General features: G+C 40.5%; 1 protein-coding gene across 3 annotated transcripts; it reads right to left on the bottom strand.

The window, feature by feature from the left end:
* Positions 1-7131: 7131 nt before the first annotated feature.
* On the bottom strand, positions 7132-51213 carry gjc1 (gap junction protein gamma 1). 3 transcript variants are annotated; one of them, XM_008113220.3, is made up of 2 exons: positions 50963-51213; positions 7132-8720 (listed from the first exon to the last, which is right to left on the bottom strand). In XM_008113220.3, the coding sequence occupies exon 2, from the start codon at positions 8699-8701 to the stop codon at positions 7520-7522; it is 1182 nt and encodes a 393-aa protein (XP_008111427.1). In that variant the 5' UTR covers positions 8702-8720; positions 50963-51213; the 3' UTR covers positions 7132-7519. The 3 variants fall into 3 exon arrangements, with proteins under 3 accessions (XP_008111427.1, XP_003222657.1, XP_062840472.1); XM_003222609.4 differs by lacking the exon at positions 50963-51213 and adding an exon at positions 44074-44678; XM_062984402.1 differs by lacking the exon at positions 50963-51213 and adding an exon at positions 14082-14813.
* Positions 51214-51605: the final 392 nt, after the last annotated feature.

The raw sequence follows: 51605 nt of genomic DNA, 5'->3' as shown, positions 1-51605 counted from the left end.
GAGATCAAGATCTCCTCCCTTCCTCTGATACAAAAATGCTCGGACAAGGGTAACATTTCACAAGCTTTCCATGTGACAGTTCCTCGGCTTGAAGAGGACACAGGCTTCACTCGAAGCAACAGACGTTCCATTTCAAAGTAAGATGAACCCGGCTTCTTGCAGCTAAAATGAATATGAAATAACTGTAGAAGCAAATATCTTGAGCTTGAGTCACTTCGTATTTTTTGGAAGAGGTTGAACCGTTGGTCATAATAGGAGAGGATTTTTCCGAGGCAAAGTGCATTTGTAGCTTCATGCAAATTATTGTCTGGACAGATAGAGAAAAGAAGCCTGTGGTGCTTGTATTAACAAGCAAACTATATAGCCCAAAAAGTGCCTTCTAACACAGTTACTTGCAACACTAGATGAGTGACTTTCAGGCTGCTTTCCTTGAGGGATTCTTCTCCAAGTCTGTCAAAGGACAGGGCTGCATTCCATACGATTTTTCAGTTTGGTCTAAAAGGGGACTAAACAGGGCACAGGCTGAGCTCCTTGGCTTTGCCACGTGATGTGGGCATATGCCTATGCCTAGGCACACATCCTAGGCATCCGAAGTTGCACCATTCACCAAGATGGACAAGCAGACTTTCGGCTTCTTCACTATTTGATTTCTCCTGGGAAATCAATCAAAACTCAGAGGAATGTTGGCATCCTCTAAGGCTGGAACTACACCAGCAAATAAGCAATCCTTACCTTGATGCCAGTGCTGTTGCAACTCACAATGTTCCTGTTTTCAAAGTGAATGGACTACTTTTATGAGGAATTTAATGCAGTTTTTTTTTTTAAAAAAATCTATTATTTTTACTTGCAAATGGCTTTTTTAGCATGTGCCCTATGCATTAAATCAGGATGGAAATGGGAGGGGGATCGGAGGGCAGGACAGCTTGATGTGCAGTCTGCCAAGCATTGTGTTGCTATTTTAAAAAATATTCAGTGCATATGCAAATAATTCAAGGCGAGCATGGCTTTTGAAATATTCAGTCTATGTATGGGTGGAAGGTGGGAAGGGTTCCAAAGGGCTTTATTATGGTATCCACTTTTCTTTTACTTCAGCGTATGTCTGTGATTGCTGCCTATTTCAGTATTTGAATGGGTGCCTTTATTTCAGAAGCCCAGCGAGCCTTCAACTTTTTGAATGTTTGCATGTATACATACATTCAAGTAAAAAATGTTGTGAATTGCCCACTCCCCATTTACAAAGGTCTGAGATCCTGTGCTCACTATGTGTGTGTGTGTTCATTCACTCAGTTGTCTCCGACTCTTTGTGACCTCATGGACCAGTCCACGCCAGAGCTCCCTGTTGGCCGTTTATTAAATACTTAGCTTTTAATTAACTTTTATTCAGCACAGACACTCCCCAAATTACAAACAAGATAGGTACTGTACATTTGTTCTTGAGTAATTCAGAACATTTTTATGTGTAACTCCAACCATAGATATATGTTTTAGCTTTAGATAGAATAGGGAAGGGATAACAACCCTGTGGTGTTTGTTTGGCTGTCTGTGCCCCTGTTCAGAAGATTTCACCTCACTTTCGGTCCCTGTGATTATTGGATTTTGAAATAAATTGGCTTGTTGCGGAAACAAGGATTGGCGAAAAAGCTTCAGCTGACACCTTTTCCCATGATGATTCTTTCAGGAGTCAAATTTCTTTCCTAGGGGTGGATTTCTCTCACTTCCATTCTTTACTATGAGTTTATAAGATAGATGTTTGTAATTTGGGAATTGCCTGTATAGTCATCCCTGCATATCTGTTCAAATTAGGGGCCTCTGGCCACATTGTTGCTCCCTTGGGCACTCACTTGCTATCTCACTGGGGCAGTATGGAACTCCGGTCCCTTCTACACTGCCATATAAAATCCAGATTATCTGCTTTGAACTTGGTTATATGGCAGTATAGACTCATATAATCCAGTTCAAAGCAGATAATCTAGATTGTCTGCTTTTATAATCTGGATATATGGCAGTGTAGAAAGGGCCGAAACTGAACCACAGACATATACATACTAGATTAAGAAGTCTAGAGGAGATTCTCGCTACACTTTGCCAGTATATTCCACTACTGAATAGCTCTTACCATCAGGAAGTTCTTTCTAGTGTTTAGAATCGGGATTTCTTTTCCTGCCATTTGAATCCTTGCTTCGTGTCCTAGTCTCCAGAATAGCAGAAAACAAGCTTGCCCCTACTTTATGTAACACCCTTTCAAATATTTAAACATGGCCATTATGTTCCCTCTGGGCCTTCTTTTATCCAAGCTAAACCTACCTCGTAGGCCTTGGCTGTCAAATTTTTTACTACAGTATTTTGATCACCTTCTTTGGACATATTCCAGCTTGTCAAAATCCTTCTTGAATTGTGGTGTCCAAGGTGACATCTGACCAAAGCAGAATAGAGTAGGACTATGTCTTCCCTTGATCAAAACACAATACTCCTATTGTGGTCTAGAATTGCATTGATTTTTTAGCCTGCCAAATCCCATTGTTGACATGTTCAGCTTGTGGTCTATTAAGACTCCTAAATCCCTTTCATATGTTCTGTTTTCAAGTCAGGTGTCACTCATTCTGTATCTGTGTTTCATTTTTTATGCCTAAGTGTAAAACTGTATTCCCTGTTGAAATGAATGTGATTTCCTGCTTCTTGGCAGGGGGTTGGACTGGATGGCACATGAGGTCTCTTCCAACGCTATTATTCTATGATTCTGATTCTATATGGTTAGTCTTGGTCCCAAATTCACCACTCACTTTGCCTGTTAATAAAGGAAATTGTTGTCAAGTCTGCTTTGACTTACAGCAACCCGATGATGAAACTCTTAACAGCCTTGCAGATCCTGCAAGCTCAGTGCTGTGGCTTTCTTACATTCACCCACCTGAAATGCAGTCTTTGTTTCCTACTACCTAGCACTTTACCAAACATTTTGTGTTCTAATTTTATTTTTTATAAATTTTATACTAATTTATGCAATGCTTTTGATATGAAATAAATACATTTTAATGAATCGTGTTTCAGGATATGGCTGAAGTATATGGCTAAAGTACATTATAGGTAGTATTACCCACACACAAATCGGTTGTAGATGTTGCTACATACTGGTGGAAATGGTAGATATTTGAACTTCGGTACTGGGCTCCACCATATGATGCGTATGTCGAAGTTTCCATGGGTATCTCTGCACTCACAGCTGTTCATAAATATTAACTTTCTGCCCAAAATAATATACAGTGTTCCCTCACTTATCGCTGGGGTTAGGTTCCAGGACTACCCGCAATAAGTGAAAATCCACAAAGTAGGGGCACTATATTTATTTTAATATTTATACATTAGTTTAGTAGTTATACACTATTTTAATTCTTTATCAACCAATTGTGTATTGATAAAGTGCCTCCTCCTCCTCCCGTTGCCTCTTGGGCACATTTTCTCTCCTTCCTCCCTTCCTTAGGCTGTAAATTGTAATTTTTTATGATTTATAATAGTATTTTAGAGTTTATTGAAAACCGCAAAACAGCGAATCCGCAAAAAGTGAACCACGAAGTAGTGAGGGAACACTGTAGATGTACATTCAGCATCCAAGAGAAATACTAGCGGGCATTCCAGATTCTGTTAGGATTCCCTTGGAAAACAGTCAGAAAGGGTAGATTACCAGTTTGCAGCATCATGTATTTGATAATTTGATAAGAATAACCAAATGACTTGATTGGGTTCAATCCTGCTGGGTGCCAAAATGTCACAAAAAAGAATATTTTTCAAATGTCTCAAGAAATATAACCCTGTCACTGTAAGCACTGCTGAGCAGTTGAAACAGCATGCTTTCCAGACCTCCTCCCCCAGATGTTCATGTTTTAAAATCAGCACTATTAATCTATGGTGGAGCCTTGAAAATAAACAATTGCTATGAGACTCTTTTTAAAAAACACACATACACATTTAGAATATTTTCCTGCAGACAAGCCTGCTAGTTTGCTGCCATCCTCTGGGCATGGCATGAACATTCTGGCTACTTTGGGAAATTGTAAAAAGTGGGAATTCAAGAGAATTCTCGTGCTTGCTGATAACAAGCTAGTAACGCTGGTGCAAGCTGACTAATCGCCCTCACTTACAGCAGGAACAGCTAAACAAACCATGGAGATTAGGGCTGTGGTTTGTTTATTGTGACATGACAGAGCAGGAAGGAAACATGCCAAAGAGCAGGCTCCCTACTAGATTCACACATGACAATAAATAAGCAATAGATAGCCCGAGCCCCGATGGTGCAGCGCGCTAAAGCGCTAAGCTGCTGAACTTGCAGACTGAAAGATCACAGATTCGAATCCAGGGAGCGGAATGAGCATGTGCTGTTAGCTCCAGCTTCTGCCAACCTAGCAGTTCGAAAACATGCAAATGTGAGTAGATCAATAGGTACCACTTCGGCAGGAAGGTAACAGCGCTCCATGCAGTCATGCCAGCCACATGACCTTGGAGGTGTCTATGGACAATGCCGGCTCTTCGGCTTAGAAATTGAGATGAGCACCAAACCCCAATCAGACACGACTGGGAAAAACTTTACCATTACCTTAGCCTGCTTAAAGGTTCTAGCTGTAAAGGAGGGGTAGTTGGGCTTCAACCACAGCATAGACAACCAAGCCCCTACAGATTTGCTGCTCATCAGGTAGTTAAAACAGAGCCTGTCTCTTTGTCTAGCAAGGCATTTTGCTACGACACTCTCTAAACAGACTCCTTAAACCAGCTTTCCTTACCCTTTTGAGCTTTTTAAAAAAGAGTGAAAAAGAAAGCTTAAAATTGTTGATTTTGAAACTCTAGACAAGGGGTCCCGAAACTAGGGCCAGCAGGCCGGATGTAGCCCTCTAAGGTCCTTTACCCGGCCCCTGCCCTAAACTTTAGACTTAAAGTCTGAAACGACTTAAAAGGCACACAGCAACATTTCTAATTAACTTGACTATCTCATCAGTCAAAAGCAGGCCTTCACTTCCCATTGAAGTACTGGCAAGTTTATGTTAGTCAAAATTGTTTTTCGTTTTAAATATTGTATTGTTCTTTCATATTTTTTTTGCACTACAAATAAGATATGTGCAGTGTGCATAAGAATTCGTCCACATTTTTTTCTCTCAAACTATATTCTGCCCCCCCTTCCTCCCAAACAGTCTGAGGGACCGTAAATCAGCCCTCAGCTTTAAAAGTTTGAAGACTTTAGGCTCTAGACAATTGTTTGCTTCATTGAATGTCCTGAAATGAATCCTAATTGTTTTTTCTTCCTCTCTAATTTGTAAATTGCCTTAAGTTATTTATTTTTAGACAGGCTAGTTTGACATTTTGAAATACATCGCAGTCGGGATTTGAGGTTCACCAGCCTGACTTTCACTTTAGTGGAAATCACAAAATAGTGAAGTGACACTTCATGCAACCAGAGATAGAAGGGGTTTGTATTCATTATAAATATTAGACAAAACTGGTGTACACAGTAAATTATTGTCTCATCTCTCTTCTCGCTTGCCTTTGCCAAAAAGGCACCACCAACCGATCTAAATATTGTATTCTCTCTTTTCTAATTATAAAATGAAGTTGAATGCCAAAGCTCAAACTGAATACATTCCCACGATTTTGTAGCGCCTTGAGCAAAGAGGAAAATTGTCTTTTGGAGGCAGGGGAGGCCATTCAATTAGAACCGTCCTCCAATGTCTGAAGGTGATAGATATCTGGAGATTTAATAGAGATAAAACAAAGCCATTCCCTCCCAAGATTCTTATGGGATGTAGCTGTCCACAAAAACCCACAAAACCTGTTTTTTTTGCAGATAATCCAATAGATTGGGGTGAAATTATGAACACTGGGGGAATAAAAAAAGCCATACAATAATGAACCCACTGTTGCCTTTAATTATCTGAAGATCAATCTTCTCCACACATTTCAAGTTGTTCCCATGTCTGAAGAGCTTACTTCAGAGAAAAATAAACATATACCACACACACAAAAGGATTGGAAACTCTCCTCCCATTTCCTAAAAGCTCCCAAGTGTTGCAAATCTGATAAATTGATTCACAACATTGCACTCGCAGCCCGAGAAAAGCCCTGCAAGATCAAGCAAAAGTTCCACTTAGTTCAATATGCAGATTCTATACTATCTGGCCAATCTGTGCAACAGAATACATGCCTTATTTTAACCCATTTTTGAAAACCTTCTCTCCTATTCTTTTATTTGGTATAACAACCCAGAACCAACATATACAGTAAGAACCCATATCCACAAGGGATACAATGCCAGTTAGAACACAGTTTCCTGAAACTGCAGGTATGAATGAATTAGCTTACTTCTGGTCACAGAATTCCATACAGTTGCATTGGAGGATCTACCAGATTCTGAGAGAAGATACTTCTTCTCGAATCTCTAGGTTGTCCAATGTAACCATGATTCTCCTTTAAAACATCCCACTAGCACACCTTGCTTTGACCTATTTTTTTTAGGAAATCAGAATTGACCTTCCAGCAGCTTGGGGGAGGTGGCCTGCAACTGATGCTAAATGGAGGAGATTGGTCTACTCAACATACCCACTGTTCGTTTAAAGAGAAGCTCCAAATGTTTAAATCCAGAAACTTCACTGCCAACAGTTTGCAAATATTAAACCTTTTTTAAACCCATGGTGTTCACCCAAATGACACAACATGGCTGAGATTATAGATCAAATATGTAAGTCAGCATCAGAATGAATTATATTTATAGGAGCCATATCAATGAAATTAGTTCAAGTATATGTATATGTTACTCAAGTGTATGTGTGTGTATGTGTGTGTGTGTATATATATGTGTGTGTGTGTGTGTGTGTGTGTGTGTGTGTATGTATATGTGTGTGTGTGTGTGTGTGTGTAAAGAGGGTTTTTTTTGTTCAATTGGAATTTTGAAATATCTACTAAGGCACTAACTTCTAATACAACTAAAGTATTTCTCCCTAGCTTTGTGTATGTTTGTACTTACGTTCTCCTCGCCTATGAGAATCACCCAGGCCAGAACCTATTTGTTATCTAATTCAAATTTCTAGACAATTCAAAATTAGATACATAGATCTATAAATATAAGGTGAGTAAACCTTACTGAAAGACCAGAAGTTTCCTATTTTGGTTTTTTTAATATAAAAAGTATAACTGAGATATCCAATATACAAATACAAAAAATTGTGCATAATAAAATGTACCATAATACTGTACATACAGTGTAAACCGTTCAACAAGAATGATTTTTTTTCACTAAAAAATAAACCTGGGTCTTCCCCTGACTTGGAAGAAACAAGGATACATGTTCTGGAAACATCAGAATCTGAGCATAAATGTTTTCCTTTCCCTCTCTTTTTAGAGAGAGTCATTTGGCAGCACTAATCTCCCTGAACTAAAACAAACCTGAATATTTATTCTATGGAAGTTTGTATGCAACAAGTATCTTAGTGATCACACACTGCAGGAGGAAAGGATCAAGTCATTAAATCCCCAGGAAACAGCGTCAAATCCAGACAGAGGTTTTTCCATCTCCTGATTTGCTGCTGCCACTGCTTTTGTTTGAGCTGCCTTTGGGCTTCTTCTCCTTAGAGCACATAGGATTGTTCTGATTATTGTATGCCTGAATGGCAAGATCTAAACGTTCCTGAGCTACTTTGATTTCTCGCTGGAGGTTCTCCAACTCAGTGGGAATGTTCTCTTCGTTGCTCCCATATTGCTGTTCTTGTGCTATGTTGGCTTTATTCTGCTTGTAGGCTATTTTGGCATTAGTCAGTTCTGTGTACTGTATCTGGTCGGGCTTCACTGCAATGTTGTAGCCTGGAGGAGCGGATGGGGTATTCCAAGTAAATGGGTAATTATAGGTCCCCGACTCCTCCAGCTCTTTCCTCTTATTGTTCAGCGTATCCCGGATGGTGCCAAATCCCAAGTGAAGCATTTCCCAGATGTTCAGAAGTAAACACAAACAACTCACACCGTACATGATGAGCAGGAAGATGGTTTTTTCGGTGGGCCTGGAAATAAAGCAGTCTATTTTGTGCGGACAGGGATGCCGGGTACAAATAAATTTGGAACTGACCTCAAACCCATAAAGGAAATACTGGCCAACAAGAAAACCAATTTCAAACATAGTTCTGCTCAGGAGCTGTAGTATGTAAATCTTCATTAGCCCATCCTCTCGAATCCGCTTCCTGCCATCATGCTTCATTTTGGTTGGGGGCGGATTCTCCTTGTTCTCTCGTTCACTTTCTACCTCAATCTCTGGGTACATCATTGGATCTTCCTCATGATCATCCTCCGCCTCTTCCAAGCCCCGGTGCTGTTTCCAGCGCATTGGGAAAGGTTTGCTTCGGAATTTGCGCTCTGTGTCCCCGTGTTCCACCATCCGGGCAATTTTGTGAATGGCATAGCCCAGGTACATCACCGAGGGAGTGGACACCAGGATGATTTGAAAAACCCAAAAGCGCACATGGGAGAGGGGGGCAAAAGCATCGTAGCAAACATTCTCACAACCCGGCTGTTCTGTGTTGCACACGAACTTGCTCTGCTCATCATAATAGATGGATTCCCCTCCAACGGCGGTGAGGACAATGCGGAATACGATCAACACTGTCAGCCAGATCTTCCCAACAAATGTGGAATGGTTGTGGATTTCTTCTAACAGACGTGTCAAGAAACTCCAACTCATGGTGGTCAAAGAATGTTATCTAAGGGCAAAAAGAAGAGGGCAGGGGAGAGAATATGACTTTGAATGACTCAGTATAAGCAAAAAGAAATTCTTAAACAACGTTGCTGTTCTCTATAAATTCTGAATCACAGTTAACACACTAACACTACTAAGAAATAGAACGTTTCTCCTGTTGAGCTCTGGATAAACAATGAAAGCAGACACAGGTTTAAGCTTGTAAAAGTGGGATGTCAGAAGTAGACATTCTTGTCTCCTCCTTCCTCTGGCAGCTTTTTGTCCTCTTAAAAGTGCTACAAGGAACAATAAATAACAATAAATATCCCCGATTAAAGGGATACATTGGGATATTTAGCTTTTGATATAAACAACAAAGATTAGTGGGTGTATGCTGTATTTTTCAACATTATTGTTAAGCCATTAAAATTATTTGATACAGTTATAAATTAATGATATTTTAACAAAGTAACACATTTAACAACTTTTGTATAATCAAGTTTTTAATTGTATCTCACTTTTAATTTTGTTGTAAGCTACTGTAGATTTTCTGTTGGGAAAAAGGCAAGACACAAAGTAAATACATACATATATAGCCACTTCCCACATTTTATTTCAGGTTTTGACTGCTTTTTGTCTTTTTATCTGAATCTGTTTTAATTTTATTATGAGCTGCCTTTGGCTTGCCATTCTGGAAGAACTTTTGGATAGCAGTCAAATACTATAAACAAATACATTTAACAATTTAGCAATACAGTTCTTACTACTCAAAAGGAAGCCCCACTGAGTTTTTTGGGATGTACTCAGACTTCAAGAATGAGGGCTCCTGGAATTAACAATGAAAAGGAACCATGCTCCTAATCTACTTTTTATTCCTGAAAAAAATCTGTTTTCTGTTAGAAAAGCATTAGGTTGAATTTTTAGCAAAAGGGCTACAAACTAAAGATATTGGAGAATGAAAAAATGCAATTTCAAAATAAAATCTTGAACCACCAAAGTAAGTATAAGATTTCCCTTACTGTCTAAATTTCAGTGTGTACAAAAAAGGGAAAGAAACAAACAAACAAAGGGAAGAAAGAAAGGGAAGAAAACAAAAGGCTGTCTAACTTTTATGAATGAAATAGACATTGCTCCTAAGTAGCATAACCAGATTAGTACTCTGCTTTGTTCATATTTCATCTTGAATTTTTGAAGTCTAGACAAATAAGGAAAAAAATGTAGACTTCCATGCCTGTCTGTATAAGTTCAGGTTTATTAACACAGGACCAATACAGACAAAAGCACAACAAGCTCTGGTTATTACCCTATATACTCATGTATATCTAGTAATTTTAGTAAAAAAAAAATCAGCCTCCAAAACCTTGACTGGCTTATTCATGGGTTAATGTGAATATGGGTAGTACCCAAGTTACAAACATGGTAAATTCTGCAGATTTGTTCTTAAGTTGAATAACCAAAGAACAAAACAAAAAAAAGAACAAAAAAATAAAATAAAATACGGTGTAAACACTAAGCTAATCTGGGAATCTGCTTTTGCAACACATCCAATGAAGTGGTTTAAAACCAGTATAAAAAAAGATTAGGACTATGTACATTCCAGTCTACTTGGAATACACGAAGCTCATTCCAGAAGCGTGTTTAAGAACTGGTCTAAGAGTCCAGAACAGGTACATGTAAGTCAGAACAGGTACATTTTTTATGTGTAGCTCCAGTCAAAAATATAAGTTTTAGCTTTGGATAGCATAGGGAAGGGTTAACACTCCTGTGGTATTTGTTTTGCTGTTTCTGCCCAGTTCAGATTTCTCCTCACTTTCTGTCCCTATGATAATTGCATTTTGAAAATTTTGGGTTGGTGATAAAGCTTCAGTAAAGACACCCTTTTTCCATGATAACTATTTCAGAAATGGATTTTCCTTCCTAGGGTAGATTTCTGTCACTTGCTGTTGTCTCACCCCCGTTTTTAACTACAGTAGAGTCTCACTTATCCAACACTCGCTTATCCAACATTCTGGATTATCCAACGCATTGTTGTAGTCAATGTTTTCAATATATCATGATATTTCGGTGCTAAATTGATAAATACAGTAATTACTACATAGCATTAATGTGTATTGAACTACTTTTTCTGTCAAATTTGTTGTATAACATGATGTTTTGGTGCTTAATTTGTAAAATCATAACCTATTTTGATGTTTAATAGGCTTTTTCTTAATCTCTCCTTATTATCCAACATATTCGCTTATCCAACATTTTGCCGGCCCGTTTATGTTGGATAAGTGAGACTCTACTGTATGAGTTGTTTGTAAGTCAGATGTTTGTAACTCGGGGACTGCCTGTACTGTACCTTAACTTTTTTTTTTAAGGGAGCCATCCCCTACCCTGAGTAGAGTTCCTAGAAGAACTTAAAAGAAACATCAACCTCTTCTACTATCTCTATTGTGGTACCACTTCTGGCCTTGATCCTCTCTATTCTCTCCACTGTGGCACTACTTCTAGCCTTTTTGAGTTCAGGACAACAAAAATGTTGTTTGGATATTTTAATACCCAGAAAATAAAGCAAGAAATATCGCAACATCCAGACACATTGACTTTATTTGGAGGAGTCCTAGTTCAAACTCATCAAGACTGTTCATTTATATTGCACTATTTAATTCTGCTTCTTGTCATTTCTTGTTGCTTCCCCCTCCAAACACTCTAGTGACTTTAAAAAAAAAACTCCAGTGAAAAAGCAGAACAAGCAGAAAAGAGATCCTTGTTTGTGGTGTGGGATACATCTGCATGTAATTCAACACATTCAAATCCTCCAGATGGGTTTCCAGATTGTGGAAATCCTCACAGTCCCTTTCTCTATTTCTTTTTCAGTGTCTACTCTATATTACTCGCATTAAAAAAATCTCTACTGTTATAATGCCAAAGTGGTAAACTGTAGTGATGTTGTAATTGTGTTTCTTTAAAGGTATTTGTCTGTGTGTGCTCTTGTTTCAAAGAAACAAACATATAAATAGCACCATAACAGTTTACCTCTTTAGACTCTACCTTTTTAACTCTAGATCATTTTTGAAAACAAATATCACTAGCAGTTTAAAATACAAAAGCAATAGACATCTCTTCTTTAAAAGATAAGCTCATATAGACACACGCTAAATCAGATATAGGCAAACTTCAGCCCTCCAGGTGTTCTGGACTTCAACTTCCACAATTCCTAAGAGCCTTCCAGCTCATGCCTACACTAAATACACTTTGAAGAAAGCCAATTCCTCTTTCCCAATTTTGCATTTTTACCAAAGTGGAAATTAATCCTCTATTGTTTTATCTCTAAACAAATAAACAGTTAAACCTTTGTGCCAGCAGGACTGCTAAACTGAAGGTTGGGTTGCTGAGGTGAAAATTGTCGGTTCAAATCTGGCGAGAGCGCAGATGAGCTCCATCTGTCAGCTCCAGCTCCCCATGCGGGTACATAAGAAAAGCCTCCCACAAGGATAGTAAAAAAAACACATCCGGGTGTCCCCGGGCAACATCCTGGCAGACAGCCAATTCTCTCTCAATTCTTGCAGTTTCTCAAGTCGCTCCACACACACATACACACACACACAGGAAGTGAGAGAAATCTACCCCTCTGAAGTGAACCAATCCTTGTTTCCACAACAAGTCACACTTTTCAAAATCCAATTATCAGAGGGACATCACATCAGGTGAAATCTTCTGAACAGGACCACACACAGAAAAGCAAACACCACAATGGTGTTAACCCTTCCCTATGCTATCCAAAGCTTTAAAGATTATGGTTGGAGTACACTAAAAACAATGTACCTGTTCCGACTTACAAACAAATTCAACTTAATAACAAATCTATAGAACCTATCTTGTTCGTAACTTGGAGACTGTTTTCTTTTTGTCCCAAAGATATAATATTCAGAACTCTGCTGCTGCTGTACAAAAGAGCAAGAACGCTGTAGGAGGCAAAATCTATTACACCTTAAATATAATTAAGAAGAGCTGTAAAACTGTCTTTAAAAATAGGCTTGATGTGTTTTTATTATGTAGGGAAAGCATCATAGAAGAAACAGCACACAGACAATTCATATAGACTAATATTTTTTCCATGTGCTCTTGCCTGCCTTTGATTCATACTCCTTCAGTTTAGACAAAGTCAAATTGCCTTTTTTAAAAATGAATAAGGCATAAATATCTTGCTGAAGATAGGCTAAAATGCCTTATTAGGAAAAAGAGTTCCATTGGTGGGAGAAAATCCCCTTTGCCTTTCAAAACTATTTGAACAGTAGAACACAAACTGCCTTCAAAAAGGCTGGAATTTCCTTCCTTTGGGGCTTTTCCCTAAGGGCTTCGGGTTCTATTGACAACTTAGGTTTTCTCTACAAATGAGGCTAAAAGTACCTCTTCCTTAAATGGGTAAGTTTAAAGTCTTCTCTAGGGAATTAAGATTGATTCTGATTTTCCTTCCCAAATTAGCAAAGTATTGTATGTGACCACAAATAGTACAGAAGACTTTCCATGGCACGTTGTAGAAAAGGCTTTAGATTCAGACCTTTTCTTACTTCAGAACTGTCTGAGAACCAGCCTGACCAAGCAGTATCATCTTACAGACTTTGATGTTTATGGCCAGAGTCACAAACAGCATTTTTCTGTATCCTGTTATGCTCTGGTTCCACCCCCACAACTATGTAACTGCTAATAGGCCAGAGGTTTGATATTAACTCCCTCACTGCATATGAAGTAGTATATTGCAATCCTTACTTGTCCCTTACTTGCAACCCTCTCTCCTTTGCGGAATCAAAAATATTAGATTGATACATCTGTCCTTTCCCTGCAACTGAACACGCAGAAATGGGGGAAAGCATGTACAAGATTATTTGAAATAAATGTGAAGGGATCTAGTAAGTGCCATATAATTCAGATTATCAAAGCCGACAATCCAGATTATCTCCTTTGAACTGAATTATATGAGTCCATACTGCCAAAGCAGATAATCTTGATTTTATATGGCAATGTAGAAGAGACTCAAGTCTCACTAAATAAAGTTTTCTTCTGTTTTGGTTTTTCAGGCTGCAGAAAAGACAGCTGACGGTTTACCAAGAAAGGAAAAAAAGTCCCTGGAGTTACCAAGAATTTCCAGATCATTCTGTTTTAAACTGCATATCCTGGCTTTTCATCCTAATTCCTTCTTGAAATATCCTAGATTTCCCTAAGTTGCTTGTATTCTTCCTTCTCCCATGACCACCAGTCACATCTAAATGCAAGCAGTACTTCACAAATTGACTTTCCCTAAATTTCATTGAGCCTCTTTTGTAAATTATTATTCACAAGTAATAGTCAAAGTTTAAAGTAGTTTAACAATATGACACTAGTAATCATTAGAATAATTTACATTTATTGTTGGCATTTCTGTTTTTCTTTTGGTCTCTGTTGAATCTTCTTTTATGGGAAGTCACCCTTTTCCTTGGCAGCTGCCATCTTAGCTTGCTCTGGGATAACACTGACAGACAAATATTAGAGAGGAACTTCAGGAAATACTGCATTAATTTCAACTGATTTGGGAAGTGGAAATAAAAAGTCCTTTTAAGTGCTGGGAACTCTCGGAAGGAAACATTATATAGATCTTTAAAATAAAAGAACCCATGTAAAGGGCAGGAGGTAAACAAGGGACTTTCTGGGTTTTTTTCAGATGCATTGCTACCATGATATTGTATTTGTCCCACTTGAATCCAACTTTGGAGAAACAGTATTATAATATCCACAGATCATCTTGGTCTAATCTGGCTTGGTAAATGAAAATAAAGCAAATGGATTTGTAAAAAAATCACTCATACATTCAATATACTTCCATCCTTAAGTCCTCACATGTGCACTAACATTTAAAATAACTAAATCCTATGGACATATACATGCATTTCACACAGATTCTCATCTTTAAAAAAGTGTCACAAACTTTAATACCATAAAAGATTCTAGTATACATACCAGACCAGGGTTTAAATGTTAACTGAAAAACCTTTTAATTTAACCGACCGCCCCCCAAAAGTAGTAAAATATCTTCGCCACTCAAAAATATGCCATTTTACTAGTATTGACAATAATATAAGAAGATGAACACATGCAAAAGTAAACCCACTGAAACAAGAGAGGCTAGAGTTCCTTATACCCATTGATTGCAATGGGACTATTCCAGATAGCACTAATGTTGGATATAAGGTTGGAAAAACAACCAATTTAGTAGCATTAAAAGCTGTCGGCCCATTGTTCTTTCCAGTTAGGGATTTCCTAATTTATAGTTCAGTCACTCAGCAACTATGGTATAACAAAAGAAAGCTAAAACAGGGAACTTCATTCCTTATATTTGTCATAATTTGATACTGCTACTGAGAATGGCAAAGGCTTTTCTAAGGACAAGGAGAAGTGGAGTAACCAGTGTATTCCTCTATCTGCAGCTGCTTTCTGGCTCAGCTGCATGTGTTTTGGTAAACAAAATTTTGCTGCACTGCTGCTCAGAGGTCACCAGTTTCCTGAGATAACTGAAGAGGCAATGTATACAATTATCACAGACAATGATAAAACACGTTTATAGAATGTGCCACTTCAGATTTTATGTTAGGTGTAGAGTTATAATGGAGATATCCCCTTTCTAAGGATCGCGCAAATCAAATAACCTCAGGTTGCAATTCTGTGGTCACATACCTCAGAATAATCCTCAATGAATTCTTGGGATTTACTTAAGTAAACATGCACTACATTGCGCTATTATCAATCAGACTGACATACATTTCAACTGGACACATACAAGAATCTGAACATATTGAGGCAAAGGTACATGGCCAGTTAGGGCAGGGGTAGGGAATTTCTGGCCCAGCAGAGGGTAATAAACTACAACTCCCATCATTCCTAACTATTGATCAGGCTTGTGGGGCCAATAAGAATTGGAGTGAATCCTGTGTGGATAGACACCTGAAGCAAATTAGATACGACAAAGCCCTATTATAATGTTTTCCAACATATTGGTTGTTAGGAGAATACAAATATGTACAGTATTGAACACATTTAAGTATTAATTTTCATGATGAAAAGCATTTTTAAATTATATACACAAATATTGTCTAATTTGGCCCAAAGTCTGCATCTAATGCAACTCATTCTTTTTTCTGCTTATTTTATTACTTCTGCCATCACTGGTAGGCCCCCAAACCCTGACAAGAGTTTTTAGATAAGGAAGTACTGTTCTTTTAAATGGGAGGAAGATGGGCTTTTCTATACTGTTAACCAACAGATTTTCTGTGCTGGAAGCAACACAAGGAAAACAATTAGAGCATGTGTAGATTCCCCATAAAAAGAGTGAATGAAAAGTGACAATTCCAGAACACAAACCTCATTTGTGGATACTATAAGTCCTGAACACAGCCATTCCACATTTCTCTTCTGAGAACCCAAATAACTTTCCATTTGTTTTCCGTTCCAAACTGAGAATTTTGTATGAATAACCACTTTGAAGAATATTTCTTTCTGTCCTCTTTCTTACGTAACAGCCAAGAGAAAATTCAGATGTGTATCCTGCCTCTCCACTTGAGAAATGTATTCCAAATAATGGGTGATTCAATACATGTCTTGTCCCTCTCATGTGACATGTTGCAAACAGAAAAGGAGGGTTTTTGTATTAATGTCAATGTTGATTTGAAGACGACTTCTCAAGAGATGTTTTGCTTGACAAGAAGCTTATCGTTCTGCCTGCCTAGTTTGAGCATTTTAACAAGGCATGGCTGATCCCCTGCCCCCATCATTTTCCCCATGAGCCTAAAAACACTTGTGAAATTATTCAATTTTAGATCTCTGTTCTGCACATAAAACAAGATGTCAAATATCTTGGGAAAGAAGTTAGGGAAGGATGTTTTTGTGCCGCCAAGAAAATTGAGATGTCAACTTAGTTCCTTTTGCCTTTTCAACAAATCCATTCATATAGATTGCTAAAAAATGGAAAAAAAGAATGGTTTGCTTTAGAAATTCAGGAGAACCTTTTTATGCCCTTGAAAGACACAAGAAAAAATATATACATAGCACAAGTCACTTTTGATTTAGGAACACTTTCCTTCCAAGCCCACTTACAATATAAGTGTTATATTCTTGCTGACATTATTTATGACTTGCATAAAGTCAATTTTCTTCATTTTTCAGAAATATGTGAGATAGATTCATAGAAATTGGAAGAGACAGGACCATCCTGTCCAACCCCCTTCCACGCAGGAACATACAAATCAAAGCATTCCCAACAGATCCAGTTTTTGTTTAAAACCCTCCAGATTCTACCATACTTCAAAGAAATGTATTCCACTGTTGAAAAGCCCTTAGTGCCAATAAAGCTTTTCCTAATATTTCGGTGGAATCTCTTTTCCTATAATTTGAAACATTTGCTCCATATGTCTTAGTCTTTGAAGCAGCAGGAAACAAGCCTGCTCCCTCCTCAATGATAGTATCTGAACAGAGAAGTATAAGGCCTAATATCTACACAGTAGTCAATTATGATGCCACTATGACTTCGTAAGTTGCCCACTATGTATGCATACCAGAAAGCAGAGTGCTGATTCAGCTAAGGCCATATCTTCCTTTCAAGTTCAATAATGCAACACACACATGCATTATTTTTTAATTACCAATTAAGTTAAAAAATAGATGCATAGCTGCTTCTGAAGTTGGGGGAGAATATGCCACATGCACTAAACAGGGTGGGAACTGTGTAGTATTCCATATTTTGTTAATATCATTCCTCATCATTGGATATCATAAATTTAATCAGGTTTATGTACTGTTCTTTATCTTGGATTATGTAGTTAAAGATCTAATAACATTTTAGGTTTATAGATGTACATGCATGGCAATCCTAAAGCGTTCACATTTATTTCTCATTATGGTTGATGCTTTTCACAGCTGGTATTTCTCCAACTCAAGATAAAATCACGCTGAAAATTTTTAGAGTGAGTTTTTCAAGTATATTGAAGCAAAACATGGTGGCCAGAATATTCGAATACAATCTACATTGCATAACTTTACAGTATGTAGCAAAAGCACTAAGAAACCTTGTTAGTTGTATGTATAATGTGACACCGGCAAGAGTGTACTGATATGCACAGCACTCTCTAACTGATGTCCTAATGTACAATTAATCCAAAACACCACAGGACCAACACACAAGCGGACTGATAGTTCAAATACACATTGTTCAGTTTGCTGGCTCCCCTATAACAGTAGTCTCTTACTAGTTACATGTTACAGAACTGCCTAATTCTAATTTCTGCAGATGTGAGTCCACTTGCAATAATGTAATTCTCCAAAAGGATTCCAGCCAAAATGTTTTGGAAATCAGTCCAAGATACATTTGAACTGGTTGGACGGCTCTTAAAGTTTTATGTCTTTATCCCAAGAAAGACAAGATAAGTGGGGCTAACTAATGAATTGCAGACTTTGCTCAGAGACTAATAATGAGGAATGGGTAGGCTCAGACCTTTATGGGGCCCTTTTCTGCTTTCTTTTCATGTGTAACTATTAGCAGAAAGAGTTCAAACTATGCTTGAAGCACATGACTGAGAAAACAGCAATGATGTCAAGCAAAAGAGCACATTTTTCACCTATGATTAAATGTGAAGTGTGAATGGACATGACAGTAGCAGAAACAACACACACGAATAGCCTTGCAGCCTTTTTAAGAGTTCATCAAGACCTGCAAGCACACATCCAGACGACTTGTTATGTTAGATTCAGTAACACTGTTTTCTGAAAACTACTACCCATAGTAACGGACAGTTTTGCAGACAAGACCATGACATTTGCTAGTTAGCATATCTTTTTACTAGCATAAACACACTCTCTGGCCAGAATCTTGTTAGTGACATTTGCAAGCACCAAGCCCATATTAAGCTGAGTGTATATATATATTTGCTGCTGTGGAAGTTGATATTCTCTTCCTCCCTTCACAACATCCAACCCCCACCCCACCGGAACCTATATTGTGCTGTGATAGCCCCCCACTCCAAGCTGCAAAAGAGGACTGCAAAGCATGTCTGGATCTACACAAGCAAAATGTTGTCTTTACCTTGATGGTAGCACTGTTGGAACACACAATGTTCCTCCCTTTTCAAAGTGAAAGCCCTTCTTTTAAATCCAGAAGAAATTTAATGCTATTTAAAAAAAATAATTTTTATTAAATGCAAAGCGGGAAAAGGACATTATTTACAAGTATACGGTATATAAAAACAGGGGCTCGACAGCGCCTGATATGTAGAGGTATGAGGGGGAGGAAGGTATAAAAAAAAGACATCTAGAAAAAGAAAAAGGTTTCTTTCTTTATATACGTGTGTTTATATATATAGAATCTAAATGGAAAAAAGGGAAGACAAGAAAAATGGGAAGGGGAGTTGTTGACTTCCAATCTCTTTCATGTAATGGCAGCAAGAATGACATATGCAAGAAAATGGAAGACTAAAGAAATCCCAACAATAGAGGAATGGTTAATGAAACTTTAATACTATTTTTAAAAAACCCTAAAACATAATTTTTACTCTGCATTTCCAAGGCTTTTTTTGCATATGCTCCCTGTGCACTGAATCAGAATTGGGGTGGAATGGGAGTAGGGTGATTGAAGAATAGAACAGGTTGATGGGCAGTTAGTTGTCTTGACAAGTGTAGTTTCACTATTCAAAGACATGAGAGTCTGCTGACTGGGAAATATGTGCTACATTTTAAAAAAAAGATTTATTGTTTTATTAAATTTTATTACATAGCTAATCCCACTGGGAAGGGAGGGGTGTAAGGGATCAGATTATGTTCAATGTTGTTTATGATCAACACCCCCAGTGACATCATTGGATCTGCTAAAGCTGCAGGCCGCAGTCACAATCAGCCCTCTCCCACTTCTTTCCATTGACACCACCATCCCATCTGTTTTCTCTAAACCAGATCTCTCTTTGTCCCCCCTCTGTCTGCCCTGGAAACCCACACAAAGCCCACCCTCCACACTGTGTGTCTGTGTCTCAGAAGACATTTAAAGTTGAATTTATTTGTAAGTTGGAACAGGTACATTTTTTAAGTGTAAATCCAGCCAAATATACGTATTAGCTTTGGATAGCATAGGGAAGGGCTAACACCCTTGTGGTGTTTGTTTTGTTGTCTGTGCCCCTGTTCAAAATATTTAACTTCACTTTCTGTCCCTGCAATAATTGGATTTTTGAAAAGATTGGCTTGTTGTGCAAACAAGGATTGGGGGATAAAGCTTCAGTGGAGATATCTTTTCCCCATAACAACTCTTTCAGGAGTGAATTTCCCTTTTGAGAGGTAATTTTCTCTCACTACCTTTCAGTCCTGTTCTTAACAATGAGTCAAATGTTTGTAACTTGGGGTCTGCCTGTATTCTATATTATGTTCATATCTGTCTTAAATTGGTGTCCTAGATGGAGCCCCAGTGGCGAAGTGCGTTAAAGCACTGAGCTGGAGATCGAAAGGTCCCAGGTTCAAACCCCGGGAGCGGCGTGAGCGGCTGCTGTTAGCACCAGCTCTTGCCAACTTAGCAGTTCGAAAACATGCCAATGTGAGTAGATCAATAGGTACCGCTCCGGCGGGAAGGTAACGGCGCTCCATGCAGTCATGCCGGCCACATGACCTTGGAGGTGTCTACGGACAACGCCAGCTCTTTGGCTTAGAAATGGAGATGAGCACCAACCCCCAGAGTCAGACATGACTGGACTTAACGTCAGGGGAAACCTTTACCTTTACCGAGATGGCTATAAACATAGAATCCAGCTCAAGCCATTGAAGATGAGGTATAGAACTTAATTCATGAATTCTTTCAAAGACTGCAGGGCTGTTGATGTATTATTTTCTGCTATTGTCATGGCCATTCACACTTCACATTAATTACATGACACTCTATAAAGTACCCATTTTACTGAAATATCCCTTCCCCGTACTCTTGTCCTAGTGCTCCCTTTGGCACTAGCTCTTAACTCAAACACTGCTCATATGTCAAGGCAAAACCCGTGCCAGGTGACGGCTCTTAACACAAAATGCTGTTAAGCTGGGACACTCTTAAGTCGTGGTTCCACTGTCCCGACAACATGAATAATGTCCCAAATCTAGACAATATGTAGTCTAGATTCAAAGTTCTGGGTTCATGTTCCAGCTTTGGCATAGATTTGGATAAGGATGAACAACTATGTCAGTATCATTCCCTGTCCCCCAATCTGGAATTCTAAAATTTTAACTCTCCCCCTTTGATTTCAAAAATTAACTAAATGAAGCATTCAGTCAACTGCCCTATCTGTCCAAATTCAGTAAGTTCAGCTATTTTCAGTACTAAGAGTGTCCCTTTGTGTTTCTCTGCCATATAAGTATTAAACATGAGAAGCCTGTCAGAAAAAGGGAAATGTCCTAATGGCAATCCTCATTCAGCATTAAGATTGAATACAGCCAGAATTTTCAGAGTATGAAAAGGTCTCTGCCTGTATAAAATAATCTACCTGTGTCATTTTCTCCAACATTTCAAGTTCTTCCTGATTTTTTAAGAGATTTGAATTTTTGAAAGGTCTTACAAGAAAACCCCCAAATTAAATTATTATCCATCTCTACATTCATACAACTCTATGCCTCACAAAGCTTTAGGTACTCTCTGTAAGCAGTGTAGTATAATGACTAGTTTACAAAATCAGTAGACTCAAGTGGCAATGCTTTTTCCTTCACATACTGACTTACATTCCAGGTAGGAAACTTGTTAATGTATCTTTAAAGGTTAAAGGTTTCCCCTGATGTTAAGTCCAGTCATGTCTGACTCTGGGGGTTGGTGCACATCTGCATTTCTAAGCCGAAGACCCAGTGTTGTCCATAGACACCTCCAAGGTCATGTGATCGGCATGACTGCATGGAGCGCTGTTACCGCTTCTCGCCGGAGCGGTACCTATTGATCTACATTGGCATTTTTTCGAACTGCTAGGTTGGCAGAAGCTGGAGTTAACAGCGGCCGCTCACGCCACTCCCGGGGTTTGAACCTGGGACCTTTCGGTCTGCAAGTTCAGCAGCTCAGTGCTTTAACACACTTACCCTTTTAAAATATTATCTACATTTCAGAGCAAGGAATGGCAAACCACATATTTATTCCTTGCCAAAGAAAACCCAATGAAATTCATGCAGTCACCACAACTCAACAGTTCCATTGATTGTGAAGGGAAAAGTCTTAAACTTGAGACTCAAGGATCTTAACTGAAGAACAAAAGATCAGAACAAATGAAGAGGAAGCTCTTACACGGAAATGGTTTTCTTAGAGCTTGAGTTACTTCTATTACTGGATTTCGACAGGTGGAATATTGAGAGTAGGACTACAGAAAGATAAGCAGCTGGAGGAGAGAATTTTGCTCCTAATATCCACTTCATTAAAACGAATGTGTCTGTCGATGGTTCAAGTTCAAATTCAGTCTTTATATGTGACCGAGGCAATCATTAGCATGAAACAATTTATCTTCCGAAGCAATATCAACCAACTTGTTTCAAAGATAAAATGGCATCCTCCATGTTAATTACCAGATTTTTTAAACAGAATGGGGCTGAAACCTGGTCTATGAATTGCTGCTCTTCATGCCTGGGTTTTCTGGTGGGATGAGGGACTTTGGAAGGAGCAGGCCTAAAAACTAATTTTTCAAAAGTTAATTGCCAGATACAGACAAAAATTCAGTGAGGAAAAGAGTGGTGACTGTATATTCTTACCGTCTACCCTCAATCATCACTTTGCTGTCACCCAGTGCTACCAACTTTCATGTTTTTGGGAGGTTCTCAAGGATGAAGTACATCTAGACTTCCCATGTGATTTAGAATCTGCAACATTAATGGTTTTAAGTTGTCCAGAGAACTTGTGGGTGCATCTACATTGTAGAATTTATGCAGTTTGACATCACTTTAACTGCCATGACAGAATGCTATGGAATCATAGAAGTTGTAGTTTTACAAAGAGCAACTCCTATGTTTCAACAGCATTGAGCCAGGGTAGTCAAAGTAGAGTCAAACTACATTACTTCTACTGTGTAGAATGGAAGTAAACAACTCCCCCATCTGAAGCCCTTGCTCTACAAATTAGAGACAGTGAGAACTGTGCGAGGAGGAATGGCCACATGGGCTGGCCAATGCTTCTTTCTAGGAATTCAAAGCATTGTGAATAATATTACTATATGCTACCTGGATTACATGCACACACTCTCAACCATCAAAATAAGTATATAGAAATTGGTTTCTGAAAGGTTCATATCCTAAAATTAGGAACTAATTCCCATGCTTTGAGAGTTTTCCTTGCTGTTCTTCCATTGGCAGGAAAAGACATTATTATTCTGAGATATTTTTGAGAACTGGTAGAATTTTTTAAAAAGTAAACAGCTTTTAAGAACGTTCTGTACTGTTCTAAATGTATCACATTCTAAACTGTTTTTTAAAACATTTTTAACAACATGTTTTAAATTGTTTTTACTGTTCATAATTTGATCCGATTTTAATGTGCCTTGATATATCTTTAACACTGTCACACTGAATAAAACTACTGCAATAGGATCAACAAACTCATGCAACATCTGGTTCAAAGGAGACACCCTTTCCATTTACAGGCAATCCCTGAGTTACAAACATCCGATTTATAAACAACTCATAGTTAAGAATGAAAATGAGGCAACAGGAAGTGAGAGAAATCTACCCCTAGGAAAGGAAATTCACTCCTGAAACAGTTATCATGGGGAAAAGGTGTCTCCGCTGAAGCTTTCTCACCAATCCTTATTTCCACAACAAGCCAAATTTTTCAAAATCCAATTATTACAAGGAGAGAAAGTGTATTGAAATCTTTTGAACAGGGACACAGACAGCAAAACAAGCACTTAAGAACAAATTTACAGAATCTATCTTGTTCATAACTTGGGGACTGTCTGGAAAGACAACATCAGAGAGCAACACTCATATTATGAGAAAATCTTCTCCACAAAATACATGATTGTGGTAGATTTTTACCCAGAATCTTAATTACCATTTTAGATAAAGCTGTTAATTGCTAACAAAGTCATAACTTCTTGCTAGCGCAGGCATGGGCAAACTTCGGCCCTCCAGGTATTTTGAACTTCAACTCCCACAATTCCTAACAGTTGGTAGGCTGTTAGGAACTGTGGGGGTTGAAGTCCAAAACACCTGGAGGGTCAAAGTTTGCCTGTGCTTGTGCTAGAGCCATGAACAAGGCCACAGTTACAGCTTTCTGCCAGTCACTAAATATAAAATGATAGGTGTCATAAATTATCCTGAAAACAGCCAGCAATCCAGGATCGTATCCTTGAGATTCAAAGTGTTACATTGCCCATAATTACCATAAGGAGATTGCAGATAACAGAATGGGAGGAGGCGGCTGTTTTCTCCTCCCATTCCATCATACGCGAAGTCTGCATGTCACAGGGGTTTATTTTCCTTTTTTTTAAAAGTGCAGTTGCAGAATTTCAAAGGTGTGAAATTGCTGTAACAACATTTTTTCAAAAAAAAAAAAAAGGATGATATAATTATTTACCAGTTATTTTATGTGTCTAAAGAGTAATGGCGGTAGAAGGAGCATCAAGGGGCATGGAAAGACCACCCATATGCATGCCCACACAGAAATGTCACAAAATGAACTGAAAATAGGCAAATGCACTATTTCCCATTCCACAGAAAAATACCAATTTCTATGTGCAGAGAGATAAGTAGAAAATTCCAGCCCATCTTTAATATCCACCTGTTTCCACACACTGTGGCAATGGAATCCGAAGGGCAGCCTACAAAATGTGTTGTGCATCGTTTGATGAGATTTCAGCTATGAAGTGTGTAGAAATGGAGGCTATCCTTCATGCGATGAGGTCTCAGGAAGCTAGAGCAACCAATGTCCAGATGTTTGAATTCACCACCCTTCTGACTGGTTTTTGCTTGGTACTGAGGTGCTATTCCCTTCAGAAATCTTGAACCAGAGGAGGATTTTCTGTATTTATAAATTTAAAATTCTGACACCACATAGCCTCAACTTTGGATGCATCTATTGTAAAATTAACACAGTTTGTTACTTTAACAGACATTACTCAATGCTATGGAATTACAAGAGTTGTAGTTTGGTGAAGCACTAGAACTTTTTGGCAGATAAGGTTTACGCCCTTGCAAAACTACAACTCTATAATTCCATAGCAGTGAACCCTGTCAGTTAGAATGGTATCAAACTGTAATAATTATACAATACAGGAGCATCCTTAGAAGATAATACCAACATCAATGAAGAATGCTTATAACGTAGTGTTCTAAACAGACACCAGCAGGTTAGTTTCAATTTTGGTAACTGAAAAAGACAGAAGGTTTTGTTCTTGATATGAACTCTCAAGTTCTGTTTGCTAATTGCTTCTAACACATGCATGCATATGTGATTAACTTCTTGGATCTTGAACAAAAACTTGGGAGGAGTACTTTTTTCGTGTCAGGGGTGACTTGAGAAGGACAGGTTGCTTACCTGTAACCGTGTTTCTTCGAGTGTACTCTGTGAATTCACACTAATGGAGAACGCTGCGCCTGCGCAGGCTCCAACGGATACTCTTCCAAGCTAAAGTTTGAAATTTGGCGGTAACCCCGCCCCTCTTCCCGGAGGGTATAAAGGGCGCCCTCCGCGCCCGCTCTCCAGTTCCTACGCCGCAAAGGCAGCGAGAAAGGGAGAGGTTTGCCTGTGGGGAAGGAAGGGCGGGATTGTGTGAATTCACAGAGTACACTCGAAGAAACACGGTTACAGGTAAGCAACCTGTCCTTTTTCTTCGTGTACTCTGTGAATGCACACTAATGGAGACTAGCAAGCTAAGGTGTAGGTAGGTGGGATGGCAAACCCGATAACCAGTCTAGTGTCCAAACACATTTATTGAGCACAAGGTGCAAAAAAAAAACAGGCAAATGCAATGGTCAAGTAAGCGATGCAATAGCATATAGTGCAATAAAACCGATCCTTGTGTTAGGATCCATAACACAATCATAACATAGTAAGTAGGCAATAGTCTGTAAGAAAATACAGAGGTAGGCATAAACTCCTTCTCAGAAAACAGAGGGAGAAGCATTCAAAAATTAAGTTTCAGTGCGGTGGGTAAGTATAGTACACAAGCACTATGTTAAAGAGACCTTGAGCACATTGAATACAAACAGGATGGATGACAACGGTCAGCCTGTAAGAAGGATAAACCCGAAAAAAAGGGTTTGAGTAAGGCAACAACGTTAGGTAAGGCAGGAGGAGAGGACGGACCTGGCAAAAGCCGAGTCCTTGAGGTTCTTTGAGTCCATCCGGTAGTGTGAAACAAAGGTGGATGGAGTGGACCAGATAGCCGCTCGACAGATGGAGTCGAGAGGGACGCCCCTCAGGAAGGCCGTAGAGGTGGAAAGGCCCCTTGTAGATCTAGGGCGGATCGAAGAGGGGGGCTGGCGTTTGGCTAGCTGATAAGCGAGCTCAATGGTCTGAGCAATCCAGTGTGAGAGTCTTTGGGAAGAAAGAGGTTCGCCCAGTTTGTGGGTAGCGTAGGCCACAAAAAGTCTAGGTGACTTACGTATGTCCTTAGTCCTGTCCTTGTAGAAAAGGAGGGCTCTCCTGACATCGAGGAGATGGAGTTTCCGTTCTAGAGAAGAAGAAGGATTGGGGAAGAAAGCAGGAAGTATTATGTCCTGGTTCAGATGAAAAGCAGAGACCACCTTAGGTAGGAAGGTGATGTCCGGGCGAAGGACAGCCCTGTCGTGGTGGAAACGGAGGTAGGGTTCGTCCACCCGGAGAGCAGCTAGTTCCGAAGGTCTGCGGGCAGAGGTGATAGCGATGAGGAAGGCAGTCTTCCAAGAGAGAAGGTGAAGGTCTGCAGAGGCCATGGGTTCGAAGGGAGCTGAAGCTAGTTGAGAAAGGACTAGTTCGAGGCTCCATCCGGGAGTCGGAGGTTGGACTGGAGGATGCAAGTTGTTGTAACCTCGAAGGAAGGTCTTAATGAGGTTGTTAGAAAAGAGAGAGGGTTGTCCCTGACGTTGGAAGTGCCAGGAGAGAGCAGCGAGATAGGATTTTATCGAGGCCAGAGAAAGTTGACGATCCGCAAGGGAAAGTAGAAAGTCCATGACCAGCGGGATCGAAGTAGAGGCGGGATCGACGCGTCGGTCCCGAAGGAAAGTTTGGAATTTTGCCAGCTTGTAAGCATAGGCTTTCGATGTGGCCGGTTTGTGAGCAGCGCGAAGGATCGCCTGCAGGTCTGGGTGGAGGGAGTTTAAGGAAGTATCCTCCAGGCAGTCAGGTGGAGGGACGGGACGTCGGGGTGGAGAACCTGTCCCTTCTGTGAAGATAGTAGATGAGGGAGAATTGGGAGGGTGCGGGGGGGATCCGCACACATCCGGAGCAGCGTGGGATACCACGGCTGGCGTGGCCATGCAGGGGCGATCAGGATGGCCGATGTCGGTGTTAGATAGAGTCTCTCTATCACTCTCGAGATGAGAGGGAAGGGAGGAAAAAGATAGACGGGTTCGAGAGTCCAGTCGAGGAGAAACGCGTCTCCGAGACAGCCCGGAGTCGAGTTTGGAGGTAGTCTCGCTCCGAATCGAGGAAGTTGAGCGTTCGAGGGGGAGGCAAAAAGGTCCAGAGCTGGCCAGCCCCAATCGTCGAAGACGGATTTCAGGATCTCGGGATCGAGACGCCACTCGTGGGGGGAGGTCGTTATTCTGCTTAGAGAGTCTGCTAAAGTATTTTGAGCCCCCGGAAGGTGAACTGCCGACAGGGTTATGTGTCTCGCTATGCACCATAGCCAAATGTCCATCGAGAGAGCCATGAGTTTTCTCGAGCCCGTACCCCCTTGTTTGTTGATGTAGTACATGGCTACTACGTTGTCCGTTTGGATCAGAACGGTCTTGTGGGGAAGAAAGCGGGCAAACGCCCGGAGGGCTTTGAAGATTGATAACAGTTCTAGAAAGTTTATGTGGTGATACCTTTCTTGGGTGGACCACAGGTCCCTGACGGTGAGGTTCGACATGTGGGCTCCCCAGGCAAAATTGGAGGCGTCGGTCGTGATGGTGACTGACGGAAGGGAGGGATGGAAGGGAAGTCCCACACAAACATTCGCTGGGTCCTGCCACCAGCGAAGGGAGAGGCGAACCTGGTTCGGTACCGTGAGAAACATTGAGCTCGGGTGCCGATGGGGTTTGAAAGAGTCTATGAACCATCTCTGGAGAAGTCTGAGACGTAGTCTGGCAAAGGGAGTAACCATGACCGTGGAGGCCATGTGACCCAGGAGAACTTGGACCGCGTGGGCTCGGATCCTGCGGTTGCGAAGGAGGAGGGAAAGGTGCTGTTGAAGGGCTAGGAACCTGTCCTTCGGTAGGGAGGCGGTTTCCGTGATGGAGTTGAAGAGAGCTCCGATGAAACGGATTTCTGTGGTTGGGAGGAGTTGAGACTTTGAGACATTCAACTGAAGGCCCAGCCGTTGCAGGAGAGAAAGAGTCTGTGAGACATGGTTTTGAAGGGATGAGGGATCGGACGCGACAATCATCCAATCGTCCAGATAAGGAAAGACCATAATGCCCTGTTTCCTGAGGTGCGCTGCCACCACGGCGACCACCTTTGTAAAGACCCTTGGGGCCGTGACGAGGCCGAAAGGGAGAACTGTGAACTGGTAAGATTGTCCCAGGAGCTTGAAGGAAAGGAAGCGTCTGTGTGATCTTCGCACCGAGACGTGGAAATACGCGTCGCGTAAGTCTATAGAGGCGAAGTAGTCTCCGTGTCGGAGCATCGGGAGGATGGAGGCCACTGAAACCATTCGAAATTTTGAAGGCAGAATGAAGAGGTTTAGGGCCCGTAGATCGAGGATAGGCCGAAGGCCTCCGCCCCGCTTGGGAACCGTAAAGTATCTCGAGAAGAAACCTCGAGTGTCCTGCTCGGAAGGAGAAGGCTGGATTGCGCCCTTCGCCAGAAGGGAGTCGACCTCGGCGCATATTTCCGGTGAAGGGTCGGTGTGGAGGATGTGACCCGTGGGTGGCAAAGTTTCGAATTCCAAGGCATAGCCGTCTCTGACAATGCGAAGAACCCAGACATGTGATAGACTCCCATTCGCGGTAGAAAGGAGCTAGGCGGTCGAGGAAAGAGCAGAGAGGAAGGATCTGGTCGGGGCCTAGGAGCGGCATGGTAGTGGCAGTAGTAGTGGAGATAGAAAGATCTCCGAGAGATTGGGCGTCAGGCCCGACGTTGGGGTTGTGGCATAGCTGCAGGACCTTTGCCCCGACCTTTCGGGACCTGGTGCTGGCGGCGAGGTTGTTGCTGATGACTGTGGTGACTCGAGCTCGACGAGCGTCGAAACGGCTGGTGACGAAAAGGCTGAGGGTAGCGACGGTACCGTTGCGGGAACCATCGGGTCCGCTGAGCCTGAGGTTGATCGGTCCCGCACTTTGTTGCGAGAATCTTGAAGTCGTGATTGGACTTAAGTTTGTCATCAGTGCCAGAATTGAAAAGGCCTTGGGTGTCGAAAGGAAGGTCTTCGATCACTTGCCGAGAGGAAGAAGAGAGTCCTGAGGACCGAAGCCATGCATGCCGTCTAATCGCGACCGCGTGGGCAATCATTTTTCCGGCGGTATCACCGGTATGCTTAGCCATTTGAATTTGGTGGTGTGCGAGAGAGTCCGCCTCCTGCTGGAGGGTCGAGAGGACTGACCGGTCTTCGTCAGAAAGCTTGGCGAAGAAGGGTTGGGCTTTCTCCCAGAGAATCTGTTGATAAGCGCCCATGCAGGCCCCGTAGTTTGCCATGCGGCAAAGGAGGAGAGCACCGGAGTATAGCTTGCGGCCTACCGCATCGAAGCGTTTGCCCTCTCTGTCGGCCGGGGAGTTGGATTGTCGACCCGACGATTGGGAGGCCTTTACCACCATGGAGTTTGGGTCAGGGTGATGCTTGAGCCATTCCAGGGTTTCGTCATCGGTTCGGTACCAGGCCTCTATTTTCTTAGAGGTTGGAGGTATCGAAGATGGAGTCTTCCAAGATGCCTGCATGACGTCCAGGAGGTATGGAAGAAAAGGCAGCAAGGTGGCCGGCGGGGCTTGGACTTGAACCCTCTTGAAAACGGGGTCGGTAACAGCCTTTGAAGTTTGTTTAATTTCCATCCCCAGAGCGTCTGCCATTCTGACCATCTGGTCGGAGAAAGCCCGGATATTATCCGTCGGGGAAGGTGGGTCGACCTCGTAGGCGTCGTGAGGCGGGGAGAGGTCGAGACCGAGAGAAACCACAGAGGCGGAGAGTATCGACTCGGGGCGTTCGATATCGGGGTCATCCTCCTCGGGCCCTTGAGGGGACCGGGGAGGAGAAACGAGCACAGAGTCCTGATGAGGCATAACCCCAGGAGCAGGGAGAGCCGGCTGCGGCGGAACGCTCTTGGACGCGGAGGCCTGGGCGGCGCGGGCTAAGCGCGTCATCTGTCTACCCCTCTCAGGTGTTTGAGCCGGGGGAAAAAGTTCTTGTCGAGCCGGAAGACGAGATGGTGCCGGCTGGGGAGCCTTAATAACCGTCCTGACCGACCGGTCGGGGGAGGCTTGAGCGTCCACATCCGAGGACTGACCATGAGGAGAGGAAGAAGAGCGGAGGCGTTGTGCCGGTTGGATAGGAGAGGATCTCCTGGAGGAAGGCCCAGAGGAGGGGACGTCCTTCTTCGAAGACGCTGAGGAGGACGACCTCTGGATCATTCTTTTCTTTGCTGGGGGTTGTTTCGACGCGACCCTCAGCGATTTTCCCGGCGTCGGGGGAATCGGGCACACAGCTGCCGAGTCAGATTGAGCCCGTCTGGATTCCTCCTGAGCCCTCTTGAAGGCAATCTTCATGGCGGAAGAAGATGGCGGCGCAGCCAGGCGGGATCGAGTGGAAACGGCCGAAGCCACCGAACTCGAAGTTGATGAAGGGCCCATCTTGCTCGATCGGGTGGATACCGTAGCGGTGGTCACCGTGCAGGGCGGTTTGGTCGGTCGCGGTCTCGAGGTTTTCGAGGTTTTAGATGATACCGACGGAGCAGGCCTGGACGCCATCGAGGCTGAGGTGGAAGTGGAAGCCTCAGGAGCAAGAGTTCTTTCGTAAAGAGCTGCACGGAGCCTCGCAGCTCTATTTCTTCTGGCCTGAGCTGTAAAGGCCAGGCAAAAACGGCAGGTACCGACGACGTGGCTTTCGCCAAGGCAGAAAAGGCACTTAGCGTGGCCGTCGGAATCTGGAATCTTAGCGGCACACTGAGTGCACCGTTTAAAACGCGTGGTTGACATAAGAACGAAGAGTCCGAAGTGAGCTTTGCGGCGGAAAAAAAGGAACTGGAGAGCGGGCGCGGAGGGCGCCCTTTATACCCTCCGGGAAGAGGGGCGGGGTTACCGCCAAATTTCAAACTTTAGCTTGGAAGAGTATCCGTTGGAGCCTGCGCAGGCGCAGCGTTCTCCATTAGTGTGCATTCACAGAGTACACGAAGAAAAAACTGCAAGTCGCTTCTGGTGTGAGAGTATTAGCCGTCTGCAAGGATGTTGCCCAGGGGATGCCTGGATATTTGATGTTTTACCGTTTCCCCTAAAATAAGACATCCCCAGAAAATAAGACCTAGTAGAGGTTTTGCTGAATTGCTAAATATAAGGCCTCCCCCAAAAGTAAGACCTAGCAAAGTTTTTGTTTGGAAACATGCCCGTTGAACAGAACACCAGAGCATGCAGGATCGGTAAATGTATGTACCATAGAGTGTTGTACATGGAAATAATGGTAGTAACAAGAAATTTCTCTGGTTATGCTGGTTTGTGATGACAACTACTGTACAGTATACAATAAATGTCAATTTTTTTTGTTCAACAATAAATGTGAATTTTTCTTCATGGAAAAATAAGACATCCCCTGAAAATAAGACCTAAAGCATCTTTGGGAGCAAAAATTAATATAAGACACTGTCTTATTTTCGGGGAAACACGGTACCATCCTTCGGAAGGGAAGGACTACTTATAGTCTGCTTTTTAATTACCAGAACAAATATTGAATGTAGAATTTGCATCTTTAAAAAAAACTATTTTGTATTTGTAAGGTGCCTTGACTCCGATTTTTAGGGGAAAGGCAGGGTATATATGAAAATGATAATGATGTCATATTGCATTCATATCCCTGGCAGACACCTGGATGAAAGAATAGCACAATATATATTTTATATAAGTGCAAGTGATAGTCTTGGAAGTACATTGGCAGTTTTGTGGTACAGGAAACCTGATGAACAGGATATGGACTAATAAACCCGGATGACATATGGGGATAGAAGAATAGAGTTGGAAGTCCCCTCAAAACTCCTCCAGTTCAATTTCTGTCAAATCAGAATATCTACTGTTACCACACTCCTGATAGATGGCCATCTAACTCCAGGTTTAAAACATCTCACAAAGGATGACCTACCTCTGAAATATCAGACTATGCATTTATCTGTATCCGTATCTATTTTTCTGGCAGGGATCAGCCAGAAACACTCTGGAAGTTGGCAACATCCAAGCACCTGTCGTTCTATTGTTCATCTCCAGCACACTCCAGATATACTGACTCTTAATATAGAGCTCCATTTAGATGTCATGACAACTGGTGTACTCAGTCTTCACATTGACCTATCCCTTTACTTTATCTAATAACACTGTTGGCAACCAGAGGTCAGCAGAACTTCTATGTAAGTGAACTGGCAGACCAGTGGCAAAACTCTCCATGCCATGTCTACTAACCTTCTCGATTTCCATCATCACCATGAAGGAAAAAAGTCTTTTCCTTGTCAGCCATCACTGTAATTATATGGACTATTGGAGGAAGGACATTGTTTACTAGTGTGTTGTCGAAGGCTTTCATGGCTGGGATCACAAGGTTGTTGCGTGTTTTTTTCTGGGCAGTATGGCCATGTTCCAGAAGTATTCTCTCCTGACGTTTCGCCCACATCTATGGCAGGCATCCTCAGAGGTTGTGAGGTATATATATAGTTTACTAGCCAACTATAATGCTAGTAATCTGTGTTCCCATCATTCCCCTGGAAGAAAGGTCACCTCCTTCTCCACAGTCATTAGAAAAACAAGATGCTCATTTTTTATTATCATCAGTATTATTATTATACCCTGCTTTCTCTCCCCCGAAGGGGACTCAAAGGAGATTAGCTTTTTTTTTAGGGCAGTAACATTGGTGGATTTATGTACAAGGTTGTACGGTGGAGAAGAATAATAGATTCATAGAATTGGAAGAGACCTCACATTCAAAGCACCCCTGACAGATGGCTATCGAAACTCTGCTTAAAGGCTTCCTTTAAAAGAAAGAAGGAGCCTCCACCGCACTCCAGGGCAGAGAGTTCCACTGTACAGCTCTCACAGTGAAGAAGTTCTTGCTAGTCTCCAGGGCAGCAGAAAACAAGCTTGCTCCCTCCTCCCTATGACTTCCCCTCACATATTTATACATGGCTATCATGTCTCCTCTCAGCCTTCTCTTCTGCAGGCTAAACAGGCCCAGCTTTTTAAGCCGCTCCTCATAGGCCTTGACCATTTTAGTTGCCCTCCTCTGGACACATTCCAGCTTGTCAAAATCTCCCTTCAATTGCGGTGCCCAGAATTGAACACAGTATTCCAGGTGTGGTCTGACCAAGGCATAACAGAAGGGTAGCATGACTTCCCTGGATCTAGACATTATACTCCTATTGATGCAAGCCAAAATCCCATTGGCTTTTTTTTTGCTGCTGAATCACATTGTCGGTTCATGCTTAACTTGTTGGCCACGAGGACTCCAAGATCTTTTTCACACATACTGCTGTTGAGTCAGGCGTCCCCCATTCTGTATCTTTGCATTTCATTTTTTCTGCCTAAGTGGAGAATCTTGTCCTTGTTGAATTTCATTTTGTAAGTTTTTACTCATCTCTTTATCTGTTAAGATCATTTTGAATTCTGCTCGTCTTCCTGAGTATTGGCTATCCCTCCCAATTTGGCATGGTCTGCAAACTAGATGATCATGCCTTCTAACCCTTCATCTAAGTCATTAATAAAGATGTTAAACAGAACCAGGTCCAAGACAGAACCCTGCGGCACTCCACTCATCACTTCTCTCCAGGATGAAGAGGAAGCATTGGGGAGGATCACCCTTTGGGTTCGTTCGCTTAACCAATTACAGATCTATCTAACCATAGTTTTTCCTAGCCCACATTTGACTAATTTGTTTGCCTGAAGGTCATGGGGAGACTTGTCAAAGGCCTTACGGAAATCCAGATAGGCTACATCCACAGCCTGCATCTACTGAGATCGTAACTCTATTGAAAAAAGAGATCAGATTAGTCTGGCATGACTTATTTTTGATAAATCCGTGTTGACTATTAGCGATAACCGCATTCCTTTCCAAGTGTTTACAGACCACTTCCTTAACTATCTTTTCCAGAATCTTGCCTGGTATCGATGTGAGGCTGACCCAACGGTAATTGTTTGGGACATCCTTTTTTCCCTTCTTGAAGATAAGGACCACATTTGCTTCTTCCAATCTGCTGGGACATCTCCTGTCCTCCAAAAATTTTCAAAGATGATTGCCAGTGGTTCTGAAATAACTCCCGCTAGTTCCTTCAATACTCTTGGATGTAGATGATCTGGCCCTGGTTGTATCTTATCATTCCCAATTTATCATCTTCCCATACTGTCTCCCCCCCCACACACACACACACACACAAAGATCCCACTTGAAGCAATTAAAAATCTTTAGCTTTAAAAATCCAACAAGATTTCTTCCAATGATTTTTGGTCTTTGTTTTCATCTCAAATCATTCATTTGGGCTCTCAAAACAGAAGCATCTCTACCTATAACTTTGCAGCCACCTCAAATAATAGAGCAGATAGTAATGCCCTTGGCAAATTAATTTGAGCTCTCAGAACATTTAGAAACATCTCTACCTGTAACTCTGTAACCAGCTCAAATAGAGCAGGTAGCAATACCATTGGTACAGTCTGTCCATTGTGTTGACCTGGATATGTGCAGCAAACCAATATAAAGTGTTCATAAGCTAAATTGCAGAGATGCATGAACTGCTTCTATTAAATTGGCACTGGAACGCTCATTCTGAAAGTATTCTGAAGCATCTGTTTGAGTGTAAGCAAATAAAACATTTTTCAGTCCACTGACTCCATAGGGAAATGCGTCTTGCATCAACTCATCCGATTTAAATTTTCCATTACATTTCAACTTACATGCATACAATCAGCTCCCCCCACCCCATTTTATTTATAGCTTGGGAAGGAAGCCCCAACTTCTAGCACAAACTCACAGGGTCCACATCGCTTAATTAACTGCACTGTTAAGTTTCCAGTCTAGTAAGCAGGGATGTGAGCATTTCCAATTTCATGCAGTGGTACTGGGTGAGGAATTCAACATTCCAATACTAATGACTTCCTATTTCTTTGTTTTATCTTTGTTTAAGAAACCAAGCTGCTAGCCTCAAAAACCTTGTGAAGACTGACTGACAAAGCCATGGATAAAGTCAGGATAGATCCAACTACCTGACCCAGGCAAAGGCTTCAGCGCTGTTTCCAAATGTTCTGTGTAAGAAATAGGATATATTATGTCAAGCATATAATTCTAACAAATTTCAGAATGCACATGCTTTATATACAATTCTCAGAATTTAGGTTGATGTGGTGGAGAATGTGGGTGACTCTGATATAGTTATATCCATGAAGACTATAAAAAAATATTCTTCAGAAATCTGTAACAAACTTGTCAGTGGGTTTTAATCCTTGCTGAACAGGTTTTTTAAATCAGAGATCACTGTTCTTGAAAATACTGCACTACCGGAGGAGGACACTAAAATGTGTATGGTATATCAAACTACAGTTCTGTGTTTGAAAAGGCTAAATGTAATCAAACCGTTTTTTCCCAGAAATTGCTGAGATGACATGTGGAAAAGATGTGGGTCAGCAGTAGCCATGCATTCCCATAATGTCTATTTAGGCTCTCTGTAACAGACACTTAAGCCTTGAGCAATTATTATCACACAAACATCTTGGAAGAATTTTCAGAAAACCTGCTCTGCTCTTAAAATAGCAATCCATCCACTACTATTATTTCATTCATTCTTGGCCAACAATATGCTCCATTCTTGGCTGACAGTCTTACTTTGAAATTCAAAATCTTTGTATCACAACCAGCCATTTATGGACTGTATTTCAAAGCAAAATCATATCTTCAATCACATTAATCTTCACTGCTTAGCAATACTTAAGTCATACGTTGGTATTAAATTATGTACAGTCAGAGCAAAACAATGCCATACAGCATTATTCACAGTAGAGTCATCACAACAGGACTTCAATATGTCATTCTTGTTAATGAGGCAAATTCTGGGTAGAAGAGGGAGTTTTTGAAACGAAGGAGATAGCCTGAGATAATGACCCATTCATGGGAAAAGGTTAACCGACTACACAGTTCTGCGCAAAAATGATGCAGTGCTGTCCCACTCGTGTAGCTAGTGCTGAATCCAAATCACTCAGTTTCTCCCTTTGGTCAGTTGTGACAAACACAATGCAAATGAACTAGAGTTCCCAGCACAGGTCAGCTGAGGTTGACACTTTCAGCCTCAGAGAAGACAAAGTAGTCACAATATTAATGCCAGAAAGTTGGTAATTTCCCCAAATATTACAAATAATATTGACCCCATTGCTTTCTTCACATATTATTATCTTTGTAATCATTACAACAGTTCATCGTTATTGTCAGCATACTGCAAATAGGCAAGAGTTTAGAAAAAAAAACTGTGCTAAATGTCATACAATTTCCCAGCTAGCACTCTGCTGGCTGGAGGATTTTGGAATGTTATAATCCAAATAAATAATTTTTCACACTCTGGGAAGTGGAAAATGGGTTTAGGTTATTTAAAAAAACAGCATAGTGCAGTACTTCTAAGGATATCTGATATGGGGGAACAGCAGGATTTCCCCCCAGAATATGCCAGGACTCAGCACTTTATTTGTACTCATTGCATCATTTTTTTTTCTTTCCTGCAATTTTTTCATGGATTAACAGATTAGCAGTCATTAGTTCAAATGCCAGACCAGTAGCATTACCTTACAAAATTTAAATAGAAGAGTATATAACTCAAAGTCTAGGGCCAAATTTTTAAATTATAAAAAAACCCGCAATTATCCCTTAAACCCGTTCTATAGCACACCCTATTCATATTGCATCTACACTGGTACTCATTCCTACCTAGTCTCATTTACTATCAGTACATCAGAACAAAAGTGAAATACCTTATACACTCTCTATGTCTAGAACTTTTAGTTTAAAAAATCAGCTCCAAAAACCTTAGTCGACTTATTTATACTGTACATTAACTCTTATAAAAAATGAAACGATTTCCTTCTCTGAATACAATGACAAACAGAGAAAACAGACAAAGAAGCATTGATCCTCTGTACTCTCTCCACTGTGGCACTACTTCTAGCCTTTTTGAATGTCTGGCTGGGGAATGGCTGGTGAATAACTGAATAACCTTCAAGTTATCAAGAATCAAGGAGTCATATTAAAATGCATAATTTTGGTCCCAAAACTCACTCTTGACTTATACATGAGATTGATATCTACATGAGTATATATGATATTTCAGAAATGGAGAATGGTAATACTGATGTTTTCAGTGACAGTCTTGTAAATCTTATACCATGCAACTTCATCCTTAATCATTACTCAATATACCAATTCCTCAAAGAACAATACATCCACTTCCATTTTACCTCATGCAGAAGTATTTAAAAATTACTGTGTTAGATCAAATCAATCATTCAGATATTAGCTTTCTATCTTGTGCTTGGAAAAAATGCAAATCAGCCAATCTCCATCCCTGATTGGCAGTCCATGTTTTTTGGTAAATAGAAGTACATTTTCCACCAAGAATTACCATCATGACACTTTTGCAGTCAGACTTCTTCCTGTCAGACATGTCTTCTCTATATAATTACACTTATGTTCAATATACACATTGCTATATCCTAAATGGCCAGCTGTTATTCAGAGGCCTGTTCTCCAAGTATTCATGTTGTCATATTTTAGACACATAATCAAATAACTATGACCTGACACTGTCATCCCTTTTCCCTGCACTCTGGAGATCTCCTGGTTACTGCAGGGCACCTTTGCTGACGTCAGCAAAGGCAACCCCGCGGGGACAGAAAAAGAGAGGTGCAATCCACTCTCCTTTTCCTTCATTGTGTGGATGCCTTTGCTAATATCTACATCATAGAGCCACATGAAGATTCTATCCCCTGCTTCCCTGTATTCCTTCTTGGTTACAGATAAAAGTAGATTACTTTCTCCCATGACCTACAGCACCCTATATAGTTACAAACATTCCACAGTACATTTAGAAATTGCTATCATGGGACCACAACCGGGGGGGGGGGGGGGGGAATCCAATGAATTGACTATGAACACACTGTGATAGGGGGCTTTATAAAATCAGTGATTGCTCTAGTTGTATAGCAATCAAGCTAACCCTGTATTTCATGTTCATGGGTATCTTAAAAAAATGAAGAATTTCAATCCTTCCCCACCTTTGATTCTAGCACTTAAGAACTGGTGGGACTGTTTTCCAGCTCAAATTCTATGAGAAATAGATTAAGGAGTCAGGTATGTTCAGCTTAAAGAAGAAAAGACGGAAAGACAATATGACGACCATATTAAAATAGCTGAATGGATTTCATGTAGAAATGGATCAAGCTTGTGTTCTGATACTCTGGAGACTAGAACGTGAACCAATGGATTCAAATTACTAGACAAGCTTCAACCTAAACTTTAGGAAGAATTTCTTTACAGTTAGAACCAGGCCCGTAGCCAGGATTTTGATTTGGGGGTGGGGGGGGGGGGGAGGGCTGAGTCTGAGTGAAAGAGGATCTACCCTAGGAAACCTTTTGTATTGTTATCCCAATACTCCCATGCATATTGGATATATTGAGCATGGTGATCAGATCATGATATGAATAAACATAACAGTTTAAATAATAAATGTAAGGCCTTCTCGCGGACCACCCTGAGAATTTGGGGGGGGGCTGAAGCCCCTCGAGCCCCCCCTCCCCCGGCTACATGCCTGGTAAGAACCTTTTGATAGTGGAACAAATTGCCTTGGAAGGTAGTAGGAGGTCTTTGTAAAGAAGTAATTTAGTTATGTATTGCTGCATGAGGTTAGACTTCATAGCCCCCTAGGATTCTAGGTACCCATGTTTCATATTTATGATTCTATATACATATTACATTCCTCGGGTGTGTGATGATTTCTCCAAAGCAACTGTGCAGCAATACCATCAATATTACCAGGGGGAAAATGCGAGATTTTTGTGTCCTTCCATTTCTATAATGTTACATACCGTTATCTGAATAACAGACATACACTGGTTCAAATTACTTGATCTACATGGGAAGCATAAGAAAACTGCCTATATGATATCTAAGCATCTATAGAGAAAATAATGATAACAATGAACTTAAGCATAAGGACAGAGGTTATACATTTATCACCTTAACACAGAACTTTCCAAGCAGTGACATACTTTTCAGACACGCACTACTTCATTTATATATATTTTAAATATATTATTTGTAAGATAATAACATACAATTCAAAGAGTTTTCACATTACATTTGTACAACACACATACTGTATACACTGCAGCCAACATACTAATGTGTCAATAGAAAGTTCTGCCTTAACAAATGCTTAGAGATGCCAAGACATGTATTTTATATGATTACTTATTGAACATCAAGTTCTGAGTAGAGGGCCAGGCCCCCAATGACTGAATCGGGTATAGATACCCGAGTCTGGTTCTTGGTAGTTACATCCTGGTTTTGAATTGTCCAAAGCTCCTTCAATTGATCAGTAACTTTCCTCATATGGGAATTAGGAAAAGAATACATGGTTAGCTGAGACTCCAGTTTACAATCTCACAACTACTGAACATGATGCCAATCATTCTTACTAAAATTTAAATTGTTAAAATATTAGAGATAATTGAAATTTTAAAAATCCAATTTCTATTTTGTAATTCTTCATTTTGCCTTTGAAATAGTGTCACTATTTGAGCCTTCCCTATCTGGAATTCGAAATTCAAAATACTTCAAAATCCAAAACTGTCCACATGGGTGGCTGAGAAAGGAACATCTTTGCTTTCTGATGTTTCAGTGGACACAAACTTTGTTTCATACATAAAGTTATTTTAAAATATTGTGTATAAAATTATTTCGAGGCAATATGTATAATATGTCAAACACAAAGCCCATCATTTTATGTGGTCCACAAGGCTTTCACTGACAGGGGAACATTGTTACATTTATACTGTCTTACAATTATAACCAGCTCTTTCAAGACAACCATAATGCTGATGTGTCCACAGTGAAAATGAGTTTGACACCCCGGTATAAAATGTACATGAAACATAAATGAGTTTTGTTTAGTCTTGGAACCCACCTTCAAAATATTTTATTATGTATGTATATGTAAAGTATTCCAAAATGCAAAAAAAATCTGAAATTGAAAATTTCTAATTATTTTGGGCAAGGCACTCAACCTGTAGGTGCGAATTATCACTGAATATTATTAGCCATGTTCACAACTAAATATATTAAGGGCTAAATGAGTGGTAAAGATGTGGGGACACACATACGCGTGAAACTGCACAAACATCCTCACATAGCTCACAGCACCAAAAAATTCACAAATGGAACACAAAGGTATGTAAAGGCTCTGTAATCATATGCAGTGTGGGGCCATCATCATGGATTGGGGATCCTGATAAGTCAGGGTTCCCAGTAAAGGAATTCTGTAAAGACATTGTGCCAAACATTGCTATGCAGCCCTTTGCATGCAATCTGCAAAGATTTCTGAAGCTCACAGGGGTTTGAGGATGCTGCAAAATCATCATCATCATCATCATCATCATCATCATCATCACCACCACCATCATCACTATCATCATCAGCAGCATCACCACCTTACTCATTTCTATCCCATCTTTTCCCCATTTTAGTACCCAAAGTGGCCTACAGATTATTCAAAACAGAACACATTAAAAACATACAGGAGATTGAATAATAGAATCATAGTTGGAAGAGACCACAAGGACCATCCAGTCCAACTTGCTATCATGCAGGAAAATACAATCAAAGCACTCCTTAAAGATGGCCATCTAGTCTCTTCTTAAAAACATCCAGAGAAAGAGGTTCTACCACCCTCTGAATGTATATAAAAGTTATTTTAAAGGGATAGTTAACAATATATAGTTAAAACCATTTAAAATAATTAAAAGTCAGAATAGGAAAAACAATTGTCTATACATCAGTGCTTCGATTTTATATTCCTATATGACGGGATTGGACTGGACGCCTCTTGCAGTCTCTTCCAACTCTATGATTCTATGAAAAGCCCACTGCAGTCAATTCTTAAAAGCCTACTTTCACTTGGCAGCAGGAGAGAGCAAGGAAGAAGATAGTCTAGCATCCCTAAGAAGTGAGTTGCAAAGTATGGAAGCAAATACTGAGAAGGTTCTATCCCTTGTTTCCAGTACACCTGGTTGGGAAGGCAGTGCGACAGAGTGAAAGGTCTTCTTTAAAGCTCAAGCAAGTTAATATAGGGAAGTGGTTCTCAACCTGAGATCTCCAGATGGTTTTGGCCTTCAACTCCCAGAAATTCTAACAGCTGGTAAACTGGTTGGGATTTCTGCGAGTTGTAGGCCAAAATCATCTGGGGACCCCAGGTTGAGAACCACTGATATAGGGAGATATAGTCCTTCAGATATCCTGGACTGCAGCTGTATAAAGCAGTGGTTCTCAACTTGTGGGCCCCCAGGTGTTTTGGCCTACAACTCCCAGAAATCCCAGCCAGTTCACCAGCTGTTAGGATTTCTGGGAGTTGAAGGCCAAAACATCTGGGGATACACAGGTTGAGAACCACTAGTATATACCTTTACAACCAGCACTTTTGAATTGGAAATCAGATGGCAGTCAGTTGGAGACCTTTATGCCCATGTTTCCACCACCCGTTTACCCTTCACGTGGGTGCTTCAGTCTTTCTATCTATCATGAAAATGGTGTTCTGCTTTGTTCACTGGGTAAATTCGCCCGTACATATCCAGATAGAATTAACGTATTTTCTTTTGGCATTTTACACAGAATAATTCCCTCCTGGAACACAACCAACTCCCAGTGAATTGTAGCTGTCATATGGATTTTATTGTGATGTTGTTTTTAGCTACTTTTGGAACTTCTAGTAAGCTAAAAGGCTGAGTTGGTGAATTTTGTCTTCCAGAAGTTTCCAAGACACCAAACATCCTAGGAAAAACAACTGGCAATGATTGAGACTATTTAAACCAGAACTTCCTGTTTGTTTGTTTTTTAATTTAGTAGCTGGCACCCCACAAACTGACTCTGTTTCATTTTTTTCTTCTATAATTCCCTAGACATTGGGGTCCACCAGATAGCAATTTGTTATGCGTTTCCTCAAGTCTGGTGACTCTGGGTGAAAGGTGAAGCATAAACTAAGGAGGAATAAAGCTAGCTTAGCAAATAAGAAACAGATATTTTCAGATTTTCATTGAAATCAAGTCACTCTTAGACCACACAGGATATACTATAAGTGCCTTTCTTTTTGCATAATAAGTTATTTAGATAATCATTAATTTCAAAAGCATAGTATTATATGTTCCACTGCATGATATGTAACAAAAAAGAACTAGAGTCATCTTAACTGAGAATGATTCAATTAATTCAATAAAAAAAACAATCCTAGTAAATACTAATGAAATTTATGGCAATGATATAACAAGGTCACATAAGCATACTCTGGTTTCTCTTCAGATCGTATAAGCATCTAAGACATTACAGATTCTTAATGTAAGTTTCACTGAGAAGGGACCATGGTGACTTTAAATTCCATGCCAAGTTCAGAACAGTGCTGGCATAAAAGAACTTCTAATATGTTCTAGATATGTTAACATCCAAAAGATAGCAAGTGGCACTTCACAGACTGGGATTGGAAGAAGTGAAAACATTTTAGGAACTGAAGTTACAAAATGGTCTTGATAAATACGGAGAAGCACTGATAAAAGCAGAACTCAATAAGGACAAATGCTGCACGTAAGAAATGTTTTTCCAAAAGTAGCTGGAAAGAGGCATGGAAAAAGGGACTGGCTGCTTGCTGCTTGTGGCCTTCTGAGATGCACTGTATGGAGCATAAAATGTTGACCATAACTAAATACGCATGAGGTACAGCAAAAGTTAAACCAAGCATCAAAGATAACAGTAATGCCAAACACATGAAAACTAAGCACAACTACAGAACATGACCACACCCCCAAATATCCAAGGCACAGTCTACATAACTTGTTAACATTTTATACTGGGGCGTTAAACGTCTGGTACATTAAAACCAAATGCACTTTTGTCAGAGACTTTCCTATCATTTCTGTTGAAACTGTTAGAAGCACTGCTGTTGTGAAACCTTTGCTTCTACTTTTATCTGTTTAACAAAAAAAGGTTTTAATTTAATTTTTTCAAGAAAATTGAAAGTGCTAACTGCAACTGTTGTTGCAGTGTCTTCATTTTTTGCAAACTAACAAAGAAATAGGCAGTAAATATAAATACAACACAATGGAAAACAATTATTTAGAAGTTTGAGAGGAAAAAGTGGGATTTTTAAAAAAATCCCACTTTGGTTTAAGAGCAAAATCTGGATGCCATACTGTGAAGCTAGTAAATACACATATTTAACAATTTTAATGGATATTGTCAGTTCATGCTTTTCTTGAAACATCTATGCAATGTTTCAAGAAAAATAAAACAATGTCCAAGAATATTTAACAGGTTTTAAAAAGTATTAAAGTTACGTTCATACTAAATTATAGTATTAATTCATAATTTCCTAATGCCTCCCTTCAAAGGGATGTAGAATGAATACAGTGAATGCATTAATGTTTCTCATAAACTCAGTTTGCCATTTCTCTTCAAAAACCATAAATCAAGAAATAATAACTTGCCAGAACTCTTATGTTCTATCTCTATTTGATTCAAGTAAGTAAAGTAAACACTTTGATTCAAGTAAAGGTATCACTGGATCCAAACGAGCAAAGTTTATAGAAGCATTTTCACTCTTCTTAAAAAGCAAATAAAATAAATAAACATTTAAGCAAATAAATTCTTACACTAAACGATTACTATAAATCATTACTTTTACAAAAAGATTAATTTATTCTTGAAATCAGAATGTGCTTTAAAAATTAAAGCTTTCCCAATAAATTGATGATTCCTTTGTTTTCAGAGGCAACGCATGCACATAACACAAATACTTACCGTTTCCAGCGGTTTCCAGGACGGATAAAACCAACTCAGCCCAAGGAGGCATCAAGAAATGTAGAACAAAAAAGCACAATGAAACAGGATGCCAAACATGGGAAAATGTCTAAAGGTGGCAAAATTACTATTACGACAGCACACATTCCCGGGATGAGCAAATGCTTTCCCTGCTCATGAGAAAACAAGTTTTGACAGCCGAAGAAAGACGTTCCCAGCCTGCTATTGTTTGACGAAGCCCGGCACAACCCCTTTTCTCCTCCCCCTATTACAGTGCATGAACATTATATGCATCTCAACCATTCAGCAAGAAGACATGAGGTTCTCCTTTCATGGTGCTTTATGACTAACAATAATCTGAAACGTGCAGCCCACTCTCTTTACAGATGTTGCAACCCTCTCCACCCTACTGGATGAGTACATTATTTCAGTAAAATAGTTTGGTTAATAAAAGCTCTCATTCATCTTCTTCCCTCCTCCCCCACAATTAAAGTAAACATTTCCTCCAATGTGCTCCGACCAGCTATGACGGCGAGAATCAAATGAGAGACCTTATGATGAAAACTCCAGTGAAAGAACAACTGCAGCCTTAAGCATATTTATTAATAAGTAACACCTTTCATCTATAAGCTCTTTTCACCAGAAAAAAATCAATTAAGGAAGAAAATACTGAAAAAATATATATTTGGTAGTACTGGAAGCTAATGTCCTAAATACACTAATAGCATCAGATTCTAGCTAATGTCCTAAGCTAATCAGGGTCAGCTTTGGTTGTACTTGGATGGAAAACCTCCAAGGCAACAGGCTATATTTCAGTGGAAGGAACTAGAAAAGTTTCCTTTGAGTATTCCTTGCCTAAGAAAACCCTATGAAATTAAACCTGGAAATGAACTGAAACACTGACAACAGAAGAATTAGTTGTTAAGACCGCAAAGTTAGCGGTAAACTGCCAAACTCATGTGGATTCTAAATGATAATAAACAAATAGAAGATTTTTTGAAAGACCAGAACAAGTTTATGGACTTTTGAGAAATAAGAAATTTAACAAATGAACATTCTAAGGCTGTCGTCATTAGAAATTCTAGTAGGATTATTTCGTTGGATTTGTAATGGTGGAATTATGTATTTTTTTCTTTTCCATTTTTCCAGTCTGGCTTTATAGTTTTGGATGGGGGAGGTTTTATTTAGTTAGCATTCAGTCTATTAGTTGAGGATTTCAGTATTGTGTGTTAGTTCTATCTAGTATGTTTATGTGTATGTCATTACTTTCTTTTTTTCTGAATGCATGTTGCTTTGTGAATTAGATTGCTTGCAATAAAATAAATAAATGATCCAAAAGAAAAGAGAAAAAACCTTATGAAATTCATGAGGTCACCATAAGTTGACAGGTGACCTGAAGGCACACACATACATATGCTAGGGATATGGCCACACAGACTGTGATGGCATTTGGAAGCATCCCAGATCTTCTTGAACTCAAAATTTTTAATTCGCTTTATGCAACTTTGGCCATTACATGTTTACCATTGGCCTGAAAATTGCAACATCAACAAAAATGATTTAATATAACTAAATGATGTCTGGTCTGCTTCAACTATGAAGCTCTTATTTATAGTGGACAAATCCTGTATTTTTTTCCCTCTCCTCTGTATAACACTAATTTATTATAGACTAGCTTAGTCTGAAAAATATATTTCAAATTCCAAGATGAGAAACCTAGAAACAATTATAATAGAAGATGTGTGTCTGTTGAAAACTATCCCTCCAAGACTGTCAAGTTTAAACACTTGTAACTTGATATGCATATGAAGGAGACCCAAAAGGTGGGCATCTCAATTTCTTTTTAATTTTAATATTACCTGATTTTAAATTACAGTCAACACTCACCATTTACTAGGGTTAGGGATGCAGGATCCCCCTAGAAATGAGGAGAAAACAAATAAAAATGCTATTTGTTTTTTTGTTTTTGTTTTTTTTTACCTGAGAGAACACCTCTAGGTCCTCCAATGCAACTCTGTAGTCAACTTCAACCAAGGGTGTTCTCTAAAAAATTATAGGTCCTCCAACACAACTCTATTGACCAAAGAGTCACACTGAATCACCTTGATCCCTAGACAGGTCGTATTATTCAAATCCACAAAAGTTAAACCCATAAATGTGTAGGATAAACTGTTATTAGTATTTGAAGTCTGCAGTACCAATGTCAATCAATACGTGGCAGACTTTCCTAATCACGCCACAGCTTTGCAGGCAGGCACTATATTGCACGTTCAAGCCTATGGACAGGGTGAATTGACCAAGAAAAATAAGTCATAATAGAGATATATATACAGTAATTAAACAGCTAGAAATCAGGATATCTGCAAGACTGTCTCTCTTATAACAGGACTTTCTCTGCAGCAATATCCTGACTATAAAACAGTATAGACTGTCCCACTAGGCTTTGGATCTAACCATTAAAGCCATCTGCTCTGGTTGTCTGTTTCAGGACTATTTTTTAAAATCTCTTTTTAGGAGTAGCCTTGAGTTTTTAAGCTACTTACTACATGTTTTAGAAAGGGTTTTACCTATTACACATTGTGCCTTGGGGATCTTGGTGGGCCAAGAGGTGAAAAAATTCCTTATATAAATAGATAAATAATACACGGTGAGGAGAAAGTAGAGAGTGAAGTTCTCCCAGCACCACAGAAGTAAAACTCAGGGTCATCCCACAAAACAAAATGGCAGAAATTCAAGATTTAAAAAACGTACAGTCACCTTATCACACTCTCTGGGGTCAGGGGTACAGGACCCTTATAAATAATATCACTGATATTTCTTTCTTCACAAGAGAGAACATCTCTCTACAAATATCTAGTTTCTCCAGCATGACTTATAACCAACTTCCCCAAGACTGTACTGAAGGATCTAGATGTTTGTTGCTGGCTCAAAAGGTTTTAAGGGAGGATTAGACATAATTATAGGTATTATCATTACAAGTGGTTCTTGATCAAAACACTTAAATGTTACTTCTATATTCTTGGGTAAGTTGGGAATAATGGAAATAAATAACTGGATTTTTAAAAGAAGTAAAACTCTGAACACCAGTTGTTAGTAAGCACATAATGGCAGAAGGCTATTCCTTTCATGCCCTGCTGGTGGGCTTTGAATAACTGTCAGTAAGCTATACGGACTAATTGTGAACAAAAAAAGACATCTTACTGTGAAATGTGGGTACAGGCTGGCCCCTCAAACTATTTCAACAGACATCAGCCTATTTCAAACAACAATTCCTTTTTGCATTGGATTCATCTCTAGGTACCATCTAGAGAATTAGATGTAGAATTAATGCTGTTTGACACCATGGCTCAATGCTAATCCCGGGAGTTATAGTTTAATAAAATCTTCAGCTTTGCCTGCCAAGGACTGCTGGTGCCACTCCCAGTATTCCACAGCACTGATTCAAAGCAATTAAAGTACTGTGCTTAATCAAGTTCAATGCCCCATCAAATATACTGCCAGTTGGTGAGGATGGTGAGTTCAGCTGTTAGAGAAGCATGGCTTCTTCTTGCCCGTTCTTACCTGCCTTCCTAATGCGAGCTTGCCTGCGTCATTGGATTTATTTATTTATTTATTTATTTCAAATATTTCTATCCCGCCCTTCTCACCCGGAGGGACTCAGGGCGGCGTACAATTGGCAACAACTCGATGCCGATACATCATTAAAAACAACAACATATAAAAAATACAACCAATTAATACAGTATAAAATATAAAACATAAAACGTGGATCTGTTGGCCTCTTACTCAAGTTTAATTCGCACCTTAATTTTGGTGACTTTATTTAGCCAAAAAAGACACACATCAGGCTCGAGCAAATACGGCAGTTTCCTTTCATTATTTGTCTCTACTATCTTAATTCTTCAGTATACCCTCTGGGTATTGTTTTTAATTCTGCCCGCTGCTTTGAGTCTCCATAAAGAGAGAAAAGGCGGCATATAAATAATATAATAATAATAATAACAACAACAACAACAACAAAAACAACAACCTGACTACAGGCCCTCCTTCTCTTCCACTAACAAGACCTGATCTGGCCAACCTCCCTGGTCTCAATGGCTTGAATATTTTCATCACATGCCTTTTTGTGTGCAACCATACCACATGCTATGTGCACTGTTACTTTTATTATTTCCCTTTACTATCATCATTCTTCAATATATCCTTTACAGGCCCTCCTTCTCTTCCACAACCAAAAGACCATCTCTGGTCTCAATAGCTTTATTATTTCCCAAACATGCTCTTTTATGTTTATAACCATACCTCATGCTATTATATAAGTGTACAGTGTTCCCTCACTTATCACTGGGGTTAGGTTCCAGGACCACCGGCAATAAGTGAAAAATCGTGAAGTAGGGACGCTATATTTATTTTAATATTTATACATTATTTTAGTAGTTATACACTATTTTAAGGAGCCCTGGTGGCGAAGTGTGTTAAAGCACTGAGCTGCTGAACTTGGAGACCGAAAGGTCCCAGGTTTAAATCCCGGGAGCGGGATGAGCGCCCGCTGTTGCTCCAGCTTCTACCAACCTAGCAGTACGAAAACATGCCAATGTGAGTAGATCAATAGGTACCGCTCCGGCAGGAAGGTAACAGCAATCCATGCAGTCATGACCTTGGAGGTGTCTTTGGCTTAGAAACTGAGATGAGCACCAACCCCCAGAGTCAGACATAACTGGACTTAACGTCAAGGGAAACCTTTACCTTTTACATTATTTTAAGTCTTTACCTCTACTGTCGGGGTGAGATATCTAGCACAGGTGCAACCACCATCAATTCGTTTTTTGTGCCAAAAAGTAGGAAACCACCAGCCCTCTGATTCATTCTTTTCATCAGACAGTAACTACGGCCCGTTATACACTACTATATAAAATCCAAATTATCTGCTTTGAACAGGATTATATGGCAGTGTAGACTCATATAATCTAATTAAAGCAAATAATGTGGATTGTCTGCTTTGATAATCTGGATTATATGGCTGTGTCAACTCAAACCCTTTCCATGCAGCTGAATAAAATCCCACATTATCTGCTTTGAACTGGAATATATGGCAGTATGGACTGAGGGCACTTTTACAAACCATATAACCCAGAATATCAAGGAAGAAAATTCCACAATATCTGCTTTGAACTGGGTTATCTGAGGACCCTTGTGGACAGGCCCCATAGCCCAGGATCTGATCCTTTACACTGGATTATATGAGTCCCCACTGCAAGATAATCTGGGATAAACAGAAAACCTGGGATCAGATCCTGGGATATAACACCCGTCTCAAAGGCCCCTTAGGCCCCTTCTACACTGTCATATAAAATCCAGATTATTTGCTTTGAACTGGATTATATGGTAGTGTATTTATTTATTTAAAACATTTACACTATATTCCGCCCTTCTCACCCCGAAGGGGACTCAGGGCGGAGCACAACATATATACGGCAAGGTGTCGGTGCCAGGACATAAAATAATTATAAATATACACAAACATTAAAATCAGTTATATCTACAGTACTTTCAAATCAGCTACAGTATTTAAACCAACTCAGGATACCATGCTGGCTCCAGTCAGCGGAGTAGGTTTCCTATTATTGCCTCATTGCACTGCCCCAAAGGCTTGGGTTCCACAGCCAGGTCTTTACCATCTTGCTGAAGGACAGGAGGGAGGGGGTGATCTAATCTCGCCAGGGAGGGAATTCCATAGCCGAGGGGCAATCACTGAGAAGGCCCTGTCTCTCGTCCCCACCAAACGCGCCTGTGACGGTGGCGGGACTGAAAGCAGGGCCTCTCCAGAAGATCTTACCGGTAGTCTTTGCAGTGGTTTGCAAAAGGAGATGCAACTGGGCCGGGGCTGTTTAGGGCTTTATAGGCCAAAGCCAGCACTCTGAATTGTTCCCGGTTGCAAACAGGCAGCCAGTGGAGTTGCGTGCCTCTGGTATGCCGCCCAAGTTATTAACCTGGCATGTAAAAGGTAAAGGTAAAGGTTTTCCCCTGACATTATGTCTAGTTGTGTCTGACTCTGGGGGTTGGTGCTCATCTCCATTTCTAGGCCGAAGAGCCGGCGTTGTCCGTAGACACCTCCAAGGTCATGTGGCTGGCATGACTGCATGGAGCGCCGTTACCTTTCCGCCAGAGTAGTACCTAATGATGTACTAACATTTGAATGTTTTTGAACTGCAAGGTTGGCAGAAGCTGTGGCTAACAGCAGGAGCTCACTCTGCTCCCTGGAATCGAACCTCCAACCTTTTGGTCAGCAAGTTCAGCAGCTCAGTGGTTTAACCCGCTGCACTACCGAAGGAGTATAACATAGTATCTGATTTGGTAATCTGGATAAACTGGCAGTGTAGAAGGGAGCATAGTGTTATCTGCTTTGAATGGGATTACAGGGCAGGCAAACCTCAGCCCTCCAGGTGTTTTGGACTTCAACTCCCACAATTCCTAACAGCCTACCGGCTGTTAGGAATTGTGGGAGTTGAAGTCCAAAACACCTGGAGGGCCGAGGTTTGCCTGTTCCTGGTCTACACTGCAATACAATTCAGTCCAAAAACAGATCATTTGGATTCAGAAACGGGGTTATATGGCAGTGTAGCTCCATCTTTGACCCATCTGTGGATATGGATCTCTTGAAGCATAAAACCACAAAGCTCTCATCTTGTCCAAAGCGCCTCCCAATTCAGTCCTATAACCCAACTAAAAGTCCCCTCCAGATGCCCTTCTCCTCAAAAGAAACCCCTCACAGGACAGGGGGGAAAAGCTCATTGTTGGGATCTTTGGCGGGTTATGGAAGTGGGGAGGGAGGATGGGGTTAAAGGGGGGGCAGTGTCCCCTTCCCACATAGCAAGGCTTCCAGACTCACCGGCTTTTCCCCTCACGCCATTTCTCCTCAAAGAGCGTCTGGAAGGAGCTCGATCCCGCCGCCATCCCGCCTCTGGGGAGCCTCTTTCCTCCTTCTCCTTTCTCTTTCCCTCTTTCTCCTCAACGTGCAGAGGGCGAAAGCGACCCAGAGGGAGCCTGCACACCCGACCGTTTGCCTCATTATTGGCAACATCGGCGCGTGTCTGCGTGTGTGCCTATCCCACCCGCGCGTGCAAAACGGCGCCAAACCTCGAACTCTTCCCTGTGGAGGGGGAGGACTTTCCAAAGGAGTTTTGTAGATGCCAGTCGAGTGCGTTCCTCCCCATTCACATTTCTTTTTCACGCTCAAGAGGATTATTATCAGCCTTTGCTTTTGCAGAAGAAATGGGTCTGCTTTCCTTTTTTTGCAAAAGTGGGGCCTCTTCCACTCAGCTGGATAAAACCCCACATTCTTTGCTTCCAACTGGAATATGAGGAAGTGTGGACTCAGGGCTCTTTCACACAGCCATATAACCCAGAATATCAAGACAGATAATCCACAATATCTGCTTTGAACTGGATTATTTGAGTCCACACTGCCATATAATCCAGTTCAGTGCGGATTTTATTCAGCTGTGTGGAAGATGCCTCAGATACAGTAGTCT

The sequence above is a fragment of the Anolis carolinensis genome, chromosome 6, assembly GCF_035594765.1.
Source record: "Anolis carolinensis isolate JA03-04 chromosome 6, rAnoCar3.1.pri, whole genome shotgun sequence".
Taxonomy (NCBI): domain Eukaryota; kingdom Metazoa; phylum Chordata; class Lepidosauria; order Squamata; family Dactyloidae; genus Anolis; species Anolis carolinensis.
Note: the sequence above shows the minus strand (reverse complement) of the source record. Positions and strands in the feature narration are given on the sequence as shown.

Coding starts and splice junctions, on each gene's coding strand:
- gjc1 (XM_008113220.3), bottom strand. CDS start 8,701: ATGAGTTGGAGTTTCTTGACACGTCTGTTAGAAGAAATCCACAACCAT.